The sequence below is a fragment of the Suncus etruscus genome, chromosome 12, assembly GCF_024139225.1.
Source record: "Suncus etruscus isolate mSunEtr1 chromosome 12, mSunEtr1.pri.cur, whole genome shotgun sequence".
In the NCBI taxonomy this organism is placed as follows: Eukaryota; Metazoa; Chordata; class Mammalia; order Eulipotyphla; family Soricidae; genus Suncus; species Suncus etruscus.
The window spans coordinates 54,208,688-54,278,267 of NC_064859.1; the positions used below are offsets into that span (position 1 = coordinate 54,208,688).

Genomic DNA, 69,580 nt, shown 5'->3' on the forward strand with positions numbered 1-69,580 from the left:
GATGAAGGACATAGTGTCACAAGGAGAATGCATTATTGAGATTATAAGAAAGGGCATGAAAACACCCCCAAAGATGTTGGTAATCATAGGCCATAGAAGGATACCTCTATGAAGAACAGTATTGGCTCTGTAGGGTGTTGGAGTTAGTGTGGGATGAAATGTGTGTTCACACAGAAGTATCTGTCAGGGCCAGAGCAGAGATCATTGCTGTCTGAGGGAGCAGGCACCATGGTTCTAAAGAGTCATCCAAGAATAGTGGCCCCAAATTCTATATTTTCACCCAGGGCAAGTGGATGTAGAGGACGGATCGCCACAGGATATTATCCAAGCAAAGCTGAGAGCGAATTATCCTTGGCTGAGTAGCAGTCTATCTCCTCCAGCCAAGAGCAAGAGGTTCCTGACAGACTTCATATATATTGAGTACAGAGACAACCAGGGCAGAGGAGCAAGGACAGAAGGCTAGTTCTGTCCAGGTTTGTTAGATACATGTTAAAATCAGGAAAATCCCTGTTTTGTGTAAAACTAAGTTGTTAAAAAAAAAAAAGATACAAAAAAACCCCAGTATGATCTTTGCTTTGTTGAAACCAAGTTGTAAGTTGTAAACCAATATCCCACCACCCAATTACTTTACTTCTGTTTCACACAGAGCATTTCCCAGAAACCTCAAATCCAACTATTGATTTATAGTTCCATGGTGTTCACCACCATACAAACACTAACAGTCCACACTAGACTCTCAAGACACTGACTTCTAGCACAGAAGTACACACATAGTTCAAAGTACTCGAATATCCTGAGGAGAGTCAGGGATCCTCATGATGTGGCAGTAAAAAAGGACATACAGTGGACATAAAACTCGAATGAAGACAATTTCTCCTACTGCCCTCTTTTGAGGTGGTGTCTGTCCTGGTGGCATCAATCCCATCTATCTAGACTTACATTCTCTGAACAGCTCGTGAAAAGAGGAAGGAAAGAAATGTGATGGATTCAACTAGTCCTTTGAGGCTACAGGTTTAGAGTGACTCCAAATGGGGAAAGTGTCAAGGCTTTGCAGATATCTAGGGAACCTGACCTTAGAGTCAAGATGGAAGTAAATGAGAGAGTCTCATCAGTGAGGGAGAATGTAGGTCTAAGCAGGAGACTCAGGTTGGCCTGTCAGAGTCCCTCTTTCATGCATCTGATTTATGGTTCAGGTTCTAAATTTTTTAACCAGAATATATGTCCTTTTTTAAGTTTATTCACATAATTCTTAATGTATTTATTTATTATTTTTGTCAATAAATTACCATGAGATAGAGTTTAAAAGTTTAAAATTTGTTTATAGTTGACTTTTAGTCATACAATATTCCAAATTCCCTCCCTCACCAGTGTTAATTTCTCGACACCTATTTCCCAGATTCCTTCCATTTCTTAACCCCCACCCCATAGCTCACCTCTCTGACAGATACTTTTCTCTATATTAATCTATCTTTCTGTCTCTGTTCCTCTTTGTCTCTCTCACACTATCATTTGCATATTGATACAGAAGAAAAATCATACATATCACTTCACTTTCTTTTAGCTCCATTTCTTGTCTGAGTAAAACAGAGATGTACATCTCTGTCTGATTTTGTGACAATTTCTCATCCCAATAACATCAGATGTTGGCTGTGGTGATAGCTCAGCAAAGCATGAACTAGGATCCAAGTAATAGACAAGAAAAGACAAAACCTCAAGCTCCTTTGCGAGGTCACCTCTGGCTCCCAGCCCTCCAGAACCACAGTTTGTTTCTTGGACCCAGCACTTATTTTCTTGTCTAGGATGGCTGAGACTATTCAGGCTCCTATGAGCATAACATGAGCAAAGGCCAAAATGCAGATACAGCATTCCAGAGCGCATCTTACATGGTGCATCCTCCCTGCCAAGGGAACTCTTGATGTGGGCCAGAGGGTCAAACTGCTTATTACTAATAACTTCCTCCCTCCCTCCCTCCCTCCCTCCCTCCCTCCCTCCCTCCCTCCCTCCTTCTCCCTCCCTCCCTCCCTCCTTCCTTCCCTCCCTCCTTCTCCCTCCCTCCCTCCCTCCTTCCTTCCCTCCCTCCCTCCCTCCTTCCTTCCCTCCCTCCCTCCCTCCCTCCCTCCTTCCCTCCCTCCTTCCTTCCTTCCTTCCTTCCTTCCTTCCTTCCTTCCTTCCTTCCTTCCTTCCTTCCTTCCTTCCTTCTTCCTTCCTTCCTTCCTTCCTTCCTTCCTTCCTTCCTTCCTTCCTTCCTTCCTTCCTTCCTTCCTTCCTTCCTTCTTCCTTCCTTCCTTCCTTCCTTCCTTCCTTCCTTCCTTCCTTCCTTCCTTCCTTCCTTCCTCCTTCCTTCCTTCCTTCCTTCCTTCCTTCCTTCCTTCCTTCCTTCCTTCCTTCCTTCCTTCCTTCCTTCCTTCCTTCCTTCCTTCCTTCCTTCCTTCCTTCCTTCCCAGTTAGCTCAGTTTATTAACTTGTGTACTCAGTTCCATGCTTCATGATCTCAAGGTCAACCACACAGATAGGCAGATTAGATATCCATAGTAGTCTTTTAGAGGAACATCTCTGACTTTTAGAGAAATATCAGGGAATGATTTTCTTCCAAACCAATTTCTTATTATATAGCAAGAGTTTTGAAAGAATACAGTTTACATATTAATTCTCTCTTTTAAGCTATCTTTGCTCAATTTCTCAAGAGTGACTTGCCTTGTGTTATTTTCTTTCACCATGTGTGGGGGGGCATGTTCTCAGAATTTATGAATATCTAGGAGCAACTCCTGACTTTGTATGCTGGTGCTCAGGCATATTTTTTTATTATTAAATATATTTTTATTTAAGTAACATGATCATATTTGGGTTACAGTCATAACCAGATTACCCCCCTTCACCAGTGCAACATTACCCTCTCACCCCTTCCCATCCCCTGCCTGTATTCGAGACAGGCATTCTACTACAGTAATTTGTTTTTAAGTTCAGTAAGTTGTATTTTTTTCCTTAAAGGTTAAGAGTAAAAAAAAATATAGTAAATGTGTGATAGTGGCAATCGCCAATGTTTGCATAGGTCCAGAAAAATGGAGAAAATGGAAAAAAAATCATTGACCTGGTTACAAAAAGGCCTCACCCCAGAAGTTTATTGGCATAAGACAGACTCTGGGTTCCAGGCATACCAGTCTATCTAGCTCCAGTCATTCTCAAGGTCCCGGTGAAACTTTTTCACACTTTAGCTATAGTTGGTATCAGACGTTTATATTTAAAGACTCTGGATTCTGTGCGTTTCTTTCGTTGATGTCAGGCTGATGTGGAGCATCCTCTAGTTTCAGCATATCATTAAATGCAGAGCGATCTGCCCTGCATGCAGACTCTTTCTGAGTCGCCTGAGTGTTGGGAGTACTCTTTGGAGTAAGTTAATTCCAAAGCAGTGGTAGGTCTTCTCTGGTAGAGGCTTGGATCCTGGGAATGTTAAAGACAATTGTGGTTGTTTCCATAATTCAGGTGTGTGTGGGCGATGCCCATTCTTCTGAGGCCTGAGCCAAATCATTATGCCAATGTTCAGGGTAAAAGGCCTAAATACATTACCAAATTTGTGTTCCCATCTCTATTAGATAAGAACTTGTTTGAATATGTATTATTTTCCCATTTTAATGTGCCTATGCAAAAGAGAAGCAATGCTCAGGCATATTTTATACTTAGTATAACGATGTATTTCCATTAAAAGAAGATGCTTTGGGCAGAAAGATGAACAGTGAGTAGGGGCTCTGAGATGAGCTGAATGATTTTGGAGAGAGGTATGAAACTGGGTTGACAATTTCTCAGAGGACTCAGGAGTCCTCTGCTTCACAGTGTTCACTTGTCAGTTAAGCTGCAGATTCTTTCTCCTGACAAAAATTCTTTCTGAAAATACATGCTTTTATCTCATAAGGATCATTGCTACTATATTGGTTGACAGTTTTCTCTTCTGAATCCTGATCATCTGTGAGTCATTTAAGTTCAAAAGGTGGAGTAGTTTAGGAAGCCAAGAAATCATTTTTGTTTTTATTCTTCAAAACTGATCTGGTGATAGAAATTACAGTGTCGAGGCTGGAGAGATAGCTTGGAGGTAAGGTGTTTGCCTTCCATGCAGAAGGTCAGTGGTCCGAATTCCGGCATCCCATATGATCCCCTAGCCTGCCGGGGGCGATTTCTCAGTGTAGAGCCAGGAGTAACCCTGAGCGCCGCTGGGTGTGACCCAAAAACAAACAAAAAAAAACAACAAACAAACAAAAAAGAAATTACAGTGTCTTGTTTCCTAGATCTGTGAAAAGTCTCTGGCAGCATCACTGGAATCAGCCTGAAATTTTAACTTGCTGTACCACAAAGCAGCCAGTAGAAGGCAGAAAGATCCCATAACTAAAAAACAGGGTCTGTATGAGTAACTGTGTCCCATTGTCAGTACGGACAGGGGCCCTGTGGTGTGATGGGTGTAGCATGAATTGCGCTGTCAAAGGTCAATTGTCATGTTCAATGCAGCATGAGAAAAACCAGTATTGCCGGTCTTTTATACCATTTTTAGGGTTGCCCTGATTTACACTGTCCCAATTATTTATATGACTTGATTTCATCGTGTCTCTTTGTAATCAGGTGTGATTAAACCATCACTTAATGTAAAATAAGGCAAAGCAAAAAAAGAGATGAGAACACAAAGAGACCCAAGGGACTCTTTCCAGCCCACAGACACGATCCTTGGGGAGGCCTGTGTGAATAAGGTGAGAGAGGGGCTTCCTCTCAAAGTCAGGAAGAGGGTCTCACCCAAAACGGGAGATAGTACTGCTGTTTACCCAAAGCTCACACTCAAAGCAGTGAAAAGTGAGATCAAAACCATAATCCTTAACTTTGAAACTTACCTTGTGAAAGGGACAGTGGCGTGAGAAAGGGATAAGAGAGAGCTTGGAAACATTGGTGGAGGGAATTAACAGAGGTGCTAGGAGATTTGGGAGAATGTTATATTCCTTGTACTTTATTATCAACAACTTTGTAAATCTTTAATTAATCCATTAAATGAATTCTTTTATGTAATTAAATAAATATTTAAATAAAATTTAATTTATCTTTAATTCAGTAAAGATAAACAATTGAATAAATAATAAAAATCATTAAATAAAGTAAACAACCTTTGATAACAAATGAAAGTGCAGAAATACTGTTATAAATATATATTTATAAACATTTAAAGATATCCAAATATTATATTGTATTTATCCACATCAAAGTGTGTGGCGGGTGTATACAGATATAGCATCGCAGAGTTCATCTCACACAGTACATCCTCCCTGCCAAGCAACCTTCTGATGAGGGAGAAATTAGGACTTTCCTGGAATCATTCCCTACAGAGGTTGGGAAAAGTGCTTAGGTTTGCTCTGTTGCCTGGGAAAGTTTGAACATAAACAGTGACTGATGAAGAACATTAATGACAGGAGAAAGGATATTTTGTATCGAATACAAAATACAAAATCCTTGACTGTTTAATGAAGTGTATTTGACAGTTTGTAAAATAAGGCTTTGATGAAAATTCAGGCACATGATGGTTCCTATAAAAAAGGAAAATGTCCAAAGCCTGTGCTGCATCTGACACCATCTAGGCTTCAGGATAGATAGCCTCCCTCACTATGATGGTGTTTCCCTGGCCCCTCAGGCTATGGAAGTACCTCAGTGAAAGTAAAAATCTAAATCATCATTATCTAAGGGAATTTCTGTGGTTACTGTTTCTTCCCTCTAGGAGGCCAAAAACACAACATTATTATAAAATATTGATTGCCCTTAGTTTTCTTTTTTCCTAGAACAACAACATTTACTCTGAGGTCAGAGTAAATCACATAAATCTGAGGTCACATAAATCTCATTATGACCTCTTTTCTAAGGACAGAGCCCTAATCTGCTTTCACTAGTCCATTATTTACTCCCTGTAAACCCAGCCAACAATGAAGACCTTAAGAAAATTGGTTTCTGACTCTGTGCAGGAGGCACCACAGTCATGTTCCTCAGATCCCAGGATACAGGCTCTCATACCCTGAGCTTTGGCTCCAGCTGAGAAAGGAAGGCGCCTGTGATGGGGAACTAAGATGACACATTTGCTCAGCTCCTGCAGCTGCCACAGCCCAATTTCACTAGTAATATAGAGGCATCTTAAAATAGTAACAGAAATATATAAGATTTTACTTTCCACATCTAGATGCCAGGGGAGCATCGTGGGCTGCAACACTCAGGCTACTGAGAGTCTCCACAACTGTCCAACAGCACCAGAAATCTGGGAAGCTTTCAAAGATCTGACACAAATGTCCTCAACAATAATACTTGTATCAAACAAAACTTTCACATGGAGACAAGTAACTATTGAGGCCTTTTATCTTGGTGTCATGCTGAAACTTTGTCATGAAAACACTACTATTAATAAGGTTCAATATGGTGCAATTTACTTAGATTAAAATAATACAAATTACATAAAAATACTGCTACTTATTGTACAAGGTATAATTTAAGGATCCAGTGGCCATATTGGGCACAGCCACATTCTTGTACACAACAAGCAGTTTCCTTGTCACAGTACGAATCCATGACAGGCATCCAGTTCAGCTGAAGCACATACACTATTTCATGTATGAAAATTTATAATCCTTAAACCAAGAACCACAGAAAAATCACAATTGTCTACTAAATCTTGAAATAGTATAGTTGATTTCCCACAGTCACATGTTTTGTACTCAAACATGAATAACTCAGTCGTGCTCATAGAACTAATGGCTCCAGAAGCTTCCTCCTTCTTATACTTGCTGCAAATCTTGTAGTTAGTGTGTACAATTCTGGAAGGAAATAGGAAGCTGATTGGCACACATAGAAGAGGGTCAGGAGATCTCAGCTTTCCTACCTCCCTCCCTGCTCACCTGCCATTTCAACTGAAGTTTCTTCCTGCCTGAGGCTCTCTCTGGAATTATATCTGTGACTTCTCATGTGGGTTCTCACTGCACCTCCTATGAGTGCTACCAAATGCTCTTAAAGTACTGCAAACAACTTTTCTAAATTTCTGGTCAACTGGTATGATTTTTCTCAAATGTTGAACTGTTTAGAAAGAAGAGTAACATTAGTAGTTGTTGTTGTAGTGGTGGTTTTCCTCAGAGACAGGCCTGGTGATGGTATTCCAGCAGCTGTTTCACTGACTGGAGAAAATTCTATCTGGATCACTGGGACCAATATTAGGAATCTTTTGCTGCTCTAACATAGAACAGGCATGAGGTGGCAAACACATCCCAAAATTGACATAATTGACTTAGAGGATAATAGTGTGTACCATTGTCAGTAGGAATTGGGGTTTTGTGGGTGTAATAAAAAAAGGTCTGCAAGTAGTTTCAGAGGTCATATATTTTTTTTTTATTTTTATTGTGACTGAAGTGCATTACACAGAATTATTTACGGTACATAGTGACAATGAATGAAGGGAATTCCCACCACCAATGTTGTCCTCCCTCCACTCCTGTTCCTAGCATGTCTCCCATATATCCCTTCTTTACCCCCTCCTCCCCCAGAATACTAGTGTGTCCACTTTACAGCTTGTTGTAGATTGGGTATCTATTCATTGACTTTGGGTTTGGTGTTCCAGTCTGATCATTTTTTATTTTCACTACATGTTCATATGACTGGTCCTGGTATCATCATTTCCACTCTCAATTTATGAGGCTGAATGATTCAAATTATGTGATTCTGTTGGAGATAAAAAGGGGAAGGAAAAGAAAAGAAAAATTTGGTATCAACTACTAAAAAAGAAAAAAAAACACAAAATAATATCTAAAAGAGTGAAAAAGAAAGAAAAAAGTGGAAGAAAAAAAAGAAGGAACATAATACCAAAAACAAACAAACAAAAAAAACCAAAACAAAACAAGGAAAAGGTATTCTGGAGTGGCAGGGTTTGGTGTTGCCTCCTCCTCCTCCTCCTCCTCCTCCTCCTCCTCCTCCTCCTCCTCCTCCTCCTCCTCCTCCTCCTCCTCCTCCTCCTCCTCCTTCTTCTTCTTCTTCTTCTTCTTCTTCTTCTTCTTCTTCTTCTTCTTCTTCTTCTTCTTTTTGCATAGGCACAGTAAGTATTGGGGAAGGAAGGAAATTCCCATAGCCTATGAGATTCAGGGTTTCTCCACTCCTGAAGCATACTGTCATGGGAACAACCACTGGCTCCATACATAGTCATTGCTGTATCCCAGGGTTATTTTTGTGGTGTCAGGAAACTCCTCTCAGTTGTGATGAGAAAATCGGGCCACTGTAGCTAGCAATCTTGGTATTTGTGCAGGTCCTAGGACAAGGTCTAGGATAGAGTCTTTATGGGTGTAGAGGTTCTGTTCCATCATTGTTGGTGTGTTCAGTTTTCTGTGTCATGTGCTCCATGTTTTTGCTCATTCCCTAAGCCTAAGTCTAAAAAAATTATGGTTCCAAAGGTTCTGCTCAGTCTCTGTTGTCAAAATTGGGCCTCTGTACTAAGAAATCTTGATTTTTGTAAGAGTCCTGGGCTACAGCCTAGGGTAGGGTTTTCCTGATTGGTCTCAAGGTAAGTTCTGCCTAGTTACAGTTGTCAAAGTCAGTTTTCTATAGTTAGTGCTCTTATTTTTCATAGTTATTTTTCATAGTTCAAAGGACGATACATCTTCTGATTTCCACTTAGTGTTAGGTGATGTGATAGGTCTTAGGTCCTGGTCTTAGGTCAAGTTGTCATTTCCTTGCTGTCCTCATTGTCATATTAACACTGGCACAAGTAAATCTCCCAAAGGAGCTTAGTTCCTGGTGTTGTTGCAGGGATCTGTTTCAGTTCTATGTCTGGGATCTGGGGTTTGAGAATGAACTAACAGTGTCCGATCTCGTGGAGACTGAGTTGTATCCACATGACATATGTCCAGGATGGAAGGCACCCTTGTGTAAAAAGTGTAGGAGAGGGGTAATATATAAGAGGAGCTATATACATTGTATAGATGAATTGTTTATGGATTAGGCTTGGCAGTCAGAGGACCACTGTATAGAAAGTAACGTTCACATATACACTGACTTCAGAGATCTATTTGAGTGCTATCCTCCATATATAGGGTATTCCATTTCCTTTCCTATAAATAGTCAAGAATTAAGAATATTTTGGACAATGTTAAAAAGGGTATTTGTTGCACGGGAGCAAATGCACCCACGCACTTTTGAAAATGGTTATCAGTAAGAAAAGATATACCTAGAGTAGGTCTGGTATGCATATGGGAATTTTCCTTTGGCTAGCTGTCCTGGCATGTGGGTCTCTGGTATGGCCAGGTAGCTTGGGGTAGGATCTATAAAGATTGGCTTGTGAAGTCCTAACATGTGGCTTACACCAGGTGGTTCTTACAAAATGGTGTCTCTCCCTGCTCAGAACCTGAGAAGCCTGCCATATGGCCTTTACAAAATGGCATTTTATCACAGTTCCCTGCCCAGGACACTCAAGAACACTGTGTCTCCCCTGTACAGACTCAGTCCCAGTCAGAAAACAGTGGACATGAGGGCTGAACAGAAGTTCAGTTCCTTAGCTTCCTGTTGCTCTGGCTTCCATGTAAGGAGGGAAATGAGGCTCATTGAGCTTAGTGCTCCTTGGGATTCAGGGAAAGAATCTGAAGGGTCATGAATGGTGATGATGAAAGTTTCTCTTTGCTTTTTCAGGTCCCAGGGGAGTTTACTAAATGATCCAATCTCCCAATCTCTGGGAGAGAAAGTCACCATCACTTGCAGGGCTAGTAAAGCATTGGCAGTTATTTAATTGGTATCAGCAAAAACCAGGGGAAGCTCCTAGGCTTCTGATCTCTGCTGCTTCCAATTTACACAATGGGGTCCTTTCCAGTTCAGTGGCAATGGGTCTGACACAGATTCTTCTCTCTCCATCAGCAGCCTGGATGCTGAAAATGCTGCCATTTATTACTTCGAACAGCAAAGTTGTTACCTTCTCACAATGATACAGGCCAGAATATAGACCCCCAGAAATGAGCTGCATGAGGTTGGGTGGACCCAACTGCCTCCATTGGTTCCCCCATCTGCTGAGAGTCATAAAGTCAACCTCATCAGCAGGACCAGACAGGAAATTAGCAGAAATTAGCAAGTACAGAGCCTGATATCAGCATGAAAACAGGGGAAGTTCCTAAGCTCCTGATCTATGCTGCATCCAGGTTAGCTTCTGCTGTCCTTTACAGGTTTAGTGACAGTGGATCTAACCTGGAGTCTGAAGATGCTGCCACTTATTATTGTGAATAGGCCAATATTTGAATTCTCACAGTGATACAACCCAGAGCTGAAATGCACAGAAATGTGCTGTGTGATTCTGGCTGACCCCAATTTCTCCTTTTGCCCACACTGCTGACACTGTAGATGTAGCCACACATTGACATGAGCAAAAGTTCTGGGAGAAATGTAAGGGACACTTTAAGGTTCAATAACTCTCATTCTATCTCAAAAGCACAGGTATGACAATACAACTGCTGATTAAAGTTATAAAGATTATATTTCTGAAGAATGTGGGTGATGGTGTCACCGAGAATCTCAACTGTGAGAAACCTCAATGTCTGGAGTCCAGCAATACCTTTTCTCGCTCAGTTATTTTCTTTGCCCTTGAGACATGGAATAAGTTTGTATTTGTTCTTCTTTGGGCTTATTGAATTCAACATGATCCCCCGAAGTTCCAACCTGGTTGTTTGTAAATTGCATGATTTCATTTTTCATGCAGCTTCTTGGGATTCCATCAAAGAACATAGTCTAGAGTCTGGACTCTAGACCATCCTTGCTCACAGACATTAGGGATGTGAAAAAGAAGGGAAGAAATCTAGGACAAAAGGAAGAAAATGAGGTTTAGTATTGGTGGAACCGGAGTCATGGGCTTCAGCTATATCAATGAGAGAGTGGTACAATTCTAGATCCAAACACATACACAACAACACTGAAAATATGAAATCTGACTATCACCACCAAACTGTAACTCTTCTGTCAGGAGAGCAGTTGGGGGCATAGGAAAGGGCAGAAGAGTGCCAGGTGACACTGGTGGAGGGAAATTGACACTGATGGTGGAATTAAGGTTGGAATATTAAATCCCTAACTCTCAAATATCCATACCTTTGTAAGTCACAACATTTTACTAAATAAAAAAATCAAATAAATTAGGCATTTCTTGACAACAAAAAGAAAGTTTAACAATACTTATTCTTTAATTTTTTTATTTTTTGTTGGTGTTGGTTTTTTTTTTGGGGGGGGGCGGGGACACAACCAGCACTGCTCAAGAGTTACTCCTGGCTCTGTACTCAGAAATTACTCTTGCAGCGTGGGTGATCATATGGTGATAGAACCCAAGGTGGACAAGTGCAAGGCAAAGCTTCTATCCACTGTACTATCACTATGGTTCCTAATTGATATTTTTAAAATAATATTTTGTTACATCATAATGTAGTGGTAGGGACCTCCTAATGTGGACCAGAAGGAGAAACAGGTTTCTCCTTCCACACCAGTGTGGAAACAGAGGGCAATGTCCTCTGGAGTCTTGAAAGTTAGGACATCCCTTCTTGCCACCAACTGCTCCAATATAAGCTTCTTTAGATAACAATGACACAAATACCTTAAGACACTTAAAAGATATTTATGAAACACTGAATGGATTTAACTGAGAATACATCTGGCCCTGCAAGTGATGGTGAATTTCTCTCCCAGAGATGTTGACAAATATGGAGACTAGGTTATTTGATTACCGCCCTAGCACTTGAGAGAGAAAATAGACATGCTCATTGTCACCATTCATGACCTTCAGTTTCTTTCCCTAAATCACAGGGAGCACTAAGCTCAGTTAGCTTTGGTTTCCCTCTTCACCTGGAAACCAGAGCAACAGTAAGCTAAGAAGTTGGACAGAGGCCCTCATGTCCACTGTGTTTTCTGACTGGGACTGAGTTTGTACAGGGAGACACAGTGTTCTTGAGTGTCCTGATCAGAAAGCTATGAGACGTGCAAATGAAAGAGCCTGGTCCTGCTAGGCAGGCAGATGGGTGGAGGGTTTGTGTGCACAGAACAGCTGAGGGAAGGCTGGGAGGTGTATGTCCCTCAGGGGTTCCAGAACTTTGCTCTCAGAGAACATGCTATTCTCAGGGGAAAACAGGGTCTCCATTGTGGGAATAGAGGGCAATGTCCTCTGGAGTCCCAAAAGTTAGGACATCCTTTCTTGACTCATCTGTTCCAGTACAGGCTTCTTCAGACGACACTGACGCAAATAGTTTAGGACACTGAAAAGAAATTTATGAGTCAATAAAATGTATATAACTGAGAAAAAGTCTGTTTTACTTTGTTGAGATATCACAAAATAAAAATTTCTACAATGCTTTTACTTATAAAAATTTATGTATTTTAATTTAGCTTGTTTCTTTTTAAATTTTTTATTTTGGATTCTCTTAGATAGTGATCTTAGGACCCAGAGGTCCCTTAGTCATCTGGTCTGAACAACTCATTCTAGGATCAGGGATGCAAATATACTCTGGTTTGTCATACATCTGTAAAATAACTTTTTCCTTTTATCTTTTCTTAGATAATTAGTACATATACCCTTAATTACATCAACCCTGGCTCTCAGGTGATTTATTTTAAACTCTGGCTAATAAAAGTAGCAGGGAAAGCAGCAGAGAGCTAGAAGCTTGGCTGTCAGAATAACATTCAAGAGGCTGCTCAACAATCTCTGACCAAAATACATTTTCTCCCGTGCTTTTGTCTAGCTTCTTGTTCACTGTCCTTGCTGTTGACCCATCTATTGTAGGGTCAGCATGAACATGAACTTAGAGAATACAATGAAGTGCAAGTGGCTGAAAGCAAGATCCCAGGAAACCAGCCAAAATCAAGCCATAGAATTTACACCCACTATGTGGTCCAGCAGCTGGGAGCCTGCAGCCTATCCCTGGGGTGCAAATGGGGTCATGTGGTATGTGGCTGAGTTAACACCACAACCAGTTCCTGAAATCCCTGGATTAGAAACTATCATTAAAATCAGAGTTGCACTCAATAAAAAGAATCATAAAAAGTATGGGCTCATGGTTCACAAATAAGTACCATGTTAGAGAGTCACTAATGTGCCAATTTGTGCCTTCTGAGATTCCTACACTTTTCTTCACTTCTAAGACAGTAATCCAGTACTTCAACTTCTGTCCATCAGCTTCTGCCAACACTTAGTCTTATCTCATTTTTCTGGTCTCTCTCTCTGTAATTTCTATGTCATCTGTTCTTTGAGCGTTGATCATATGTGTTTCAAGGATTCATAGTGCGGTCAGCCTTGTGCTAGGAAAGTAACTTAAGTCCTGTACAATCTATGACCCCTTAGAGCACTGTTTATATATAATTTATTTTAACACAATTTCACTATATGTTTCAACTGGATATGCAATTTAGGTTTATTCTCTCTTTATGACAACTTTTATTGGAATAATGCCTTGATTTATTGGATCAAATCTCTAGTGCTTGTGCACTTTTGCATATTGAGCTTTGTTTTGGGGTGCTTCACAAATAGGGTTGAGGAAAAAAGAGCCTCCTCCAACAATTCTCAGTACCTCTATGAATGGTTCACTGTAACAACTGAAGGATACAACACTTCTCGGATCCTGCAGAACCTGGGATCACAGGGATCACACTTGGGGTGCTTGAGGCATCCACAATGCCATAACAGTTTTTTTTGGAGGATGATACATGTGTCACAAAACAAACTTGTTTGGTGACATGCAACGCAAGAGTCTTAACCTCTGTACTATCTCTCCAGATTCTCAAAGTTTTCTTGTTATGACAAATTGTGCCAAAATTGTTCTTTCTCAAATGATATTCAAATTAAAAATTATTGAGGTCGGAGTGATAGCACAGCAGTAGGGCATTTGCCTTGCACATGGCATACACAGGAAAGAACCAGATTCGATCCCCATCATCCCATATGGTACCCCATGCCTACCAGGAGTGATTTCTGAGCAAAGAGCCAGGAGTAGCCCCTGAGCACTGCCATGTGTAGCCCTCAAAAAAACCTAAAAAAAAAACAAAAAAGAAATTAAAAATATTAATAGTCTTTGTTTAATAAATAGTCATTTATTAAAGAAGAGAAAATTTATGTCATTCTGGATTCCTTTATGGTATATAAAGAATTTTATCTTTTATGCTGTTTGCTTTTAAAAATCACTTTTGAAATTTGGGTTTCACTTTATGTACTTAGTAAAATGCTACTTAAGCAAAAAAGGCCTTTAGCATAAGACCACAGTCTGACCTTATAGAAGTCTACTTGAGAACTCAAAACATAAAGATATTTGTTTATTTTTTTAATAATTTCTTTATTTAAGTACCATGGTTACAAGCATGTAATTGGGTTTTAGTCATGAAATGTACAGCCCTCTTCTCAGTGCAATATTTCTGCCACCAATATTCTCCATTTCCCTCCTCCCCTATGCACTTCCTATCTTGGACACAGGCATTCTATTTCTCTCACTCACTATCATTGTCAATATTTGTTAAGTATGTCATTCATACCTTTACTGACAAAATATTATGGAGGAATATTTTTCAAATGCATTAATGTCAGGATATTGTAATATTAATAAATACAATGCTATTATTATATATTATAATAATATATTATTATAAACAATTTATATATACTATATATAATAAAGTATAGTGTACTACAGCGGTCCTCAAACTATGGCCCATGGGCCAAATGCATCCTACTGAGTACTTTTATTCAGCCCACCAGATGGTTTTGTCACTGTCACCTGTTTTACTTTACAATGAACTAGTCACTTGTTGAAGTGTGCAAGTGTGGGATGTGTGCCTCATCCTCCACTTTCTGTGTTTTGAATCCTCTCTTCAGTCTAGTCAGGGGTCCTCAAACTACTGCCTGCCAAAAGCAGGCCCCTAGTTACCATTGTGTAAGAACTAAGTTTCCCCAATACCCTAAGCCTAAGGAAAACCAAAGTTGGTGTCTTCCAGAAAACTTAAGGGTTGAGAGAGCTCGGTATGTTCTAAAATGGCTCCCTTAAAAATCAAAGTTTGAATTGAATAACCCTTAAATGTTAGGGTTCAAATCAGAGTAACCCTTAATGACCAAGGTTTGAACCAAAGTATCCCTAGACAACCAAGGTTGAGTCAGAAAAGTCAGTGATTAATTAAGACATCTACACAATGAAATGATTTTACTGTTAATGTTCTTTTAATGCTTGTAATTTCTATATACTACTTGAAGATATGACTCGGGTCCTTGCCAAGACTCCCTTAGGGGGATGAGGCTCGGACCTTGATTAGCCAAATAAACTCCCTTTTGCACCTGGCATTATCGAAGGTGGTCTTTGACTCTCAGCGCTAACGTGAATATCAACTTGAACCCTAACAATTGAAATACTGGCAAGTTTGTTGACTTAATTTTACTTGTTCTTCATTTTAAATACTGTGTTTTTTACTTTTTACTTCAAAATAAATATGTGCAGTGTGAATAGGAATTTTTTCAGAGTTTTTAATTTTTATTTTAATGATGTAAAGTTTGACACTTCACAGTTGATGGTGAACTGTCAAAAAATGTTAAAAAAGTTAAAAGTTCCTTAAAAGTTCCTTTTAAGTTCTTTAAAAGTTTGAGGAACCCTGGTGGACTATACATGTTATAGTATTGTGTTATAATTCTGATATAACATGCAAAATGCAGATATATCAAATCTACTATACTTAGAATAACATGAATAACATATATATACATATATATCTATATCTATCTATCATCTATCTATCTATCTATCTATCTATCTATCTATCTATCTATCTATCTATCTATCTATCTATCTATCTACCAAAATGGCATTGTAAATCACAGAACAACATTTAAAAAATCAAAAACCAGCCCAGGTATGGGGTATGAAGGCCGGAGGCCTTCTCCCTAGCTTGGGGGGTGCTTGGAGGTCTGGCAGGCCCCCAGCCAATTTCCTATTTCTCCCCTGGACTCCAGGCCTTTCCTGGGTGCTGGCTCACGTGGCCCAAAGTGGGATTCAGGTGAGACCTTTTAGGGGCCCTAGGCTTCCCCCCCTTAATCTAGGGAGGAGGAGCACTGGGAGGAGCAGGGCAGATAAGCTGGTTTCCAGTTCTCTCTGATCCAGGAGGCCAGCTCTTCCCAGGTATAGGGTTAGGGGACACTCCACACCGAGGCCTTCTCCCTAGCTTAGGGGGTGCTGGGAGGCCTTGCAGGCTCCCAGCCGATCTCCTCTTTCTCCCCTGGACTCCAGGCCTTTCCTGGGTGCTGGCTCAGGTGGCTCAAACTGGGATTCAGGTGAGACATTTTAGGGGCCCTAGGCTTCTCCCCTCCTTAAATCTAGGGAGGAGGAGCATTGGGAGGAGCTGGGAAGATAAGCTGGCTTCTGGTTCTCTCTGATCCAGGAGGCCAGCTCTTCCTGGGTATAGGATTAGGGGACACCCCACACCGGAGGCCTTCTCCCCAGCTTGGGGGGTGTGCTGGGAGGCCTGGCAGGCCCCCAGCCGATCCCCTATTTCTCCCCTGGACTCCAGGCCTCTCCTGGGTGCCAGCTCAGGTGGACTCTATAGTGGTCCTCTTGCTTTCCCCCTTTTCTTTCCTTCCTCTAAGGGACACATGGGGCAGAGGGCAGGCCGATGCAGCACTGGTGTATGTTGGGACATTCACTGGTAATTTTTTTCCTCATTGGTCTCCATTTTAAATATCGTGCAGGGGCTAGTGCCCTCGTGCGAACGTTATATATTGAAAAGAAAAATAAGAGTATAGACTCTCAGGCTGGAAGGAGACCAGTCCTCTTTTCCTACTTGTTTACTCTCAGCGTCCTCTTGACCTCTTCCTTCCTTCATTGTGTAAATGTGGTTGCTACCATACTAGGTTTCTGATTAGTTCCCACTCTAATGCATTTCCCTACAATGGAACTGCAGGGAGTCATTTTGCAGACTCCAGAAGGCTAAATCACAGACCACAGGGGTGTCCAGGATTCAGTAATCTCCTCCTGACTATCTCTAATGACATTAAAGGGACATGCATATCTTCTTTGAATATTGTAGATATATTCCCTCAACCACTATTGCTATTATTGAATATTCCCTTAAATGGTGATAATTATGTCCACTGTCTTATGTCAGATTGTTTATTTTCCCCACTTTTTATCTTCTCTTTGTGAACTGTTCAATAAGGAATTTTGGTGGAAGAGTTCCTCAGTTTAATGCTTATGTTTGAACCAAGTCATGGGGAATATTGGACTTGTTCTTGCGGTCCCCATATGCGCTGATAAAGCCTTGTGGCATTATTCCTTATTTGCATAGGCACATTAAAATGGAAAAATACTATACATACAAATAAGTTCTTATCTAATAGAGTTAGGAACACACAAATCTTGTAGTGCAATGGGACTTTACACCCTGAACATTGACATAATGACCTGGCACAGGCCTCAGAAGAATGGGCATTCTCCATTCACCTCAGAACCAGGGAAATCATCTATGAAACATCAAAAGTTGTCTATAACATCACATAGAAGTAATCCTCTACCAGGGAAGACCATACTGCTGCTCTGACATCGGTCTACTCAAAAAGAGTCTTCCCTTAACACTGAGAAGACTTAACAACAACATTAACCTACTTACTGAACAGGGCTTTCTGCATTGCCCTTTAATTGTGAGTGGAAATTAGAGGACGCTCCGCACCACCCTGACTTCAATGTAGGTTATACAGATTCCAGGATCTTCAATACAGAAACATGATACCAACAACAGAGAATGTGTGAAAAATAAAACTAGTGGCACTACAGACAAGGACCTGGATTGGAAAACTAGTTGGCTTGGAGCCTAGAGTTGGTCTTATACCAGGAAGCATCAGGGGTAGGGTCTCCTTGTATTTAGGCCAAGGCTTTTCCTTCCCATGTCTGCCATATTTTGGTGAGCCTATGCAAACAATAATTGCCACTCTAACACCATTTTTACTGTGCTCCTTTGACTCTAAACCTTAGCAAAAAACCCACTTAAACATTTGAGGTTAACTTAAACTAATATGCATGTGCCTGGAAATGTAAAAAACTACTATGCCTTCAAAATTTAAGGACTTACATAAATTTTATAGCTTTAGATTGCTTGGTGTTCCGCTAAGAAATGTTATAATGTACTAAATCTGGGGACTTGAGGGACAAAGTAATTGTACATGGGTTCGGTTTTATTTTTCTTAATGTTCCTTGAGTGTAAGATCAAAATTAAGGTGTCAGCAGGGGGATTTCTTCTAAGAACTCTGTTTTTGGGTGATTGCCCTTTCACTGTAACTTTACCTTGTCCTCTTTCTTTGCATCATTGTTCACATAATTAAAAATAAATAAAAATATCAAAAATCAAAAAATTATTCCAAAAAATTCTGAATATACATATCATTATATATTATGTTATATCATATATATTGATAGTCAATCTGGATTATATGGCAAAATTCATCAATTTGTTGGATTTAGCTGCCATGAACTTTATACTCACTGAAAAATGTAAATAAATGTGCTATTTATTGATCTTAAATAAGGCCTACAGAATCTTAGTAAAGTGGGTGTTTTTTTGTCTGTCTATTCAATTTTTTTTCATATGTTTAAACTCATTGAACATACCTCTCATTATGAATTCAATTTATTGGGCTTAGAAAAAGGCAATTTTCAATTAAAATTTTGCAAATATAATGCCATTTAATATCAATATCATATATCATATTTTATATTATAGAAACATAATATCACATTATTATATTATTGTGTAAGTTAAGAAGTTGAGATTTGAAAAAATACCCATCTGTATGGTTACCAAGTAATTTTCTCCAAAACTCAGAATTTAAACTGTAAATTCCATTATGCTTTCATCTCTTCTTGCCAATAACTGGTCTAATAATTGGGTCAATTAGAATCCACTGATACATGTAGACAGGGCAGGGAGGATTATGAGCACCTTCCTGGTGCATCCCAGCACAGAGGCCCCCATCCCTCTGCTGCTCTTCCATGCCAGGCCTGCACCTCTGAGCTCGGAGGTGTCTGACATACTGCAGGGGCTCTCATGGTCCAGAGCCCACAGCTGCAACGTACTCCCCTGAGATCTCTAATGTCTTCCTTTTCACAGACTTCAAGAATCTGCTGTCTCTCATTAGAGAAGAGCATGTGTGGGCATCTGGCCAAGGCCAGGCAAGGAGGTTTGTGTTTAGGGCTATATCACTGTGCGAGGATACTTTGTACCTTGAAAGCAGTAGTAAACTCCAACATCCTCAGGCTCCACTCTACTTATTTTAAGAGTGAAATCTGTCCCTGAGCCACTGGCACTGAATCTATCTGGGACTTCAGGGTCCCGATTGGAAATTTTATAGAACAGGCGCCTTGTGGGCTGACCTGGCCTCTGTTGGAGCCAGTTAAGATAGGTATTTCCATCACTGTGCAGCAGACTTTCACTGGACCTGCAGGAGATGGAGGCTGATTCTCTGGGGGCAACCGACAGGGATAGTGGGCTCTGGGTCAGCACAATATCACCTCTGCCTCCTGGAAAAACTGAGATTTAAAATCATAAGTTTACATTAAAACATTAGATGTCATTTGTAGTGCTGCCTGTCTGTGTGGTATTTTAGGTAAAATACTGTCTCCACAGTGAAGAAGAGACAATAGTGATAGTGAAAGAGGTCTCTGAAGTCTACACGTGCCTGCTCCACTTTCTCATGTTTTTCCTCTCACTGCCCTGACCATTATATCTCAATCCAAAGAGAAAAGCACACGAGCCTGACACACAGTCAGAAACACAAGGGCACCAGTGGATCATAGGCACATCCCTCCTGACCTTATCCTCCTTTCTCTGTTCCTGTTGCTCTTACCTGGAAACCAGAGCATCAGCAGACCCAGAAGCTGAGCAGGGAACCTCATTTTGAGAGTTAAACTGAGAAACCCTGATACATGAAATCCAGATGAGAGTTGAGTTTTATGTCCAACTCCCAAACATAGATCCTCCCTAGGGGAGAACATGCAAATGCATGTGAATATGTGGTTTTGAAAAGACCTCCCACAGAGGTCACATCTCTGTGGACAAAGGGAGGGACTAACCTGTCTTCTGTTCTATGAAAAACAGTGAAAACAATGAGGGAAGCTGAATGGTAGCAGTTAAGTTGGAACATTTTTCTATTACTGTGGCTGATACATTTATGTGTCACTAAATCTCTTATGATTAATACATTTCTGACTAATTCCATTCTCTTGCTATGAGATATATGTCCAGGTGAACTTATGGCAAGCAACTGACAGAATGATCTGTCTTCCATAGCTTCTTTTTGTGTAAGACAACTCCCCCATTCATATGTGCAGTTTTAAATTAGAGGATGTACATGGGAGAATCAAGATTTTCTTGTATTTAATGTCATTAGGTTAATAGATTCACATTGCTATTAAAGGCAATTCAGTTGCCTTTCCCTAGTCCCCAATGAACTTAATTCATACTGGCAGGTCTGCGGATTGAGTTTGACATAGATAAAAAAAAAATTCCCATTTTACTGAGATTCTGCGGGCCTTATTTAAATTCCAAAAATGGCACATTTATTTACATTTTTTAGTGAGTATAAAATTCATGGTAGCTAAATGAAACAAATTGATGAAATTTTCCATAGAGTTCAAAGATACTGTTAATATTTCTGGGTGCTATTTTGAGTTATATAAAATCTAAATGAAGCAAAAAAGATTTCTGCATAAATATCTTTGTTAATTTGTAATAATGTTAAAAACTTGGTTTATATATTTCACCTTAATATGCTACAATACATCATATACATATAAGATAATCTTGTAATAATTATGTATTACAAACTATATAAATTAGATAATTACAATTATATAACTATAAAAGCTTTACATTTCACCTATATTCCCCCAAATATTCAAATATCCAAGCCATATGTACATACATATATAACTGGCCCTTTAAAAATGGTTCAGAACTGTAAGAATTCACTTCTAACCACATGATTTACTTCACTAATTAAAAATAATACTCTTCATATTACATATATAAGTGAACATTTGTTTTTTAATTTTATTTTTTGGGGGCAATTGGGCCACACCCGATGATACTCAGGGGTTTCTCCTGGCTATGCACTCAGAAATCACTCCTGGCTTGGGGGATCATATGGGACACTGGGGATCGAACTAGGTTTGTCCTGGGTCAGTCTCGTGCAAGGCACGAAAACTGGGGCTGAGCCATCACTCCAGCCCCTTACTTTTACATTTTACTTAAAAAATAAGCCCATTTTCCATTCATTTTATTCCCAAAGACACAAGTTCATCTTAAAAAATCAGGCCAATGCTCTCCCTGATCACCATTAGCATCATCCAGTAAGTGAATTTAGAAAGAATAAAAAACAATAAAGAAAAGGTTAATGATTCATGGGACAGCTTAAGAGAAACAATTATCAGGATTGCTAAAGGAGGTGGATAAAATATTGAGAAAGACGTTTTGACAGTAGAGACGACAATCAAGAACTTTCCCAATCTTCAGAATTCCAAAGAGAACAAGCAGAAAATTCCCAACAGAGTAATCTCAGATAGAAACACACCAAGACACATACTTATTAAAATATCAAAGTTAAAGATAGAGAATAATTATATGAGAAACAAGAACAAAGACAAGGGTTACCTACCAAGGATGGTCTATAAAACACATAGCAAGGACTGAAACATAGAATGAAATTTAAGCTAATACTTGACCTGAAATGGATATTTAGTATCATAGACACAAACATTGCTGGACACGGATCAGGATACCACTGATCTGATCCATGATTCCTTCATGCATCCCTCATCCAAAGCAAGGCAGACTGGGGTCATGAACTCTGAACTCCTGAATCTGTTGGCATCCTTGAGAGCAAGAGTGGGGAGAGGGGCCTTTGATCACTTAGAGAGGTGCCACTGTGGTCCAGTGTATAGGATTAGACTGAAGAAGAGGATGTTTAGTGACCTTACCTCCTTACCGAACAGTGGTTATGTATTGCTCCTTCGAAGAGAAAGTGACCTTATGGGCTATGGACTAGGTTAAGGCCAAGACTCTGAATAAACACATGTCTATTAGAGTCAATTCTTCTCAAAGAGGAAGGAACAAGGCAAAGCTCATGGATCTGTTATGAAGTGCAGAGGCAAAGGTTAGAAAAAGTAGTATAGGGTGAAGATCGAGGCATTGCTAGTTGCATAACAGACCAAGGAATCCCCATGTTCTCTCATGATGGCAAATAGTAGAATTGAAAACACGATTAAATAACTCATGTGCATCAGAGTGTCTAAGGGACTGACAGAGACAGCACAGATGGTTGCTCTTAGATATTTAGGGTTTGATGCTTACAATTGTTTTTCCCTGAAGAATTCTTAAGATAGATTTTTTTCTGATAAGATAACAAAACAGGATTCAGTTTCCCCTTTAAGGTTTATGCAACTATGATGAAGGAAAAGGTGCATTTCTCTTTTCATAGCAGAACCAGAACTGCCATGGTCCCATGTAATACTGAAGTTGTTTCTGCTCAGAGAGGACATTGAGTGGCCCTGGGACCCAGACATGGTGAGCATGAGTGTACAGCCATTAGCAGACACTGAGCATAGTGAGAAGTTTGCTCAATTTCAGCACATGGCACAACCTTCCTGTGTCCCCATCATTCACAGACAAACCTTGAGTTCTCTGAATAACAAGATATATTCACCCTTCTCAGAAATAAAAAGGAATTGGATTTAGAATTGAGTTTTTAAAGAGTTTTTCTACCATCTGCTGGTCAGTGTTACAGCAACTTTATGTACTTTGGAGGTGGGATCTCCAAGAATTGTCTATATTTTGGTTAAAGACACAGTAGAACCAGCAATCAATCCCCTCTTGTTCGTTGTTGTATATGTTATTGTCTCATAGTCGAGGTCTCACATCCACTTGGTTGCAAAACAGATGCACCAGAGGTGCCAGCAGCACAAGCAGCACCTGAAGGTCAGTTTCACCCCTCCCTGAAACTGTCCAGTTCTTGGCAAGCTCGTGCTGACTATAAGCTTAGTTAAAGAAGTTTATTTTATTATGATGGTCCCAGGATATCTATGGGTCTAAAGCATTCAAAAATGATTCATTGGGGGATGTGGGGGGTGGAATTCATTGGCGTTGCATTTATGCTCTAAAATCACAATCCAAAGTGTCAATAACAATCATTGAATTAACTGCATTACATTATAATGTTTTAAATAAGACATGTTTACAGACATGCACAATAAGGCTCAAACTCAGTTACAGCACACACACACACACACACACACACACACACACACACACACACACACAGATTGTCTCTATTAAGATCAGTGTCAGGCCATGCTGTCTGCTTTCAGAGATACTGGGGTGTAAATCCAAATGTATGAGGGATTTTTCACCCAGAGTGTCTCATGGTTTTACAGGGCCAGACAGATGCCTGGAAATGGGGATGGTGTGTGGAGACACCAGGCTAGCTGTGTGGTGTCCTGGAGCCCTGTAGCTGCTCACAGCTTTTTGACTAGTGAGGCCAGGTCTGTGCTTAGTGACAGATCTCAGGACCAACCACAGGGACCGGTAGTACTGGTGTTCATAGGATCTGTCTCTGACTTCTGGAGACACATCAGGGAGTCATCTAACTAAAAACCAATTTCTTCACATTGTATACAAAGAAATTTGAAATAATATAGTTTAGGTATTAATACTCTGTGTTCAGTTCTGCTTACATTCTCTAGAGTGGTTTGTCTTGTCTCTTGCATGTTAACAAATATTTGTTTTTAATACTTTATAAATCCCACTGATGCAGAAAACATAATTCAGTTGTAAATATCTCTGTCTTTATTAAATCAGCACAGCTATGATTATGTGCAAGATGCTGAGCTGAGGCAGAGAAAGGGTTCAGAGCCTTGTCATCTCTTCTGACTTTCTATCCTCTTAGTGGTTGCATTTGAAACATTTTTTGGAGGATAGAAGAAGCTATTAAAGCTAGATTATACCTCTGTTCAAGCAGTTTCTGGAATAGTTTTTTCCCATTACAACTGGTCTAGACTTTGGAAATTCTGCATATGCCTTAATAGATTTGGCTTTATTGAAGATAATGAAATTCATGGCAAGTGGAATTAAAATTGTGTTTTTCACCATATATTTTAAAACAAAGAAAAATATGGCTTAACATAAAGACTTTGTGTCTCTTTTCAAGAAAGGCAAGTCACCATCTCAAGAAAGAATTCCATTCTCAGTAGATGAGAATAATCCCGATTAAGAAAGAAAATATGACAGTTCTGGGTATCTGACTTTTATAGGTTTAAGTTACTTGTTCCTCTTTCTGTAATCCTATTCTATAATAAGTATCAAATTCATCTTCCACTAGGAGTAGTGATTTTATGTGATTTAAACATTCTTATTATTATGACAAATTTTTATAAAAAGTGTACATTATAGAAAATGTAAGAAAAGCTAAAATTAACAAAGCTGACAAATCAAACACAGAAAATAATTTAGATGACAAGATTTTTGGGATATATAATCTAGCATTAATTTTTTTTTTTTTTTTGGTTTTTGGGCCACACCCAGTAACGCTCAGGGGTTACTCCTGGCTATGTGCTCAGAAGTTGCTCCTGGCTTGGGGGACCATATGGGACACCGGGGGATCGAACCACGGTCCGTCCAAGGCTAGCGCAGGCAAGGCAGGCACCTTACCTTTAGCGCCACCGCCCGGCCCCTCTAGCATTAATTTTGATCTAAACACACACATGAAGTATGATACAATATCATGATCCACTGTGATGTCTTCAGCCTATAATTTTGTTGTCTGTCAACTGAATCCAACACACATAGCACAGAGTAGCTGATAACCTGAAGTTCTTAGTTAACACTATCTCTGTCTTTATAGCAAGTTGAATCAAGAGTAAAACTTTAATCCCAGGTGTGGTATAAACAGACCCTGTGCCAAAAAAGGAGTAGTGGCCTTCTCAGTGACCTTTCATTTTTGTCTGTGGATTACTGAGTCTACATTGATTAGGTTGTACATTTTGTCTTACAAACTATAGGAGATGATAGCTCATATCCCATCTGAGAGTCCAATGAATAAGTCTATTTCTTAATGGATCCCCAGTGATACATAACTTCAGCATTAAGAAGGAGAAGGTCATTTGTGCCTATGCTTCCTGTTGACTATTGGACTTTGTGCTTCCCTTTTGTGCTTCAGTTCATTGAAAAACCCTCTGCATATCACACAACCTTTCCAAAGCCCATGTATGTATGTGATCTCTGTGTCAAGATTAGAGGACAAGCTCAATTCTGCATTAGGCAAGTGCTTACTATGTAAGATTATAATATAAACTTTGGGCTCCAAATGGAGGATCTCTTGAGGTGCAGGTCTGGAAGCAAACTTTGACACAGAAAATAATCCACACAGTGAAAAAGATGTAAGAATGGGTTCAGGAAATTCAGCACTCAAGCAAGGAATTTCATCACATAAGTCTTCTCCTAAGAAGGAAAGCAGCTTAGTGGAGGAAGACAGATAAAGGCTGCTCTGAAATAGAGGACTGTAACCAGTCATTAAATAGGTCAAGGTTACATGGAGATGATTTGCATGTCTGATCACCTTTTTCAGATTCAACCAGATCTTTCATAAAGGGGACACCTGCTTTCTCTGGTAATCACAGGTGGATTTTTCATTAGTCTGCTCTCAACAACACAACTATCTCAGTAGACCCACCCTCACTTGCCATCATCGAGAAAACAGGGATTATTCAGTAGCCATCATAAACAAAGGGCTACATTAACCATAAATGATGTTGAAAGGCAGGGTGAATGCAGCACACAAGTGGCCTCATAGAAAACATGAGCCCAGCACTGAGCAGTTTCTGGCCCCTGGAAAATGACAACTATCAACTATGGCTTCCCTTTTTTGGGCATGAAGCTTTAGCAACCCAGAAGATTGGGTCAGTTATTCTACTGTGTAGAGGTTATTCAAAGTCAATTTGATCATTGTGTTTCCCAAGGACCCCACACAAAAGGAAACTGAGCTTTATATCTTTTGTGTGGGTGGCTAGTAGTTTGTCAGGGAGCCCTCTTCAGTGACCCACTACTTCCTCTCTGGTCTTGTCTTCTGGGTTCAACCTGAGATCTGAATTCCACTAACAGTGAACTTGGTAACAAAATGGGGCAGAGAGCACAGCAAATATTCTCCAAAGAACACAAAAGATGGCAGGCTGATCCCTCATCTCATTGAGTCCCCAGAACCTGAGATCCAGGGAGTCCAGAAGTCAAACACTCACTAAAGCTGCACTGAAAATCTTCAAAGAATACAAACAGATGTTTACTTATTAATTTTGTTTTGGGGCCACATCCCGCGGCATTCATGGCTTCCTCCTGACTTTACACTAAGGCATCATTCCTGGCAGTACTTGGAAGGCCCTAAGGGCTGCCAGGAATTAAATCCTGGTTGATTTTTTGCAAGGCCAGCACACTACCTGCTGTACTATCACTCTGAACCAAGAAAGTAGGCATTTAGACATTGAGTTTTTTGTTTTCTCTGAAAATATATATCTTACTGACTCTGCAAACTAAACACTTAAGTTAGTTAATAAAGCATAATATAAGACTCAGGGTACCAACATGCACAGGCACCCTGACCCTGTTTCTCTATCCTCCTTTTATTTAAGTAGTTTCATTTAAATTAAAGGTAATAGTCAATGTGTTAGTTTTGAGTTGACATCTAAGTCTGCACTGAGTCAAAGAACACCTCCCATAATGCATGCAAGGTGCAAAAGGGAGTGTATTCAACTAGCTGAGGTTCATGTCTCATCCAATTAAAGGAAACTTGACAAGGACACCAAGTTAAATCTGCAAGCTTATATAGAGTTTACAGGCTATAAACTCACCTCAAGCATTTAATTGGTTAATACAATAAAGCAAACATTTCTTCTACTTGAACAGAAATTACATCTAGAATCGCATCATACTCAGGGCTGATGTCTCAACTTATTGCTGAATCAACTTTGTGTCAGGGTGTTCTTGACTGGTGGAACATGTCCTTATCTGGTGGAACATTTGGACCCACCTAGTTCTTCCATATCAGCTGAACAGGGAGGGTCTTGCCCTTTACAGGTTTTGTACATTTTACTGTTTTATCTTTGGGCTAACACCATCTGAGAAGTAATAGAGTGGTAAAATATTTTACAGTGGCTTTACTGGGGGCTTAGGATCACCTTAGTCCTAGGCCCAGAAAGCTTTGGTTCTCACAAATGGTACTGTCATGTACAGTTTCATGCATACATTGTCAACAATACTTGATGACAGTTTCATGCAAACATTCACCCAAATATATCCCAATCCCCAGAGGACTGAGTTAACTCCAATGGCCCAAAGACCTCTCCTATTTATTGAAGACCAACACTATACTGTCCTTGCCATTGGCCATATTTATTTCCTGATTCTTGAGTTTACTAAGAAGACTTTCATGGAGAATGTGAAACAATTAAAGCATACATTAAATCTAAAGTTTGAGGACAAAAATAAGGAGGTTAACTGGTCACCTGGGATAAAATGTAAAGAGACTGTGGTACATCAGATATGAAATTTTCCTCAACACTCTATAGACTTAAATTCTTTTTTTTTATTTTATATTTTTGTTTTTGTTTTTGAACTGCATCTGAGGACTCCAGGTCTTACTCCTGGCTCTGAGTTCAAGAATTACTCCTGGTTAGGTACTGAAACTTTATATGCTGCTGGTGGGGATCTGATCCAGGTCAGTTGTATGCAAGGCAAGCATCTTGTCCACAGTTCTATTATTCTAGCCTCTAAGAATTTATAAAATAAAAAGTCATGAAAGAAAGTCAAAACTTATGTACGGAGTACAAACAGAACAAAGCAATTTGAACAGGTCACATTTGTAGACATTCTGGAAGTGTTAAAACTATGGAACATGTAAAGGCCTCAGTGTTTTCAGGGATCCTTGGAGGGACAACTATTGGATCAGATATGATTTTAGGGTAGTGAAATTTATCCATTGGTCACAACCCATCACACATCAGTTTAAACCCTTAGGTTACTCAGTATTGAGGGGGAGCCCGTTTCTCCATTATGGGTTACTTTTAAATCAGACCTCAATTTCCAAAGCCAGATACTGGAGAGATGTTGGACTGGAAGCAAAAGTCAATACAGGAAGTTATCCAGAAACCTTATAAAAGGGTGAAACAAGTACTGGAGTTCCAACACACAATCCTTCTAATCCTAAGAGGCAAGCTTCTTCTTAGGGTAGTTGGGAAACACAAGAGAGAATTTTTCTGAGACCTGGGGTGTTAATGGGAAGAATCAGACTATACCATGGGGTAAAATAAGTGGTCTAAACACCAATCCAAGGTATTACTTTCAAAATTTTTTCCAACCAATATGTAGCAAGGTGTGTAAAGACAGGTGAGATAATGCCAATCTTACATTCACAAACAAACCAATATGCCTGGCTGGTTAGGCACCTAGGCTATGCTTTAACTATGCCTTAATGCTCACATACATTGCTGGAGATCAGGCTGACATGGGGAAATAGAGCCTACCAACTTTCCCAGAACAAAAGAGGCATCAGAGTGGCACAGAAAATGATAATGATAGATGCCTATGGTGCCCCAATATACACTTATCTATGTCTGCTCTCCACATCTGGGCCTGGTGGACATGCCTTGTCTAGGGCATCCTTGATCCATTTGAATTTTGTTACTTGTATTATGCAATATGTATATCTTTTGCTATCTGTTTCCTGAGGCAAACTGAACAATGTGCATGGAGTCCATGACTATAAAAACTCTAAGGATCCTAACCTACTTATCGGAGTGGTTGTACAACAGCATGCTGGCTCAATAAACCCCCTTTGTGACTTGCATTGACAAGTGGTCTCTTTGTTTTACCCTGTGTTGTTAGCATGAACCTAACAGATGTATACTGAGTGGAATGGCATCCAGTTAATCCCACAATTTTGATAAAGGGGTACCAGTGTAGGTGTAGCAACTGTGATATTGCATCCCTGAGGGAGGCATGTGGACTGATCACAGAGGGTATTCTTGCACAAGTTAACCTAGGTCTTATGGAAAATCTTGGTAAGTATGGCCAAATTTTATAAAGAATATGACTATTTTCTCTTAGAAACAATTCATGCTTGGACACTCTTGGGTTATTTTTCTCTGATCATCTGACCCTGACTAATATAATCACTGTAGTTTCTATGTTTAACACCATCTAACATTGTCACATCAGCAGAATTGTTTTCATATCTGTGATGCTGGAATGAGGGTAAGGAAGAGAATTAGGATTTCAGAAACACCTTTAAGAAGAATCTCACAATTTCCAGTACCTCACAGCTTGGCAACATCTGACTCTGAGGAGGACCAGCTGGGGCTGCCCAGCCTCACACAGCTCATCTTTGGGGGGTTTGTGTTGTGGCCTGTATCACTGTGATAGGATAATTGTCACGCTTCTGACAGTAATAAGAGGCAGCATCTTCAGACTTTAGGCTGCTGATGGCAAGAGTGAAATCTGTGCCAGATCCACTGCCACTGAATCGAGATTGGACCCCAGAGTGCAAGTTTGATGTATCATAGATCAATATTCTAGGAGCTTCCCCTGGTTTCTGTTGATACCAGTTCAAATACTTGCTAATGCTCTGACTGGCCTTGCAAGTAATGGTGACTTTCTCTCCCAGAGATGCAGACACAGATGGAGACTGGGTCATCTGGATATTTCCCCTGGCACCTGAGAGAGAAAATAGAAACACTGATTATCACCATTCATCACTCTCCAATTTCTTCTCTGAAGCCCATGGAGTGTAAGCCCAGTAAGCCCTGGTTTCCAGCCTCACCTGAGAGCCAGACCAGCAGGAAGCTGAGGAGCTGTACAGGGGCCCTCATGTCCACACTGTGTCCGACTGGGACTGAGCCTGCACAGGGAGACTCACTGTTCTTGAGTGTCCTGGGCAGGATCTCTGAGACTTGCAAATGAGAGGGGGCTGGGCCTGTTGGGCAGGCAGATGGGTGGAAGGTTAGTGTGGGAGCAGCACTGCTAAGGGAATACTGAAGTTTCCTGTCTTCTGGAAAAACAGAACTTTATTCCTCTAGAACATGATTGTTCCTGGGGACACAGGAGGGCACCAGTGTCAGTAATTAAGATGGTGTCCTCTGCTATTCCTGAGAGTCAGGATATTGCTTCTTGCTTCCTCTGCTCCAGTGACTAGCACTGATATACCCTACAAAGTTTTTTGATTTTTCATCTGTAGATATACATAATGTAAAGGAAGTTTCCTCCTAACTCTCATAACACAATATCTTATTTTTTGACGTTTTCTTTCCTTTGACTTTCCCCCATGTTGTGCTCATAGGACATAGTAGCCACTCAGAATAGCTCTTACTCATCTGGACAAAGAACTTTAATGCTAGGTCATCCATGCAAAATACTCAGGCACCTAGGAATGAAAAGGGAAATCAGCCCCCCCCCCCCAACCTTGGCGGGTGCCCCGCCCTTTAGGGAAGTTGTCACTGCTTTGGCCCCACCCTTAAGGAAGTGTCACTGCCTCGGCCCCACCTCTACCCCTACCTCACGAATCATTGGTGTTATCGTAGCGGAAGTCCAGCCCTCAAGGACTCTTCTTCCCCTCCCACTTCCCATCCTATATAAGGGGGTGACGAGGGACCCACGAGGTCTTTGGTCCCCTTTCTATTCTGGGGGAACTTTGACCCTGGCCATTTGACTGGTCAGTATTAAAGCACTTTTCAAAGTATCTGCTGGAACTCATCAGCCTCTTCATTTCTCTGCGCCGGGTAACTAAATTAGGACTTCCAGACCTTTCATTTTGGCGAGCCAGCCAGGAGTCCTCATTCCCGGCATGGAGTTATGAACAGGTGTCTGGTGAGTTCTGATGTGTATGTGTGTGTGTGAGAGCGCGCGCTTTGCTTCATGTCTGTGACCAGCGGGAAGCTGACTTTGTGGTGGTTTGGCTAATGTTATGAGCTCTTTGCTCGATGTGGAAACCGAGTAGAAGCAGACTTTGTTTCATAGGGGGGTTAGAGTCCCCCCGGGTGACTAAGGAATCTTCCACCTGATGCGTTTCCAGGTGTGTGTGGTTCCCCATCTGATGCGTATACCAGATGGGCAGGAAAAGTTGATGAGCTTTGGCTGCTTAGGTCACGACCCTGGTGGTACCCCAGGGGTTTAGTAAGAGCAGCTGGAAGACGTTCCGAGCTGCTGAAGAGGTTGTCTGTCTGTGATTTTTGGAGCTCAAGAACTTGGTCATTGGCATAGTTGTCTGTCTAGGATTTATTGTAGGATGCAGAGATTACTTGAACGCATTTTGCTTGGTTATTTGTGGCGCCTGTCTGTCTGTTTGTCTGTCTGTTTGTTTCTTGTCTGTGTGTTCTATGTTTTTTTGGTCTGACCACGGGACGCAAGCCCGACCCCCTCTCAAGGGCCGACCCCTGGGGAAAGAGGCCGACCGCCGGTGAGCCCGCGTCTCCCTCGCCCGTCAGTCATCCCAGCAGCGAAACGCGCGACCCCCGCCGCCCGCGGCGCGGCGACAGGGCGCGCCTAACCCGCTCCCCCCCCCTAACCAGGAAGCGGGCGCGTGCAAGGTCCACGCTAGGGCATGGCGGAAAGTGTTCTATCCTGCCATGTGTTCGGGCCAAAAAAAAAAAAAAAGAGCAACTGGCCGTTTTTTTCTAGCCGAAAAAAAAAATGCTTTTTAAACTCACCACGTGGTGAAGAAATTCACCACGCCCCAGGGCAAACTATTGTCCTCCCAGCCTCACCTGGCTGGGGAATGTAGGTCATTTACATATCAAAGAAAAATCTAGCAAATGGTTTGGAAGTCAGAAAAAAATTTTTTTAAGCATTTAAATTTCTAACTTAAAGGTTTCTTAAAAAAATTAATAAAAGAATGTTGCAAATTACTGTTGTTATTTTTGTTTGTTTGTTTTTCGGTGCACGTGAAAATTTTTAGCAGCGGAACCACTGCAAAAGAATGAGTGGCAAAGCTTAAAAAAAAAAAAAAGGGAGGAAAAAGAGAAGGAGCCGAATGGTAGGGCGTTTGCCTTGCATGCAAAAAGGAAAGTGGTGTAAAAGAAATTAAAAGGAAAGTGTGTAGCGTTTGCCTTGCATGCAAAAAGGAAAGTGGTGTAAAAGAAATTAAAAATGTGTAATAAAAAATGTGTATAATCAATCTAAATAATTATTAATATGTCTCTAGGTTAAAAAAATGTAAATGTTTTTAAGCATGTTCTATCAAAAGTAGTAAGCATTCATTCTTTCTGGTTTTCAACATTAATTTGTGTAACGTAAATTGCTGGTGTTTAGAATTAAGCATAATTAAAATATTTTGCAATTTTTCATTATTTGTTACCAAAAACATTAATATTTGTATCACAGGAGGTTTTATAAAATTGGTCATGGTTTTAAAATGTATAAAATATTTCGTTGCAGAAAAATATTCTAGAATTATCTAAGTAATTTAAGTAATATTTGCTTTTTCTCTTCTCCCAGAACCTTTTAGTACCATTTATATCATGGCATCATGTTGCTTTGCACAAAATACAAGCAAATGGCTTTTCTCTCTGCATGAGGAGTAGTCCTCATGCAAACAGAAAATCAAAAAAATTAGTAAGGGAACCCCAAAGCCCTCTTTCAGAGGAATAATTGGAGTTGAGGTGATGTGACAAGCAGGCACTGGCGAGAGACTGAAATAAATGGCCTGAGTAAGGAAATTGAAGATTTTCCTAGAAGATCATCACAGCCTGTGGGCCCTGCTCTCCCCCTCTATCTCAGGAGAAGAGAATTCGAGGTCAGTCTCTTCCAAACCTGGAGAGGAGTGGAACAGACAAGTCACCTCTAAAAATTCCTGCAGAGGGTGAGATGCGCAGCCAGAAGAACCTCATGCTGAACCGACCAACTCATCAGCCAAACCTGAGTGACTGTGAAAAACCTGCAGTGTCCACAACCTATCCTCAGAAAAGCTCTGTAAGTAATGGGGGTGCCCCAGATGGAGATTTCTCCAACAGTGCTGTATATGTGCAAAGGAAAAAGCCAAGTTATTCAAATACCGGGTAAGGTACAAGGTAAAGGTGGAGAGAAAAACCATTTTTGGTAGCTAATTAAAATTCTAGTGGGCCTAACTTAAAACCCACTTCCTTGAAGTAACTTATGTGAAAATGCTCTTACTAGTTGTATTAAACCAGATCATAAACTGTAAATGCAAATGTTAGTCTAACTGAAGTAACTCAGAGCTGTGTTTATTCATAATGTTATAATGCTGTGTTTTCTGTTGTCTAATTTGTGCTATCATTACAGACAATAAGAACAGCTGTGCCATTCAAGTTGTGCTATTTACTGCTCCAAGGCCTGAGTGGGTTAAGTAATATTCCCCTGTATAATTAATCTAATCCTTTTCAGGTGTTAAAACTGCAAAAGTGAACCAGTTAACTGCTCCTTTAGGAAAATATGAGATTTCACCCTATCTAGAGATTAAAACTGCAGTCCCCTGTCAGCCTGAAGTAGCTACAGAAGATTGATCTCCGACCACGTTCCCTCTAATAACTTCTAGGTGCAGGAAAGGCAACTGAAGTTTAGGGCTCTCTACCCCAACAGCTGTTTAAGTTGCAGAAATGAAGAAAAGAAAGCAGAAACCTCCTTATTTTCGTTGTGGAATTCACAGCCTATGTGAAAAGAACTGCTGTCAAGGTGAACTGCATGCTTCCTGGGTTCACGCCTTCCATCCAAAACCTGAAAAGTGAAGCACACTGAGGATCCTCTCAAGATACGGGTCCGGCGGGCACACTTCAGCCCTAATGCACTCACTAACTCTGAAAATGCTCTCCCTGGCACTTGCTAAGGAAGGGCTCGAACTGCTTACCTCCGGTCCTCTACTTCCCATGTGTGTGTTTGGGGGAGCCGGAATGGGTGTGTAAAGCAAAACCTCAGCCTTTAACTCCCTCTTGGGGGTGGGGGAAATTGGCCTCTGGCTGTCCCTGTCTCACTAGGTAATCTAACCTTTGCTTCTTCTAGCTGTACTTATGTCAAAAGGTAATCCCGTTTAGCTTTAAATCTTCTGTTTGCTATTCATAACAGCACCAAATCTGTAAACCTGGGTCAGGTAGAAGGTACTCAGTGCTCAAAAGTCCTGCCTGCTCCCTCTAGCCCAGGGTATTTACCTCCGAAACGGGTATAAATATGTGGTAAAAATTTGGCTTATGCATCCCAGCATTAGTGCTCCCCAACATTAACATCATCCCAGGAACAGAGCCCATCCCTCTGCCTAGCATACATTTCTTAGGCACTCCTAGGTCTGAGCACTCTACTGGTAGGGCTCAGAAGTTGCAGGAAAATTGGTAACTGGAAAAGCAGAACTAGCAGGGCTAAACAGAAATAACAAACTCTCACAAAAGTTAATTTCAAATGTGTAAAACAGAATCAAGCACCATCAAGAGTAGCTGGCCAAGATACAAAGCTATTAAATGGTCCCTTATGGTCTTTATGGAATGGAATTCTCCCCTATCTAATACTCCTACTGGGGCCCCTCCTAAGCCTTTTTACTTCTGGTAGCCATTGGCCCATGCAGGGTTAGCTCATGCAAATAATTATGACCAGTAATATCAGAAAGTAAAGGCCCCAAATCACATTGGCTTCTAGGATTAGAAGCCTCCAGTACAAGAAGTGGGGATTGAAAATGGAAATCAGGGGCCGGCGAGGTGGCGCTAGAGGCAAGGTGTGTCTGCCTTGCAAGCGCTAGCCAAGGAAGGACCGCGGTTCGATCCCCCGGCGTCCCATATGGTCCCCCCCAAGCCAGGGGTGATTTCTGAGCTCTTAACCAGAAGTAACCCCTGAGCATCAAACGGGTGTGGCCCGAAAAAAAAAAAAAAGAAAAGGGAAATCAGCCCCCCCCCACCAACCTTGGCGGGTGCCCCGCCCTTTAGGGAAGTTGTCACTGCTTTGGCCCCACCCTTAAGGAAGTGTCACTGCCTCGGCCCCACCTCTACCCCTACCTCACGAATCATTGGTGTTATCGTAGCGGAAGTCCAGCCCTCAAGGACTCTTCTTCCCCTCCCACTTCCCATCCTATATAAGGGGGTGACGAGGGACCCACGAGGTCTTTGGTCCCCTTTCTATTCTGGGGGAACTTTGACCCTGGCCATTTGACTGGTCAGTATTAAAGCACTTTTCAAAGTATCTGCTGGAACTCATCAGCCTCTTCATTTCTCTGCGCCGGGTAACTAAATTAGGACTTCCGGACCTTTCAGGAAGAGTGCAGGAGTCACACCATGTCCCCAGTGCCATCTGGTAGATTCACACACTGGACATTCCAGAATTAATACCCAGTAGGAAGGTCATTCTGTTGGTATATTTTTGATCAGAATAAAGCAGCCAAAGCTTCACTCTAGAGCAATGTCAGGTTCAACAAGCTGTGGATGAAGGGAGGAGTCCTCTTTCCTCAGCAGTCAGGCACAGGGCAGAGGAGACCAAATGGATCTTTCCTACCCTGAGGTAGGACCCCACAGGCTTCGGTGTTTAAATCATGCACTTGTGGATCCTCTTACTCTCAGAGGCTGGAAAGTAAAGGCTAAGGCTCAGCTGGTGAGACCCTCTTGTCCTCACAGTCCTCTGTGGTGTGCGTCTATGGGGAGACCGAGGGGGCTCTCAGGGATCTATGTAGACTCGCATTTGATTTCTCTTCATTTTTATAAGAAATGATGGCGTATTGACCCTGTCTGTCTACTTTATAGTGAAAATAGGTCCAGATATCAATTAGTGTATAGCTATCAGGAGGTAACCCAAATAATGTCCATGACAGACAGGTAGGACTAGATTTTCTCACACTATAGAGTACATGATATTCCACTGAGACACTCACTCGCTGACAGCTACTTGCAGACTTTCAGCGTCATACCCATGAGACCCCTGACCCTTTGACAATGGGACCTTCACTCTTTAGGTCCATTGCTTCTCAGAGCCAGTCATCTGTTGTTATAGGTTCTCTCTGCCCTCTAGTGTCTACATTGTGATACAGCAACTGAAAGGTTTCAGATGCTGATTCCAGTGTTTCTGATAAAGGCTTTTTCCAGGTCTTTAAAACAGATACCACCAGGCTGGTCTGTAAAACAAGCAACACCACCACAAAAATTAATGTTTTTTTCTCCTTGGTATCATTAACTATCAAATAATTATTAAATTAGAATTAACTGTAATTTAGAAGAAATTTACTGACCAAGGTTTACTATTATTACTTGATAACACACACAGCAGATGCTATGATCCACTTGAGAAGTCACAGATTTAATTTCAGAAAGAATCCCAAGCAAGAGATGGACCCTGCAGGTGAAATTACTTGTGAACAGTGGGTGAATGTGGAGAAGCTGAAGCAGGTAGGTTATGATACAAAGATGTCAGCCCAGTTTCAAACCTAATTCCCAAAGCAACTTGACTACCTTAAGATGCTGTGCTAGTGACAATGATACTGAGGCCATCAGCCTTAAGGATCACAACTGACTTACTCATGATTGAGAACAATACTTACTTGTGACTTTTGTACTCATGAATATGAAATCCAACTGTAGTATTTCAGGGGCCAGAGCTGTGGCATAATGGTAGGGTGTTTGCCTTGCATGTGAATGACCTAGGATGAACAGCCATTGATTTCCCAGCATCCCATATGGTCCCCGAAGATAGGAGCAATTTCTGAGTGCATAGCCAGGTGTAACCTCTGAGTATCACCGGGTATGGCTCCAAAACAAAAACAAATCAAAAATCAATTGTAGTATTTCAGCAGTTAGTAGTCAATAGCACATTTTGGTTGTTCTGGTTTGAGAAAAAAAAAAAACCTGTGGCCTGAAAAACATGAGCCCCAATCAGGCTGCAATGCCTGGTCCTAGATTACTTTCTCTGATAATGAAACTGTGCTTGTTTCTTATCTAGGATGGCTAAGCCTAGCCAGTGTCCACAGGCTATTATAAACATAATATGAGCAAAGGCCAAAATTAATCAGAGAGTGATGGTAGGTGTATGTGGATACAATATCCCAGAGCACATCTAAGATGGTGCATCCCTTCTGCCAAGAGAGAAACCCTTCATCATCCAAGCCCAACAAATATGATCAGAGGAGTTAAGTATTTGACCAACAGTTCACCTTGACTATAGCTTTTCATGGTTCAAATTTAGCCCAAATTTTAGAACCCTTATATTTTTTAATAAATTATCTTTATTTAAACACCATGATTACAAATATAATTGTAGTTGTATGATTACAGTCATGTAAAGAACACCCCCTTCACCAGTGCAGGATTCCCACCACCAATTTCCAAGATCTATCTACTCCCCACCCCACCCACACCTGTACTCGAGACAGGCTTTCTTTTTCCCTCATTCATTCACATTGTTATGATAGTTTTCAGTGTAGTTATTTCTCTAACTGTACTCATCACTATGTGGTGAGCTTCATGTCATGAGCTGAGAAGTTAGGGGGAAATAAGGGTTGGGACTGAGGCAGTAAAATATTAGAAATGAGATTTGTAGGGCAGTATCAAGGTCACAATACAAGATGAATGTTATGGATATATAAAATATATGCATCAATACTATCAATAGGAAAACAAGGAGAAAAAAATTCCAGTAACTGTTCCAACATAAACCAGTACTAAAATGGCCCGCCCTCCTCCCAAAGTGCATTTCCATTAGTGTAGGGAGAGGTAAGGGGAAGCCTGAGGACCACTAAGAGTCCACCTGAACCCACTTCTGGCCATCTGAGCTGGCACCCAGGGAAGGCCTGGAGTCAGGGGGAAAAGACAAGAATGGCTGGGGGCCTGCCAAGCCTCCCAGCACTCCCCAGGCCAGGGAGAAGGACTCTGATATGGGGCCTCCCCAAACCCCATACCTGGCAAGAGCTGGTCCCCAGAATCAAAGAGGAAACCAGAGGCCAGATGTCTGCCCACCTTCCTCCCCATGCACCTCCCCCCTGAAGTACAGAGGGAGGGGGGAAGCCTGAGGACCACTAAGAGTCCACCTGAACCCACTTCTGGCCATCTGAGCTGGCACCCAGGGAAGCCTGGAGTCAGGGGGAAAAGACAGGAATGGCTGGGGGTCTGCCAAGCCTCCCACCACTCCCCAGGTCAGGGAGAAGGACTCCGGCATGGGGTCTCCCCAAACCCCGTGCCCGGCAACACTTGCATAAGCTCAGTTTTTCTGATCTGTTAGTTCAGTGTGAAAATATCTAATTTCAGTTGACAAATCTTCTTGATGCTTAATTTTGCTCCAGTCAAGTCTATCAATGCTTTTTTTGAGCTCCCTGAACATTTTTCATAATTCTACTCTAAACTTCTTATTTGAGAGGATACCTATTTGTTTCCTACTTTTTAGATTATTAGAGGAGCCATCTTGATTTCTATAAATATGGGGGTGTACTGCAAAATTACTCCATTGACAAGGCTGTAGATTGCTTCTTAAAATGTGCAGAAATGGAATTCAGGGGTTACAAGATAAGTGTGGCCGCGAAGTGGAGCGGCAGTGTTTTGGGTGTGGGTCCTAAAGAGGTTACAGTCCTTGGAGTCTAGGCAGGCTCAGCAGAAAAGAGGTAGAGAGCATGGCTGCCGTGCTTTATAAGTCTCTGGGTACCCAATCACACGGCAGAAATTGGCCCCACGTGCGTTGGGTGGGGACATCTTACCGGGTGTGGGTCGTGAAGAGGTTATAGTCCTTGTAGTCTAGGCAGGCTCAGCAAAAAAGAGCAGAACCCTTATCTTTATGGGGTGAAAGGGACATATCCTATATTATCTTGTCTTCATTAATGTCAGTAAGAATTTGGCTTTTATTATATGGCCTAGTTCTTCTAGATTTTTCACCTACTTAAAACATTTTAATATAAGTAAATTCAATTTAAATGTTGCATAGAAGTAAACCCTGAAGATTTCCCCCTTTTGGGCTTTAATTTCTTGTATTTGCATTTAGTTTGTTAAAGTTGATGTATGACCTCAATATAAGTAACCTGGCTAATTGCAGCAACTATACTCAGTAGAGTAATAGGCCTATGTTGCTGAGAACAAGTTCATGTGAGGAAAACGTAAAAATGGAAGGAGGTGTAAGTGCCTTAAAATCACAAATCAGGCAATAACTTATATATTGGGAAATGTTCACCCAAAATAAAATCTCTCTTAAATTGTTATATAAAGACCAATCTTATTTGGCCATGCTATTGAATGCATTTATTTTTATTTGTAATTTAAAATATTTTTAATTATTTATTTAAAGAAAATGTACCACATTGTTGACATAACTGATGATAATACATTTGTTTCAGGATGACAGAAAGCAAAGTTATTAAGCAATAGAAAGAGAACAGAGAATTAAAAAAATGGAAGAAGGGGAGAGATTTCATTAGCAGTTATATTTGTGAAACTTACTGTATCACTTATAAAGTCATTAATGCAATAGCTGAGGTTTAGTATGCTCCCATTTTTTTCTCCAGAGATGGGAAATACATTAAAAAAATGCGTTTGTGTGGCAATTGTTGTTTGAGTTGGCATGACAAAATATGGAAGAAATTGGAAATAAACACCTAAAAACAGGGAGATCTTACCCCCGAAGCACTTTGGCATAAGACCAACTCCAGGCTCCAGGCATACTTGGTTGTCCAACCCCCTAGTCATTCTTGGTAGTCAGCTTTTCAGTTTCATAGTAGTTGCTGTCAGGTTTCTGTAGTTATAGATTCAGGTTTCTGTAGTTATAGATTCTGGTTTCTGTATAGGTCCTGTGTCGAAGACTGGGTGGTGTGTTATGTCTTCTGGTCGGTCTCTCCATCAGTTAACATTGCAGAGAATCCTGCCCTAAAAGCTGACTATTGCTGTTGCCTGGTTGTCAGGGTGATGTAAGAACTGTTTTTGGAGTAAGTCAGGGCCTTCCTTGGTAGAATTTATGTTCCTGATGCTCATGCAGTGTTCCAACATTCATCCCTTTGCCAGTGTCCAGTTCCTATCAGCAATCACCCCAGTTTCCATTTCTCCCTCTCTCTCTTCAGTTTGCCTATATGGAAGTCTGTGTGTGTGTGTGTGTGTGTGTTGTGTGTGTGTGTGTGTGTGTCGCTCTTTGTCTCTATCTGTTGCTTTAATCATTCTCTCTTAATTTTATTTATACAGTGTGGTTTTCAATATTTTACTGAAAATATATGAAGCATATCACTTTACCTCCTTTCAGCACTCTGTTCTTTTTTTTCTTTTAGATTCTTTTTATTTTTTTATTTTTCACAGCATTATTTATGGTACATAGTGACAAAGAATGAGTGGCACTGTTGTGTATTTGTTGTAATATTGTTTTTGCCTGTCATCCCACCTGGATCTTCCAGGTGGGGCTGATTAAGGAAAGAAATAAATAGCTTGTTGGGTAGGCATAGGGGGCTCTTTTGCCGAACTGATGGATTGTTCGGTTTGCTTTTTGGAGCTGGCTGCAACTGACAAAAGACTCCTTTTGCAGAACCTTTGGTCCCCTAATCTTTTGCATTCGTTGATTATTTACTCCGGATATTATTATCAAGGTCTCCCCCAAAAGGGGGGACGGAAGAATGGGATTCAATTTATCTTTCTGGGAGTTATTCTTAGACTTGCAGACCATCAACAAGGGGTTTGACCTCCCCCGACAGGGCACTCCCACCCCAGTGCTGTCCTCACTCCACCCCTGTTTCCAGCATGCATCTCATATCTTCCCCCCCCCACCAGAATACTAGTGCAACGGGTCTCCACTTTATAGCTTGTTGTAGATTGTCTATTCTGTTGTCATTTGCAATAAAAAATATAAAAAGAAAAAAGAAAGAAAAAAAGAAAAAAAAGGAAGAGAGAGCTCTCTCGATCCTCTCTTGAGCTGGAGGCTAGCTCTAGCTGGCATGGGGTTGGGGGAAACCCCATGTGCAAGGCCTTCTCCCTAACTTGGGTGCGCTGGGAGCCTTGATAAGCCCTCAGCCTTCCCCTCTTCTGCTCCCGACCTCCAGGCCTTCTGGGGTGGCAGCCCAGCCGGCTAGACAAGGTGGGTGTCGGAGGGGTCCCTCCTGGATGGGGTCCCAAGCTTTCCCAGTCCTTTCCTCAGCTCTAGGGTGAGAAGGGCACAGAGTGTAGGAGGGCAGATCCTGGCTTCCGGCTCTCTCTCGATCCTCTTGAGCTGGAGACTAGCTCTAGCCGGCATGGGGTTGGGGGAGACCCCATGTGCAAGGCCTTCTCCCTAACTTGGGTGCGCTGGGAGCCTTGATAGGCCCACAGCCTTCCCCTCTTCTGCCCCCCACCTCCAGGTCTTCTGGGGTGGCAGCCCAGCCAGGCAGAAATGGTTGGTCCTAACTTGGGGTGTGCTGAGATTTGCTCGGTTGCACTAAGTTTGTCACTGGCAATTTCTGACCACTCTGCATATAGTGCATATGCACTAGCCCCCGCGCGCACTGTATGTATTAAGAGTATTCCTTATCTTTATGTTATGTTTTGCGTATCCAGAATGTCCATTTTGTATTCTGCCCTTTCCCAAACCCCTACAAAGCTAATTTTTACTCCTTAACTCTCTCACCCCCCAAACATCACTAACCCACATTACTCTTTTTAACTTCAGTATTACGCAATCCTAATAACAGACCAAAGCCCTGTATTTTGTGTAACAACCCTAAACTGTTTCAAAAGACATAAAATGGACACGTATTTCTTTAGAATATTTTGTGTTTTTTCTCTGACAACTATAAATCTTACTAATATTCTCTTGTACAATGACGATTCTAACCACTTTTTATCTTCTCTTTATAAGCTGTTCAACAAGGAATTTTGGTGAAAGAGTCCCCCAGTTTAATGGTTATTATTGAACCATATCATGGGGATTGGTGGACTTGTTCTTATGGCCCCCATATGCACCCATAATGCCACGTGGCAGTGCTCCTTTTTTGCATAGGCACATTAAAATGGGAAAATACTATACATACAAATAAGAGCCTATCTAATAGAGATTGGAATACACAAATCTTGTAGTGCAAAGGGACCTTACACCCTGAACATTGACATAATGACCTGGCACAGGCCTCAGAAGAAAGGGCATTTTCCATTCACCCCTGAACCAGGGAAGCCATCCATGAAGCATCCAGGTTTGTCTATAACATCACCTGGAAGCAATCCTCTACCACGGAAGATCCCACCACTGCTCAGACATCCACCTGCTCAAAGGAGACTCCCCTTAACACTGAGGAGACTTAACAACAACGACCTGCTTACAGGACAGGGCTTCCTGCATTGCCCTTTAATGGTGAGGTGAAACGAGAGGACGCTCCACATCCTGACTTCAATGTAGGATATGCAGATTCCAGGATCTTTAATACAGAAACATGATACCAACAACAGAGACTGTGTGAAAAGTGTGTTGGCACTTTGGACAATGTCTTGGATTGGACGATCTAACTTGTTGGAGCCTAGAGTTGGTCTTATGCCAGGAAACTTCAGGGGTAGGGTCTCTTTGTATTTAGGCCAAGGTTATTTCTTTCCATGTCCCTCATATTTTGGTAGGCCTATGCAAACAATTGCCACTCTAACACCGTTTTTACTGTGCTCCTTTGATTCTAATCCTTAAAAGAAAACCACTTAAAATTTGAGGTTAACTTAAGCTAATATGCATATACATGGAAATGTAAAAAATACTATGCCTCTAATGTTTAAGGAGTTACGTAAGTTTTATGGCTTTAGATTGCCTTGTGTGCTGTTAAGAAATATTATAATGTGTTACAATCTGGGGACTTGAGGGACAAAGTAATTATACATGGATTCTGTTTTATTTATCTTAATGTTCTTTGGCTGAAAGTTCAAAGTTAAGATATCAGCAAGGGGACTTCTTCTGAGAATTATGTTATGGATTGTCCTTCCACTGTAACTTTACCTTGTCCTCTTTCTTTGCATCTTTGTTCTCATAATTAAAAATTAAAAAAAAGGAAGAGAGAAAAAAATGCACCCGGCTAATGAGAAAAGAAAAAAATCACCAAATAATAACCACAGGAGTGAAAAGGGAAGAGAAAGGTGGAGGAAAAAAGGAAAATAAAGTAAAAAACTAACAAATCAAAACAAAACAAGAAGGGGTGCTGCAGTGGTAGAGTTTGGCGTTCCCTCAACATTTTTTTTTTGTATAGGCACAGTAAGCATTGGGGGAGAATGGGAATTCCCGTGGCCTAGGAGATTCAGGTCTTCTCCATCCTTGAAACATACCATCATTGAATCAACCCCTGGCTCCATAGGTGTTCATTACTTCATCCCAAGGGCTTTGTATGTGGCAGTACTCTGTTCTTGTCCATAGGGATCCTTTCCACCTCTCATTGACATAGTGGTCCATGAATGCTTTTTTAAATATATTATTATTTTTTATTATATCTTTAGTTAAACACCATGAGTACAAGCATAATTGTAGTTGGGTTTTAGTCATAAACAGAACACCCCCCTTTACCAATGCAACATTTCCATCACCATGAATGCTTTAATTCATGACCATATAATTGTAGAGGGAAGGGAACAAGGATGACAGCTCCAGTCTGCTTCCCTTTAACTTGTCTGTTTGGGCAGAAGCACAGGGGATTCCTCAGTGTCCTGCTGTTGGCAGAACAAAGCTGTGTCACTGAGATGGATTTTACTTGTGTTGTCTGAGGTGGAACAGAGACTTTTATGATTCTATAGCTTTCTGCTTCACTGAGTTCCCCCAAAGTCTTCCTCATCCTCACTCAGATAATAAACACAGCAGAGCAGCTGGGCCCCAGCAGGCAGGGAGGTTTGTGTTCAAGGCTGAATCACTGTGGGAGGAACATATGTACTTTGAAGACAGTAATAAACTCCAAGATCCTCAGGCTCCACCTTGCTGATTTTCAGTGTGAAATCTGTCCCTGACCCACTGCCACTGAACCTGTCTGGGACCCCTGAATAACGATTAGAAACTTTATAGATCAAGCCCCTTGGAGGCTGGCCTGGCTTCTGATGGATCCAGTGCAGATAGGTGTTTTTGTCACTATGTAGGAGGCTCTGACTAGACCTGCAGGAGATGGAGATGGTTTCTCCCAGGACGACAGGCAGGGAGAGCGGATTCTGGGTCAGCACAACATCCCCACTGGATCCTAAAGCAATGAGAGAAAGAATAACAGGTTACAGAAGAATTTCAAAAACTATTTTTTTGTTTCCTTCTTATATTTATTTGATACAAAATCACTACGTGGGAAGGAGGTGTTTGATTTTCATCCATATCACTGAGCATTTTATTTAAAAAGAGGGAAAATAATTCATAGAGAGGGGGCCTTGTGAAATCTCCTAACTTTCTCCCTTTCTCTGCAACAAGGAATCACAGAGCACAAATCCTTGCTTTTTCTAAAGCTTCCTCTCTAACAGATCTGAGTGTTCCATCCCCAGTCTCAAGGTAAAAGTTGCAAACCTTAATAGCAGGTATAGTCCAGCTAACCCTGGAGAGCAGTGGTGTTGGCCTCCAGAATCACTCTTGATACCTTCTCATTAGTTATCTCCCCTCTGCCCTTACCTGGGATCCAGAGCATCAACAGCCCCAGGAGATGAGCAGGGAACTTCATGTTGAGAAGTTGAGCTCAGTAGTCCTGAAAACACCAGAGCTACCAGTACTTTTATCTCAGAATTGCAAGGGAAGTTCCTCCCTAGGGACTCTTATGCAAATAACTGGGTGACTGAAACTGCCTTGAGGAAGTTGAGGAAGGATTCAACCATGCACTAAGGACAAAGTCTCTGCAATGTTTTCTATGGTTTGAGTAAGAGCAGTTGAAAATATATGCAAAATAGAATAAAGAAACATATTTCAGTGCTTTTCTGTTCCGTTTCACACTTCTAAATTCATATCAATTGCTTAGGCATAGTTTATTTTTAGTATAATGATATATTTCCATTATAATAAGAAGTTTTTGGCAGAAAAATAGTAGAGTGAGTAGGGCTCTTGTCTTGCACAGAACTCCCTGTTCAATCCCTGGCATCCCCTAAAGCATATCCCACTCTAGCACTGACATAATTTATCCCCGGGTACAGAACTGAAATTAAATGCTGAAGATTGTTGGGTCTAGCCAAAAAAAATAGAAAAAGAAAAAAAAATTAGACAATGAGAAAAATATAAGATAAATCGAAAAAGGTTTTACTTGGGGCTGGCAAGGTGGCGCTAGAGGTAAGGTGTCTGCCTTGCAAGCACTACCCCGGCGTCCCATATGGTCCCCCCAAGCCAGGGGCAATTTCTGAGTGCTTAGCCAGGAGTAACCCCTTAGCATCAAAGGGGCGTAGCCCGAAAAACCAAAAAAAAAAAAAACAAAAAAAAACAGTTCTACTCATTTCTTTGATTATATTTAAAAGAACCAAAGTAGTATGTTTGGCATTAAAATTCTTAAATTCCTTTATTAATTATATTTCTCAGAATTTTGTTGGATCTAATGCAACTATGAGTGTCCATAAATTGCACTGTATTTTTATGAAGTAATGTGATGATTATTTCTTCAATGTCTATTAACTATAATACATGAGTTTTTAGAGTAGCAGACTGTGCATCACAAATGTATAAAAGCCATGTCAAATATATGCTAAAAGTAAAAATAAATGAAAATAATAAAATAGAAACCCCATAACCAATATAAACTGTTCTAAAATGTTCAGTTTAATAGTCATTTGTATATTCACTATTGATATGAACTCAGAATATTTTAAAGTTCTTAAATGCTTCTCTATCTCTTTTTCTCATAATTTTAACTAATATTCTGTCTCCAGCCAACCAACAGAACTCCTACATAGTCATCTATAAGCATACTTGTACTTCATTAATATAAATTGAAGTAAGCAAATTTTGATAGTTCTTTACTATTGTTCCTTTCTTGATTTAATTTATTTTTGCCAATTGTTTTTTTTGGTTTTTTTTTTTTAGCCCTCTGCCCTTTCTGTATTGGAATTACTATTTCCAATTGTAACTCTGAAGTACTTAAGCTCAGTTTAGGTAAACTAGATATAAAATACATAGGTCAATTCTATTTTCAAGAGAGCACAGGTTCTCGAAGAGCAAGGACTGATTGGTCCTGCTGTACAGGTCTTCCAAATGCGTCTTTCTGGAGTTTGAAAGGCAAAAAAGTGAATCTGGGTGCTGTCCAAGGAGAGCCTTGCACTGTTGATGGCGCCACCTCTGGATGTTGCTTCCTCGATAATGCATTCTTTTGTACCCTCTTCTTTTCTGAGGGTTCTATGCTTCTGGGGGAAACAGTTGATGTTTTCCTCTGGGCAATGCCTTAGTTTCTTTCTCCAAAAACCTCAGGTTATAACGTATGTGTTACATGGATATTGTCTTAATAGCTTTGAGCTATTTCAGAGCTAGGAAATCTCTGAAGTTTTATTTTTTTCCAAAAGTACTTTTCCAGGGTCCCCTTTGCTATCTGCCTTCAACTGTATTATCTTATAAGTATAATGTTAATTTGGAAATTTTAACTACTGTTATGAAATGAAAACCCCACATAAGGAAAGAAAAAACAGAATTCAGTGAAGAAAGAAAAAAAACATACATTAGAGAAGATAAAATAGAGAAATATAGTAACAAATCAACTACACCCATAAAGTTTTGGAATAAAATCAAAGTCAAAAAAACATTTTTAGCTTATCTAACTCAGGAACAAAGAGTGAAAGCTCTAATTACATTTCAAAGAGGTTGTTTTGTTGTTTGATTTGGGGCCACATTCTGCGATGCTCAAAGTTACTCCTGGATCTGGGTTCAGGAACCACGCCTGGCATTCCATCAGAATGCTGGGAATAAACCCAGGTTGGCCTTCTGAAGGCAAATGCCCTTTCACACTATGCTATTTCTCTGGCTGCAAAAGGTTTTTTTTTATTTTGAACCTTATCAGTGGTTTGCAGGTCTTACTCCTGGCTCCGTGCTCAGGGATCACACATGGGTAGGCTCAGGTAACCTTATGCAGATATGAAGTTGCAGAATCTAACTGGATTCAGCTGCCTCCAATACAGATGCCCTAACCCTGTATTATCTCTATGACTCGCATGTTATTAAAATCAATTTAGAAAGTGAATACATTCTCTATTTCAAAACAAGAAATAATTATAAACAACTGAACTACAGTATATAAATGACCTAAATTAAATAGACAGACTTCTGAAAAGTTCAGGTGACCCGTCCCCCCAGTTGCCCAGCACAGAATAGTGAAAAAGGCACGTGCTCAGCAATTGCAAGGAAGTTCCAATTTAATCTGATCGATCAGAGGTTCGAAATGTGCTCAGAGCAGAGCAGAGGTTGCGAACCCTGAGGTCTGAAATCAGGGGGTTTTTATACAGTTTTCAGGTGGGCTGTGTTATTCTTACAGCGGAAACAGGAATGGGCTTTGATGTAGGAGAATCCGGAGATTTTTAGGGTAGGTGTGAGCAGGGACCCAGTCTTTGAGTCTCCAAGTGAGCGGGACCCAGACTTCAAGTCTCCAAGATGTTTTCAAGACGATTAATGCGGGGTCTGTAAAACCATGGGGAGCCAGCAAATGGATCAGCACCTGTAGCTCAGTAGATAAGAGACAAGCAAGTAGTTAACATAACTCATTGGTCTGTTAGGATAAATTGAGGGGAGGGTGAGGGGGGAACATTGCATTGCATGAGAAAGAGACAGACAACTCCCATCAGGAATGTGTAAAGGGGGAAAAAAAGGAACAATCTTAGGGGAAAATATGTTTTTCACTTCTTTCACTTCTAGTAATATACAGTCTAAGAAGAATAAATAACAGCAACAACAATAACAACAAAACAAAGCTAAAAACACCATAAAAAGACCTCTCTATATAACATGAAACATGGTTTAGTAACTGCTGAACTTCAACATGTGTCCAGCTGTCCTCCCAAATCTTTTTGTGATGTTTTGTTTAGTTTTTAAGCCATACCTAGTGCTGCTCAGGGCTTACTCCAAGCCCTGTACTCAGGGATACTCCTGGAAGACTTGGGCACTAAATGAGGTATCCAGCATTGAACCCAGTTCTGTCATATGTAAGGAAAGACCTCTACCCCTTATAGTATCTTTCTGGCCCTCTGAAGTCCCTTATCTTGCTCTCCTCTTCCAAAGATTTTTATTTACAACCTCACTGTTGTGCAGTGAGAGAAGATCAGGGTAAAATTTCAGCTTTCCTGTTTGTGGAACTTAGTGATCCAGAGTCCAGTGCACCTCTTCATGCTCTCTACCTCTGTCCAGACAAAGCTGTGTGACTCACCAGATCATAACAATGTGTCTAAGATAAAGCTAAGTCTCTCATGGTCTCAGAGCTCTCAGCCATTTTTGATTAAATAAAATATAAAGCATAAAGTCCACATGTTGGGTGAGGCTACCCAGGCATCGCATGTGTAGCCCCTTCTGTGTGGCGTCAGTGGAGAAATAATTCACTAACAGTCAGTGAAAGTTTCATCAGAGTCAGCTCGCTTTTATTCCAATGCCCTGTCTGCCATATGCAGTCTCTGCACCATGTCTGAGTAACTCCTGTTTTTTTCATAGCAGCACCTTTTATATCACTTATTCAAAACCTCAAATTCACAGGCCCATCCAAGGTGTGGACAGGTCTGACTACCCAGGTGTGATTAACATCTCAAAAGGAAGCTTAGGCAATAGCCTGGGGGAAGGGATACCTTACAAGCCTTGATCAACTCTATGGACTTTGCCAACTTTACCTCACACACAGGCTCAGTAAATACACTGTGTTGCTTCTGACACAAACAACAGGTGTTTATTTATTAATTTTAGTTTAGGGTCACATCCTGTGTTGCTCAAGACTTTCTCCTGACTCACCTCTAAGGGATCACTCCTGAAAGTGCTTGGAAGGCCAATGGGCTGCCAGGAATTGAACTCTGATTAACTGTATGCAAGGCCACCACCCTACCTGCAATCTCTCATTATCACTATCACTAATACTATCACTGTGACCCATGCAAGTACGCCTTTAGACATTTAATATTTTTCCCTCGGAAATATATACCTTACTTACTCTGAAATCTAAGAACTTAAGTTGATAAAGCATCTAATAGTGTCACAACAGCAAAATTATTTTCAAGTCAATGATGCTGGAATGAGGGTGAGGGAATGTACAGAAACCCCTTTAAGCCATATCTACAATCTTCATTTACGTCACAGCTTATCAGCATCTGACTGAAAAGGAGCAGCTGGAGCTGTCCAGCCTCACACAGCTATTTCTGGGTGTTTATGTTCTGGCTTGTATCACTGTGAGAGGTAAATTTTTATTCTGTTAACCATAATAAGTGACAGCATCTTTAGATTTTTAGGTTGCTAATTGTGAGAGTGAAATCTGTGCCATATCCACTGCCACTAAATCTGGAAGGGATCCCAGATTGCAAGTTTGTTGTATAATAGATCAGAAGCCTGGGAGAGTCTCCAGGTTTCTGCTGATACCAGTGTAAATTATTGCTAATGCCCTGACTGGCCTTGCAGGTGATGGTGACATTCTCTCCCAGAGATGCAGATATGGATGGAGACTACGTCAGCTGGATATCACCCCTGGCACCTGAGAGAGAAGGAAACACTCATCATCAGCATTCATCACCTTTAGTTTCTATCCCTGAACCCATGGAGCACTAAGCCCAGTGAACCCTAGTTTCCCTCCTTACCTAGAGCAGCAGGAAGCTGAGGAGCTGCACAGGGACAGTTATGTCCACTGTGTATCCTGATTGGGACTGATTCTTCACACAGTCCCAGTGTTTTTGAGTGTCCTGGGCAGGAAACTGTGAGACTTGCAAATGAAAGAGGCTGGGCCTGCTAGGCAGACAGAGGGGTAGAGGCGTTTTGTGAAAGCAGCACAGCGGAGGGAAGGTGGGTTCATGTCCCTTGGGGAAATAGAACTTTGCCCTCAGAGAACATGCTCGTTCAGGGGATACAGTTGGGCACGTGTTTCAGTACTGAAGCAGAGTGTCTTGTGGTGTACCCCTGATTCAGGTCACTACTTCCTGTTACTTCAGGAACAGATTAATCAAGAGACAGACATATTAAGACACTCTGTAGATCGTCTACAGAGATCTATGATATCTCCTCTATACACTTTTAAGAAAAACTAGGTTTTATATATAAAAATGATATCCCAGTATTTTTCTACATTCTTAAGTAATAGTATTGTTTTCCAATATTTTATTGATTTATGTAGGCACACAGACCTGATTGTCACTCTGAACAACACTCATTCATCTGGGCTGAGCCCAGTTCAGGCCTCATGGAGGCAAAGCTTTTGTGGTGCTGCAGTGCCAGGAACTGTCAAGCCTGTACCTAGTGGTGCTCTGGGCCATGAAGTTCATGGGCTCTGACTTGACCAGCACAGACATTGCTAAGCTATTAGCTCTGTCACTGATCCCAGAGATGTGTCAGGTGAGAAATTGCCATTTAAACCAGATATAGGTATGAACAGAAAAATAGAAGAGCACAAAGAAGGCTGTTTCACCCAAATGCATTTTGTTTCAATTTCTTACACACATACATAGATTCCTGTGCACTGCTATAACTATTTTCTATTTTCTCATAACAATGCTAACTCCTTAGCATCACTGGAATTGGCACAGTAAACCAAATGAATCTCAAATAGAAGAACAGAGAGACCTGTATTGAAAGAAAAGGTTATAAAAAAATCTGAATATGGTTCATAAATGAGCTAGAAAATAGAGAGATTGTGACATTTCCACTGATATCTCCTTGACTTCTGCATCCTCTGAGATTTATAGCTCTCCCTCTGCCGTGGATCTGAGGTTAGGTCCCCTCCACATCTGCAGAAATTTGTTTCCTTTTCAGCCCTGTCATTTCACTTCTTAAATTCTCTTCATTCTTTTCTTTTCTTCCCTGAGCTGACACATCAAATATATCCTCATGGGCTGGGGGGACAATTCTTGGACACCAGTTCCTTATGGAATATACTGTGTTCATTAACTGGTGCATTCCTCAGCCACTCATTGCTTGCTATTTTGAAGAGATCAAAGCTCTCAGAGAACAGGTGAAGGACATGGTGTCTCAAGGAAAATGGGGTGTTGAGATTTCGGGAAAGGGCATACCAACAGTGTTGATATTCTTAAATAGTAGAAGGAAAAGTCTAGGGGTAGCAAGAGTGACCATGTGGTTTATTAGACTTAGTGCAAGGTAAAGAGTAAAAGGAGAATGAATAGTCTGGGATGGAGCATTGTTCAGTGCTGTATGAAAGGAGTGAGCATCATATTATAGAGGAGCCATCCCACCACCCAACCATGCCACAACTGCTTCACTCAGAGTGTGTCTGGGTACTGCAAATTCAACTATTGGTTCATAGATCCATGGTTCACCACTATTGAATTAAATAGTCCACACAAAACCCACATGACATGCTAGCTGATAAGTGCATACACAGGACACATTACTCAAATATCCTGCAGAGAGTGAGAGTTCCTCATGATGAGGCAGGTAACAGAGGAGACCTACAGTAGACATAGAACTTGAGAGGAGATGGTTTTCTCTCCTGCACTCATCTGGGCTGGTGCTATCCTGGTGGTTTCTGTCAGGGGCCTCACAGTCTGCTGAGTGAAAGGCTGGAGCCTACCTAGGCCATTTTCATCCTCCCACCTGACTAAGAGATGGGCTGAATAATTCTGATAGGAGGCATGAAGCTGGGTTGACAAGTTCCCAGAGGACTCAGGAGTCCTCAGCTTCCTAGTGCTCACTTGTCACTTGAGGAGAAATTCTTTCTGAAATTACTTGCTTTCATCTCATAAGGATCATCGCTACTACTCCAGATGACATTTCTCTCTTCTGAATCCTGGTCACCTGTGAGTCATTTATGCTCAACTAGTTGATCAGTTTATGAAACCAATGAATCAGTTCTGTTTTTGTTTTTCAATACTGACCTGGTGATAAGATATTACAGTACCTGTTTTTTAGACCGTTGAAGTCTCTAGCAGCATTATTGGGGATGAGAGCCTGAAATCTTAACTTGCTATATCACAAAGCAGTCAGTAGATGGCAGACAGCTTCCATAACTGACAAGACACAGAGACTGGATGAGTAATAGTGTCCCATTGTCAGTAGGGACAGGGGTCCTCTGGTATGATCTTAGTTGTCAAGTAACTTGTCAAGTTCACTGCATTATGAGTAGATATACAGTACTTCCGGTCTTCTCTAAACATTATTGGGGTCCCTCTGATCCACACCATCCCAGTTAGTACATGACTTTATTTTACTGTGTCTCTTTATAGTCAAATATGATAAACCATAACATAATGTAAAATGAGGCAAAGGAAGAAAAAGTGATGAGAGCATAAAGAGACTTCAAGGACCTCTTCCACCCCACAGACACGATCCTTGGGAGGCCTGTGTGGATAAGGTGAGAGAGGGGCTCCCAATGACAGGAAGAGGGTCTTACCCAAAGGGACTGTTGATTGTGTTCAAATGTATCAAACTGATTGAACTCCTTTCTAGATATTCATGGAAGGGGTATCCTATTGTTCTTCACTTATGCCTATGGGTCATAATTGGTCACACAATTATAACCTCTTTGTTTTCCTGGAAAGGGCCACTGTCATTTTCAGCTCCATACAGCATGACTTTGTCTCACTTTGAAATGAGGCAAAGTCAGGACTAGAGAAAAAAATACAGATGGTGAGATATATGCCTTAAATCCATAGATCTATACATAAATCCTTAATCCCAAACACCATTGCAAAATAAAAATATATGAATTGTGAGATCACCCCAGGCACTGTACTTCTGAACCTCAAAGTCAATTCTGAAGAAGCAGGGTAGCAGCAATGAAATAATGGTGATTTAAAAAAATGTTTAACCATCTCAGCTGCCACTGTGGGACACCAGTCTCTGTTCCTTAGAGTCTCCTAGTGCTGAGATGTTGAGATTCCCATTCTTTTTGCTCTGCTGGCTGGGGTGAATACTGGCTACCTGTGACCCCTGTTCATCTCTACTTTTTTCATCTTCTTTATCTTACCTTGATTTTGTTCCTTCTCTGTACACTCTAGCTCTGGAGCATGCTGCCACACTTTTATAAGACATTTTTTTCCTTTTCACTTAGTGTGTATCTGTACAGTTGTTGTTTTTTCTTTTTGTTTGTTTGGTTTTGGTTTTTGGGCCACAACTGGTGCTCAGGGGTTACTCCTGGCTATGTGCTCAGAAATCGCTCCTGGCTCAGGGGATTATATGGGACACTGGATATAGAATCCAGGTCCATCCTGAGCCAGTCACATGCAAGGCAAACGCGCTACCGCTGTGCTATTGGTCCAGCCCCAAATTGTTCAATTTTTAACAAAATATTTCTGTTTGGGGGCATACTAGGTAGTACTTAGCTCTTACTCCTTGTTCTGTGATAAGGACTACAGAATGACTGGCATACTTGGGGACTCTATGAGGTGCCAGAAATTGAAATGACAGTCCAGGTACATGTCTGCTTTCTTTTCCCTCTGACCCCCTAAAAGAAGTTTCATGACTTCAATCAAATCCTCAAATGTGTTTACAAGTTTCTGTGTTGTCTGATATAGTCTTTTTCTGGGGCAGAGAAAGCAAGCAGCAGGGTCTTGACTCTCAAGGATACCAGAGGACACTGCTTTTCAGATACCACACTGGTGCCCTTATGTGACCCCCAGGAAGAGCATCTTGTCTGAAGGCAAAGTTCTGCTTCCCCTAGAGCACCCAAAACTCATGGCTTCCCTCAGTGGTGTTGCTCCCACCTTTCTGCTTGCCCAGCATTCCCATGTCCTTGTCATTTGCAAGTTTCACAGTCCCAGGCAGGACATAGAGTGGACATGAGGGCTCCTTTGTAGCTCCTCAACTTACTGCTGCTCTGGCTCCCAGGTGAAGAGAAAAACCTGGGCTCACAAGAGCTTAGCTTAAGGGGAAGGAACTGAAGCATGATGGATGACAATGAATGAATGTTTGTATTTTCTCTCACAGGTGCCAGGGGTGATATCCCGATGACCCGATCTCTAGCTGTGTCTGTATCTCTGGGAAAGAAAGTCACCATCACCTGCAAGGCTAGTCAGAGCATTAGCAATTGTATGAATTGGTATCAGCATAAACCGGGGGAAGTTCCTAGAAGACTGATCTTTCTGGCCACTAATTTACATAATGGCATCCAATCCTGGTTCAGTGGGCAGTGGTTTTCTTTCACTCTCACCGGCAGTAGCCTAAAATCTGAAGATGCTGCCACTTATATCTGTCTACAGTATGATAATTTGCCTCTCAAGGTGATGTAGGCCAGAACATAAACCTCAGACATGAGCTATGTGCGAGTGGACAGCTGCAGCTGCTCTTCCTGATGACTCTGTTGGGGACTGTGACTTGTTTGAGGTTATTTTGCTATACTTTCTGCCTTAGTTCAGCCTTTCACCTAAAGGCTACATGCAGTCTTGCTGTAAGTTTTTGAGCTAAAGAGAAAGGAATGTGCAGCTGCAGGATATAATTAACTCTAGCCCGGAGAAGAGCAAAGCTGCCTGGTACCGTTATCAGAAACTAGGCCTCACTCCTTAAGACCACATTCCGGAGTGAACTAGGCTGTTATCAATAAGTGTATGCTACATTGTCTGTTCAAGATCACTGAGGCAAGCACATCTTGCACCACCTCCTGATAGTCAAGCAATTAGGAATGCAGCTAGAAGGTCACTAGAAATTTCCATAGAAACAGCACGTTCATCATAACTTGAAGGTCATCCAGCCCCTAGCCCACTGCCCACTTCCTTATTTAGAGCATGATTTACTTTCTTTGTTCCTTGAAACCTGAAATATATCCTTGCCTTGTATGGGCCTTCGCGCCAAAAGTATGACTGACATCACCTTTGTACTGCCCCCTTCTCCTTCACTATATAAGAAGGAGCTGTAGTCAAATAAAGTTGCCTTTGAGCAGTGAGACGCTGCCTTGGGTCTTTATTATTAACCTCTCTCAGATTTTTACAGGTGTGGTTGTTCTTCTACCCAGCAAAATAGGAGTGCGGTTGTCTGAGAAGTCTTCCCAGCTAATTCCTGCTGGCCGGGCCCCCCTGGGGGGCTTCAGGACCCCGCATTTTGGCGCCCAACGCTGGGCTCGAAGACCACCGCCACACCCCGAACGACTACAGGTCGGCGAGTCCGGAGCTGTTTCGTAAATCGCAGGAAATACCTCATCAGGGTAAGCGTTGAAACGAGTTAGCCTTAATCAAAAATTTAAACTGCAGTTTTTCCAGTCGTTCTGATCGCCGCCCCTGATTGGCTTTTGGGGCTTCACCCATAGGATCCGCTACCATGGGTGCCGCATTGAGTACTGAGCTTAAATTCATTCGAGATATACAGTCTGAATTGAAACGCAGACATATAGAGGTTACCAAAAAAGATATTTGTAATTTTTTAATGTTTGTTCATGATGTTTGCCAGAAATCTAGTGTTCCCGGGCTCCCTCTCGCTCTGACTCTGTCTCTCAGTTTCCTTCCTCTTCTGACCCTTCATCTTTACTTCTGCCACTGCACCCTCTATGCAAAATCCTAAACAGCCCTTCACTTCCCTAGCTTCAGCTCTGTCCCTGTTCCACCAAAACCTTTACTCCCCTCACCACCCTCCCCTCCTTAGCCAGCAATTGCAACAATACAAAGCCTTTAATTGGAAAAGCCTCAAAGAGCCGTTTCAAGCCGTAACCTCCTATGGCCCCCAAGCCCCTTACACGCTCTCCTGCTTAGAATCTAAAAGCTGAACTCTTTGTCTCTTGGGAAGTTAACTTTTTTTTCCGCTGCAAAGCCCTTGCAGATAGGCAGGAATCCTGATCTCTAAGCTCTTATAGCTGGCCTCGCCTCTTTTCATACCTTAAAGGTACAGCACACACTTTCCAGGTCCCAGCTTGCCAACATGGCTCTTGCTGCCCTCTATGCCTGGAAGTCGCTCCCCAGAGCCAGCATTCCAGCAGCTCCCCCACACGCGGCAACAAACTGTTGCTGCTTTCTCCCTCCCCCCCCTTTCTGACTTGAGTTCCCAACTCACCACAATTACATCCATGGTGTCTCACCTCTCTAACAAACTTGATAATGCTCTTAGCTCAAAAACCAGTGCTACTACCTTTCCTGTCTTTCTCCCTAATGGAAAAAGTCTCCCCCCCCCCCTCCCCGCCTGCTCAGCAGCCTCCGCAGCTACCTTCTCAAACGCCTCCCACTGATCCCCCGCACCCCAGGGGAAAAATTCTAAATGCCCAAGACGCTCAGTCCCTAACCATGGCAGATTCCCTCCTCTCACCGCTCCCCCTCTTAAAGCTATAGAAATGAAACTACTTGGCCAAATTAAAAATCTTAAACAAATCTTAAGCCTTCAAAAACAGGCTGCTTCTCTTAATTCACAGGTTTCTGCCCTTCAGGCGTTCCCCCCCCCCCTCCTAAATCTATAGTTGTCTGTCCTCTGCCCACTGAATTCCACGGCCAGGCCCCCCTCTTGAGAATTCAAAGGAACAAACTAATAAAAGTGAGGCTGAGTGCCATAAAACAGAAACTGCTGCAGTGCCTACAAAAAATTCTAAGGGCACAGTGAGCAGGATAATTACAAAGTATCATCTGCTAAGCCATAAAACCTTGCGATATCTACACTTTGCTGTTAAAACTTCTGAGCCTAATGTACCCTTTACTCAGTACATTTTGCTCAAACCAGTCCTCAGCCTCCTTCAGCCTCTTTCCTGCCAGCCTTGGGAAACAGCCAGCTCAGGCCCTGCCACTCCCACTTTAAGCCTTCCAATTCACCTTGAAATACCCAATCTTTGTTATTCAAAAGAAATCTGAAAAGTGGCATCTCTTGCATATTCTCAAATCAATTAATAAAACCATGATCCCCATGGTGCTTTTACAACCCAGACTCCCCTCTTCGGTTGCCATTCCCTCTAATTCCAATAAATTAGTAATTAATCTTAAAAGATTGCTTTTTTTTTCTCTATATCATTACACCCTGCGGACTGTAAATAATTTGCCTCTAGCCTTCCTGCTGTTAACTGTGCTGGCCCCTCCCCGAGTTATCAGTGAAAAACTCTGCTTCACCTTGTCAGCCCTACACTTCGTCAGATATGTGTTATTAAGTTTAGTGCATTAAGTGGTGTAAAGTAATTATTAAAATATTAAAAAGCAACAGGAAGATAAGAGCAATAAACTTTTTTTTTCATGCCTCTCAGAAAATTTTAGAGCAAGGTCATAATTCTGTCACTTTACAGATAACAAAATGTTGGTAAAAGAAAAACTTCTTTGTGTTTTAAAATCCAAACGAACACAAAAGTGTTAAATTTAAGTCTTATATTTCTATTAAAAGTTTTATTTTAATTTTTAAAGTATTTACAAAATTATGTGAAAAATAATGTGGTTAGCCTTTTTAAACAATATAGTTAATTTAATGCACAGTGAACACCTAGGTGTGCTTTATAGTACCCTTAGTTTTAACTTTGTGCTACAGCAATGGTTGTTCTTTATTTCTGCATTGAAAGAACTATTATTTTAAGTGCATTCAAAATATCAGCACATTATACAAATCTGTATATTTGTGTCGCAGTGAAAAAATAATATAAATGAAAAATATATTATATATAATTTTATAAGTAATATATAAAAGTAACTAAACTTTATAAGCAAATTAACTAGTATTAAATACAATTTTAGTCTTAAGTTCTAAGTGTGTAAATACATCAGATGTCTTTAACTATATTTTATAATAATCTAAGCATTTAGTTAATTTAGTATATAATATTTTTTACAAATTATTCACTTAAAGTCTTCATAGTAAAAACAGTTGTTTGTTTTTTAAAATCAGTTTTTATACCTTTAATAATCATAGTTCATGCTATTGTGTTTAATCATAAAAATTTTAACACTTTATTGCAGCTGTCTTACTGTTCTACTGCAAAACCAATTTAAAGAAAACCTATTCATTTACAGCAAATCATTTCATACTTCCAAGTAGAGACTCCTTCTACAGTGCTCATTAACCATTTTACTTAATGTTTTAAACTTCAAATTAATATTGTTTTAAAAATGTTTTGTGTTAAATCTAAACCTTAAAATTTATTTTCAGCAAAGTTCCACTCCATCTACATTAAGTACTTCTCAAAACTAAAAAAGTTTTTCTACAAAAAATTTTTTTTCTTCTCACAAACATGCTAACTAAATATTTAAAAGCGCTTGTCAATTTTTTATAAATAAGTCTTAAATCAATCCTTTTGTCTGTTCATGTGTCTGTTGTGATGAATGAAAGTGGCCACAAGTGTAAAATGTTGTGTTTAGTGTTGTTTTGTTTTGTCTGTTTATTTGTTATCTCTACACTTTATAATAATACAATTTTTAAAGCCTTATCCATTTTTCAAATTTCAATTAATTTTTTCAACCTGGTTCAGTCTGGTCAGTTCACAAACTGGCATCTTGCAACTAAAAATCATGTGTTAAAAATTATGTATTAAGCTAGCTTTGTCCTTCTAAGAACATGGCGGAAGGTGTGGGAGATGGCAAACCCCAGATTTCTCAATGGCCATCGGGGATAACTTTTCCCTGGAGAATTTCTGGACTTTGCAGTCACCCGGCTTTCCTGTTATGTGTAAGTTCAGGCCTATAGAATATGTATTTATAGCTAAAAAATAGCATCCAGCTTTAACATAATAACTAGAAGTTTAAGAAAAATCCTTTATATTCAGTTTAAAAAAATTTTTTTTAATTAGCAATTGTTAATTATAAATTTTCTTTTATGCCAAAGTCTAACAGAGGTCAAATAACATTCCCGTGGTATTCAAAAATAACTAGTGTAATGTAAATTGCTAATGTTTTCTGCCTGTAAACCCAAGCCAAAGGACTAAGTAAATTCTTAATTTTTATATGAAGTAACCATTTTGCCTCCTGCCAAGCTGTTTTCTTATATACCTCCTGCTAGCCGCCATTCCTGCAAACCTGTTTCTAACTGACTCCACCTTTGACAATGCTGAATTAGACACTCTGCCTAGCTGCCTTGGATGCCCACCACTGCCACCAACAACCTCCATTGCAAACAAGTCACGGTCGTGGAACTTTGCTTACTCAAACCATATATGTGCCCCCCTGTTCTACAATCAGACATTTGCAATCAAACCATTATTGTTAACAACTCTTCCATCTTCATTGAAGCCCCCAACTCCACTTATTTTGTTTGTTCCACTGGATTTTCTCCCCATATTGTTACTGAAATGTTTCTTGCTTATCATGATTATTATGTTTTAGCTTTGTTAATGCCTAAAATAACCATCAAACCTGTTGGTCCGGTTTCCACCTCGAACCTCATCCTGCAAATGGTCAATGCCTCTGCCCAGGCACTCTCTAACACCAGCTATGAACACTGTTCGATCTGCTATTCACCGGTTTTGCCGTTTTATGAAAGCATCACAACGTTTAAATCTCCTATCTACACCAATGACTCTGAACTTCTTCTCTGGAAAGTTCAGCCTCAGCGTCATTAACTCACTGTTGGGCAAGTTGTGAGCTACGAACTCTGCCTTCTGGCCCATCCTCCTCCTCTCAAGTTATTTTAAATCTTATAAATGCCTCTGCTCTAGCCCTCACAGACCCAGATTATGAACGCTGTTAGCTTAGCTTCTCTCCTCAACCCCTACTCTTATCCTTCCGTCTTTCAACAACGTCGCGAGCCCTTTACAACTGTCACCCTTGCAGTCCTCCTTGCTGTTGGCGCCACTACTAGTGCTGGCATAGAAATTTACTCCCTTGTTTCCACTCAGTCCAATTTTCGCATTCTCACTCAGGCTGTAAAACGAAACATTAATGAAATCAAACATAGCTTACAATTTCTCACTGATACTGTTAGTTCCCTTGCATATGTTGTGCTTCAAAATCGTCATGGTTTAGATCTCGCCCTTATGAAAGAGGGGGGAGTCTGTGTAGCCCTTAAGGAACAATGTTGTATTTTCAAAGACAAAACTTCTGTGTAGCCCTTAAGGAACAATGTTGTATTTTCAAAGACAAAACTGGATTAGTTAGGAATAGCGTTCAACACATTGGTGACGGTATAAAAGACTTCCAAAAACATTTCGATGAAGAACAAGGTTGGTAACAGGGTTGGTTTTTCTCTTCTCCTTGGATACATACATTACTGTCCACTATTTTGGGCCCTCTTATTAGCCTCATGCTGCTCCTTTCCTTTGACCCATGGGCTTTCCGCAAACTTACTGCCCTTGTTAAAAACCAGGTAGATGAGACGGCAAAAACCTCTGTTCAAGTTCACTACCAACAGTTAACCCAACGTGACTCCTGTGAAAACTTGGCTTTTGTCACCAAGCCGCCCTTCCAGCCACTAAGTTTTCAGGAGATAGAGCGCATAGCTAACAAACGGAGCTCGCTCCGGTACTTGTGCTCTCGGCTGTGGAGATACCTACGACGGGTTTAGCAAGGTCCCAGTTAGGACACGGCCCTAAAAGGCTACAACACATAATTCGAATCTCTGTGCACACCCACGGCGCTTGTAGCCACCTTTTAAATGCGGCTTTGGCCGTGTCCGACCTGGTCAAACCTTGTAGCCTAAGACACGGTTCTTCCACCCGTTCACAACTTTCCTTCTTTTATTAGAAGAGAAAGGGGGAGATGTTGGGGACTGTGACTTGTTTGAGGTTATTTTGCTATACTTTCTGCCTTAGTTCAGCCTTTCACCTAAAGGCTACATGCAGTCTTGCTGTAAGTTTTTGAGCTAAAGAGAAAGGAATGTGCAGCTGCAGGATATAATTAACTCTAGCCCGGAGAAGAGCAAAGCTGCCTGGTACCGTTATCAGAAACTAGGCCTCACTCCTTAAGACCACATTCCGGAGTGAACTAGGCTGTTATCAATAAGTGTATGCTACATTGTCTGTTCAAGATCACTGAGGCAAGCACATCTTGCACCACCTCCTGATAGTCAAGCAATTAGGAATGCAGCTAGAAGGTCACTAGAAATTTCCATAGAAACAGCACGTTCATCATAACTTGAAGGTCATCCAGCCCCTAGCCCACTGCCCACTTCCTTATTTAGAGCATGATTTACTTTCTTTGTTCCTTGAAACCTGAAATATATCCTTGCCTTGTATGGGCCTTCGCGCCAAAAGTATGACTGACATCACCTTTGTACTGCCCCCTTCTCCTTCACTATATAAGAAGGAGCTGTAGTCAAATAAAGTTGCCTTTGAGCAGTGAGACGCTGCCTTGGGTCTTTATTATTAACCTCTCTCAGATTTTTACAGGTGTGGTTGTTCTTCTACCCAGCAAAATAGGAGTGCGGTTGTCTGAGAAGTCTTCCCAGCTAATTCCTGCTGGCCGGGCCCCCCTGGGGGGCTTCAGGACCCCGCATGACTCCACTTGAGTGTCACATGCAGCCTCACTGTTATGTACTAGAAGGCTTATGAGTAAGGAGAAGCAACATTTTAGGCTCTATATTCTTTCTCTCATCCCATCTGCAGTGAAATGGCCCTAGGTCTGCTTTTTGAACTGATAGTCATTATTTTTATGAATAATGTGGGTGACAGTTGTACTCAGAATTTATACTGCAGGAAAAGTCACTCTATGTGTTCTAGAAACCACTTATTAATTTCTACTTAAAATAACATTTAAAATATTTCCAAAATCAAAGTGTGAAGGTAGGTGCACTCCATTGTAGACATATCCAACTCCATAGTCTCAGATCTATGCATAAAACTATTTGTCTTAACTGCTCAAGAACTGCCAAGAGTGCCTCAAACCTGCCATCAGTACTGTTACAGACTTCCCCGCCCTAACATCAACACATAGAAATCAAATAATCAGAAAAATCTGGCTGTGCTCCTGGCTTTTGATTCACTCTATCTATTCATTCGCATTTCCTCCTTTGTGGTCTGACTGTGAGTTCAGAGGCAGACTCTGTCACCAGGAAAGCACTACAGAATCACAGACACTTCGAGGGACACTAACCTCTCCAACCAGCTGCTGCTCCTATTTTGAGACTTCTGTCACTTGGTGTCTCGAGAATATGCTTTGGGGACAGCTCTGAACTCACTATCTCTTCTCCCCAATCTTCCCCCAAATTCCACACTCATCCATTGGGTTATCAGCAACTCCACTTTCCACTGCCTCCCTGAAGAAGATTGAAGTGTGTGCATTCTCTGAACTAATTTCTTAGCATCACTGGGTATGGCACAGTAAACCCAAATAAATATCAAATAGAAAAATAGAGAGACCTGTACTGAGAGAAAGGGTTTATAAAATATCTGAATATGGTTCATAAATTAGCTAGAAAATAGAGAGCTTGTGATATTTCCACCAATGTCTCCTTAACTCTTGCATCCTCCTTGAATCTGAGATTTATCCCTCTCCCTCTACCTTGGTCCTGAGGTAGGTTTCCTCCACATCTGCAGAGACTTGCTTCCTTTTCAGCATTGTCATTTCACTGACCAGAACTGCCTTGGCCTTCTTAAATTCTCTTCATTCTTTTCTTCTCTTCCCAGAGCTGACTCATCAAATGTATCCACGTGGGCTGGAGAGACAGTTCTTGGGCATCAATTCCTTATGGAACTGCTAAAGATTTCTTTAGCGCAAGACCACAGTCCATGACTTTATATAAATCTACTTTAGAACTCAAAATTAAAGTATTTGTTTATTTTTTAATAATTTCTTTACTTAAGCACCATAGTTACAAATATATTTGTAGTTGGGTTTCAGTCATATATTGTACAGCCTCTTTCCCAGTGCAACATTCCTGCCACCAGTATTCTCCATTTCTGTCCTTCCTACCTTGGAAACAGGCATTCTATTTCTATCACTCCCTATCATTGTCAATATTCGTTAAGTATCTCATTCATACTCTTACTGATAATAGATTATGGAGGAATATTTCTCAAAAGCATTAATGTCAGAGATTTTAATAGTAAAAATAACAATGTCATTATTAATATAAAATTTATATAAACTATATGTAATACGGTACAGTGTACTATAGGCCTACATACCACATGCATCCTGCTGAGGACATTTATCCAGCCCACCAGATGGTTTTGCAGCTTCTGCCTGTCCTGCTTAGCAGCCAACTAGTTCTTTACACAGTGTGAAAGTGTGGGATGTGCTTCATTCTCCAACTTCCCTTTTTCTCTCTGTCTCTTGAATCCTTTTTTCAGTCTCCGACAGGGGTCCTCAATCTATGGCCCACCAAAAGCAGGCCATACTTACCTTGAAATACTGTTAAGTTTGTTGATTTAACTGTTTTTTTTTTCATTTTAAATACTATATTTGTTACTTTTTAAATTTTACTTCAAAATGAGATTTGTGTAGTGTGCATGGGAATTTTTTTATAAAGTATATTTTGGCACTTCCACAGTCCAGTTGACAGTGAACTGGCACCCTGATAAAAATGTTTGACAACCCCTTGTGGAACATATATGTCATAGCACTGTATTATAATTCTGATATAATATATACAATCTATATACTATACTTAGAATAACATGAATAACATAAAAACAGACATATAAATGTCTGATAGATGTGGTTCTGGAACTATATGCATGGAAATTCACCAAAACAACATTGTGAATTAGAACCACATTTAAAAAAGTAAATATTCTCTCCAAAAGTGAATATACATACTATGTTTCTATCACATATTATATTATTGTTTAAGTTAAAAAGTTGAGAAAGTGGGGAAATATCCATCTACACTGTTACCAAGTAGAATCCTCCAAAAAACAGAATCTAAACTGTAAATTCCTTTATGCTTTCATCTCTTCTTGCCAATAACTGGTCTACTAATTGGGTTAGTTAGATTCCACTGACAAATGTAGACAGGGAGGGTAGATTATGAGCAACTTCCTGGTCCTTCCCAGTACAGAAGTCTCTCCATCCCTCAGCTGCTCTTCCGTGCCATGGCTGTTCCTCTGACCTCTGAGGTGTCTGAAGTACTGTACCACAGGGGCTCTCATGGTCCAGAGCCCACAGCTGCAACCTATTCTCATGAGATCTGAATGTCTTCCTCTTCAGAGACTCAGAGAACATGCTGTCTCCTAATCAGCCAGAAACATGTTGGGCATCTGTCCGAGGCACGGCAGAAAGGTTTGTGTTCAGGGCTGTATCACTGTGTGAGGAGACTTTGTACCTTGAAAGCAGTAGTAAACTCCAACATCTTTAGGTTCCACCCTACTTATTTTAAGAGTGAAATCTGTCTCAGAACCACTGGCACTGAATCTATCTGGGACCCCAGGGTCTCGATTGGAAATTTTATAGAACAGGCGCCTTGGGGGCTGGCCTGGCTTCTGATGGAACCAGTTCAAATAGGTGTTTCCGTTACTGTGCAACAGACTCTCACTGGACTTGCAGGAGATGGAGGCTGGTTCTCTGGAGACGACGGACATGGAGAGTGGACTCTGGGTCAGCACAATATCACCTCTGGCTCCTGGAAAAACTGAGATTTAAACTCATAAGTTTACATTCAAACATCACAGGTCATTTGTAGTTCTGCCTGTTTGTGAGGTATTTTTGGTAAGATACTGTCTTCACAGTGAAGGGGAGACATCAGTGATAAGAAAAGTGGCCTCTGAAGTCTACATGTGCCAGCCCCACTTCTTCATGTTTCTGCTCTCACTGCCCTAACCAGCGCATTCCCATCCAAAGAGAAAAGCCAAACGAGCCTGACACACTCTAAGAAACTCACAGGCATGCTCCCTCTGAGTCCATCCTGCTTTCTCTGCTGCCTGCTGCCCTTACCTGGGATCCAGAGCATTAGCAGACCCAGAAGATGATCAGGGATCCTCATTTTGAAAGTTGAACTGAGAAACCTTGATACATGAAAACACGATGAGAGCTCAAATTTATGCCAGACTCTCAAATATAGATCCTCCCTAGGGGGGAACATGCAAATGTATGTGGGTACATGAATTTGAAAAGACCTCCCGCAGGGAGTCACTTCTCTTGTGGGCAAAATGACTAAGCTATCTTCTATTCATGAAAAAAATGAGCAAGACTGAATGGTAGAAGTTAAGTTGGAACATTTTTTACCTTACTATGGATAATTCGTGTGTGTGTGTGTGTGTGTGTGTGTGTGTGTGTTACTGAGTCTCTGACGATTAGTACATTTCTGACTCATCCCAATCTCTTGCCATGTAAATATGTATCCAGGTGAACTTCAGGCACGCAAGTAACAGAATGATCTGTCTCTCATAGCTTCTGTGTGTACATTCTCATGTGTACACCCAATCTTGTGTACAATCTCAAACTTGAGGATGGACATGGGAGAATCAAGATTTCTCTGTATTTGATCTAATTAGGTTAATAGCTTCAAACTGTTATAATCAAGAGTTGGAAATTGCCTTTCCCTCGTCCAAATAAACTGAATTCATAATGACAGGTATGCTCAATGAGTCTGATACAGACAAAAATGTACCCACTTTACTGAGATCCTGTAGGACTTGTTGATATCAAAGAAGGAGCACATTTGGGTCAGAGAGATTACACAGCAGTAGGGCATTTGCCTTGCATGCAGCTAATCCAGGACGGATGGTGGTTCGAATCCTGGCATCCCATATGGTCCCCCGTTCCTGCCAGCAGCGATTCCTGACAGAGCCAGAAGTAACCCCTGAGTGTCGCCTGGTGTGACACCCCCCAAAAAAATCACATTTATTTACATTTTTAGTGAGTATAAAATTCATGGCAGATAAATGCAACAAGCTGATACTTTTGTCAAGAATCCAATGTTATTGTCAAGATTTCTGCATGCTATTTGGAGCTATTAACATAGTTTTATAACTAGAGGAAGAAAATGATTTCTGCATAAAAGTCCTTGTTAAGTCGTTATAATGTTAAAAACTTTGGCTTATATATTTCACCTTAATATGGCACTATACATCCTATGCATATAAGATAATCTTGTATGATTATATAATCACATGATTACAATCTATATAAAGTATATAATTATAATTATATAACTATATCATTGTATAAGAGTTTACAATTCACTATATTCTACCAGCACAAATATCCAAGCCATATGTATACATATACATACAGATATATACACATATATACACTGGTCCTCTAAAAAATGGATCAGAACTGTAAGAATTCACTTCTACCAACCTGATTTATTTCATGACTTAAAATGTGAAATAAGCCAGAGAGAGAGAGAAAAACACAGAATGGTCTCACTCATCTATGGGTTTTAAGAAAAATGAAAGACATTCTTGCAATAATAATTTTTAGACACAAAAGAGAAAAGAGCTGGAAGTTCCAGCTCACCACAGGAAGCTCACCACAAAGAGTGATGAGTTTAACTAGAGAAATAACTACATTCTGAACTTTCCTAATAATGAGAATGTATGAGGGAAATGGAGAGCCTGTTTAAAGTACAGGCAGGGGTTAGGTGGGGAGGAGGGAGACTTGGGACATTGGTGGTGGGAATGTTGCACTGGTGATGGGTGGCGTTCTTTACATGACTGAAACCCAAACACAATCATGTATGTAATCAAGGTGTTTAAATAAAATTAAATTAAAAAAAAAACAAAAAAAATGTTACTCTTCATATTACATAAGTGAGCCTTTGTTTTCCACTCACTTTTTTTGGTCTTTTGGCCACCCCGTTTGATGCTCAGGGGTTACTCCCGGCTATGCTCTCAGAAATCGCTCCTGGCTTGGGGGACCATATGGGACACCAGGGGATAAAACCGTGGTCCGTCCTAGGCTAGTGCTTGCAAGGCCTTACCTCTAGTGCCACCGTGCCAGGCCCTAACTTTCACATTTTCTTCAAAAAACACCCCCTATTCTATTCATTTTATCCCCAAAGACACAATTTCATCTTGAAAAATCAGGTTGATGTGCAGTGTTGAATCACCCCTGTGCACTACCAGGCATTCCTCAAAATAAAAATAAATATGTAAAATAAAATCTTGGTTGATTCACATTTCATTCAACACTTTGTTATATTAGTATGATCTTTTAATTTCCATCAATCATGATGAAATTTATCAATTGTTTTATTAGCACTTTCCTGTCTATAATTAGAGGCTATATTTATTTCATATAACTTCATGTGAAATTGATATTACTCTTTCACATCTTTGCTCTCAGAAAATAGCTGCCCCAACACTGCAACTATGTGGTTCCCGTGTAGTTACCCTACATGGTTAGAATTCAAAACAAATGGTTATTTTATATTATTATATCAGAAAATTACTATACCAACTTTATTTTATAAACCAATTAAAGGGAGTGATGATTATATGATAAGAGTAATACAAATCCAGTGACCAATAACGTTCTAGGCTTTAAGACAGTGAAAAATATTGAAGAGACAAAACTGTATTAAATTCTTGTCTCAGGGCATTGAGCGGTGGTGCAAGCCATAGAGTGTCTATCTTGCATGTGCTAACCTAGGACAGACCCCAGTTCAATCCCGTGACATCCCATATGGTCTCCCAAGCCAGGGGCAATTTCTGAGAGCATATAGCCATTAGTAATCCCTGAGCATCACTGGGTGTGGCCCCAAAACAAAACAAAAACAAAAAAAAATTGTCTCACGTTTACGTGTTCATAAATAGGCCTATAGTCAGGCATAATTTGACAAAACATTTGACTGTATTAGTGACTTCAGTATTATATGTAAATACAGACATGCTCAGGGCAAAGATGTGAGAGAGGCTGAATATGTCCATTGAGAATCTGCCTCAGTTATGATCACGATCAGTTGAGAGGATGACCTACAGGAAGTCAGTAGCACAGAAGCACAGAAGACTAGATTCAATACTCTAAAATAGTCCACCCTTCTTTTTTTTTTTTTTTTTTTTTTTTGGTTTTTGGGCCACACCCGGTAACGCTCAGGGGTTACTCCTGGCTATGCGCTCAGAAGTTGCTCCTGGCTTGGGGGACCATATGGGACGCCGGGGGATCGAACCGCGGTCCGTCCAAGGCTAGCGCAGGCAAGGCAGGCACCTTACCTCTTGTGCCACCGCCCGGCCCCATAGTCCACCCTTCTGACTGTGGCAACAGTTCAAAGATTGTGTAAAACATGCAGAAAACTTGAAACGATAGAGTGACACTTTTTGAGTTACTGGTAGTAGCAGTCAATTACCTAGTGTCAAATTTACTACAGGCCTTACTGTGCTGCTTATACTTAGACTTGTAATTCACATCGATCACAATAAAAGTATTAAAGAAACACTCAATAAAGTAGGCCATATATTTTATACAAAGTAACTTAATAAGATCCATTCAATCTAGATCATAAACATGCATCATAATGGGGAGGTGGCTCAGAAGACTGAGACATACATGGCATGTGGGATACCTAGTTCCATCCTCAGTGCTATGTGATTCCCTCACAAACCTCAGGGAACAATTTCCAAAACATTGAATCAGTTGTAAACCCTAACTACTTCTAGAATTGGCCCTAAAACAATAAACAAAACTTGATAAACTCTGACTTGAGGGAATATTTATTGGAAGTGAGTATCAGAGGGTTAGAGAATAATCCTCTATGAAATGACAGCAATAATTGACTAAGTTACACTGCACTAAATAAACGAGGGTCTAAGAAAAAATAAAAATGGTGATTACAAAATATTTTTATTTTTTGGAAAAAACATTGCATAGTGTAGCTAATCACCTTTAGCACACACCCTTTATTTGCTTTCTCTAATTCCCTTACACTGTCTTTCTTAAATCAGAAGCATACATCCTGTTTTAATCTCTTCTCACAACCTATCTGTCTTTTGGTTGGCACATAGTCCACATCACATTTTCCCCTAATGTAAATTTCCATTTCCCACCTACAATAAATGGAGTTACTCTCCAGAAGTGACTGGTGGTGTTTCTTTGTGAGTGCTCTACTCGCCTGAGATCAATCTCACCAGTGACTTCTACATCTTGGGATCTGACTTTACCATCATCATTTACAGCATAGCATTTGTGGAATGCCAATTTATTGACCACAGTGAATTTATACTTTAAATATGGATGTGACTTGTAATCTACTTTTGAAAGCACTACTTTCAAAAATAACATCAAAATTGGGCCAGAGCGGGCCCGGAGAGATAGCACAGTGGTGTTTGCCTTGCAAGCAGCCGATAGAGGACCTAAGGTGGTTGGTTCGAATCCCGGTGTCCCATATGGTCCCCCGTGCCTGCCAGGAGCTATTTCTGAGCAGTGAGCAGACAGCCAGGAGTAACCTCTGAGCACCGCCGGGTGTGGCCCAAAAAACAGAAAAAAAAAAAAAATGGGGCCAGAGTGACAATGTTCCCTGGATCCAGCCGCTTTCCCAACACTTCAGAACAAAATGTTCCCATGATGGACATACACAAAGAAATACTTCCACTTGGGAGGGAAACACAGCAGAGACCAGGCACCATCTCCACCATCTCACATCCTATTATAGGACATATAATCCTGAGCCCTGAATTACAGCCTGTTTCTGAAATATGCTCCTATAATCACGGTAAAAAGGTGATGGTAGCTTCATAGAAACTATTTGGACGTGTTCCTATTTCTTCAATTTTATGAAAAAGCCTGAAAAGTATTGGTAATAGTGCCTCTTGAAAGGTTTAAAAGAATTCATTAGTGACTGGGCCTGGGATTCTGTTTTT

At 40.9% G+C, this 69,580-nt stretch overlaps 1 non-coding gene and 4 gene segments (V, D, J or C); 1 reads left to right on the plus strand and 4 right to left on the minus strand.

Annotated features, from left to right (window-relative positions):
* Window positions 1–19,209: 19,209 nt before the first annotated feature.
* Window positions 19,210–19,910, minus strand: LOC126024182 (immunoglobulin kappa variable 2-30-like). The segment is given in 2 exon segments: window positions 19,210–19,535; window positions 19,862–19,910. Coding segments are annotated over 2 exon segments (375 nt in total).
* A 9,521-nt stretch (window positions 19,911–29,431) lies between these two features.
* On the minus strand, window positions 29,432–29,927 carry LOC126024183 (immunoglobulin kappa variable 1D-33-like). The segment is given in 2 exon segments: window positions 29,432–29,766; window positions 29,873–29,927. Coding segments are annotated over 2 exon segments (384 nt in total).
* Window positions 29,928–43,805: 13,878 nt separating this feature from the next.
* Window positions 43,806–44,599, minus strand: LOC126024184 (immunoglobulin kappa variable 2-24-like). The segment is given in 2 exon segments: window positions 43,806–44,137; window positions 44,551–44,599. Coding segments are annotated over 2 exon segments (381 nt in total).
* Window positions 44,600–57,384: 12,785 nt separating this feature from the next.
* On the plus strand, window positions 57,385–57,514 carry LOC126025397 (small nucleolar RNA SNORA22). Its single transcript, XR_007501404.1, has one exon. It is a non-coding gene; the product is annotated as a small nucleolar RNA SNORA22 (small nucleolar RNA).
* Window positions 57,515–64,069: 6,555 nt separating this feature from the next.
* On the minus strand, window positions 64,070–64,761 carry LOC126024185 (immunoglobulin kappa variable 2-30-like). The segment is given in 2 exon segments: window positions 64,070–64,401; window positions 64,713–64,761. Coding segments are annotated over 2 exon segments (381 nt in total).
* Window positions 64,762–69,580: the final 4,819 nt, after the last annotated feature.